At 21.0% G+C, this 72,089-nt stretch overlaps 1 pseudogene; it reads right to left on the reverse strand.

The window, feature by feature from the left end:
- Positions 1 to 50,303: 50,303 nt before the first annotated feature.
- Positions 50,304 to 50,775, reverse strand: LOC122719576 (annotated as a pseudogene).
- Between the last annotated feature and the right edge of the window lie 21,314 nt (positions 50,776 to 72,089).

Genomic DNA, 72,089 nt, shown 5'->3' on the forward strand with positions numbered 1-72,089 from the left:
AATTCAATGAATTTAGAATTTGCAACCATAGTTTTCTATCATAATATCGTTGAAAATATTGAAGTAGAATGTGATCTTATTAGAAAATGATATGATAAGATAAAAAATATTATATGATTCATTTGTTTAAATGTTTTATTAAAATAATATTATTTAAAATTTAAATGAATAATTTAGAAATAATTAATCAAGATAATGTACAACTTACATAACAACTGATATAATTAAGATGATATACGATCAAATTAGTATAGTTTTTAAATATTAGTAATAATCAATATATTAGTTTAGTAATAGTTAATATATATTAAAAGATAATAATATAGAGATAGTAAATATTAGAACTTTGAAACTAATAATAATGCAATAATTAAACCTTGAAATTAAAAATACATCAAAGTTGATAAGAAACATTTAAATTTAATAATACAATATAAATTAATATATATTCAAAAACAAGGATTAAGTATAAATACTTTAATTCAGGAAATACTTCACTTCATAATTCAGAAATATTTAAATAAACACTATTCTTAATAGAATGGATATCAGATATTTTAATAATATCGAAAATTGAATTCAGAATTGAATTGGAATTTGTTAAGAATGAAACAAGTTATAGATAAAGAAAAATATCACTATTAAAGAGTTATTGATACAAAATTATCATTAAAAAACAAAACAAATATGATTTCATGAATAATTTAGCATATTTTATTAAATACAGTTATTTTATTAAATACAGAACCTCTTTTATTCGAACTTTATTTTCTTATTATCTAATTATAAGAACATCTGTTATCCAAAAATTAGTAATTATTTGCATATTAGAGATAAAAATTATTATTATTTTTAATGATAAAAAATCAAATCTCTAATGTATTTTTATATATTGAATATATTTGAATGATAGATATAGATAGGCTATAGATTGTAATAGTGGCATTGTGATATTAGAGAGACATTTGAAAATAATATGAACAATATGATAACAGAACAAATAAATGATAGAAAAAATTAAAGATAAATTTATGAGCGAAAATAAAAATAAATCTGTTGATGTTTTGTTGTAAACAGTATTCCAGTATTCCGCATTTAGAAACATTTGTGACAATAATAGCAATCACTTAAATATTAATAAATGTTTAAAAAAAAAATGTAATATAGAACTAGCAATTTGAAAAATAATTTGATAGCTTCAGAAGGAAAAGAGATTGAAAAGGCTGAAAAAATTGATGAAAACAAATATATATAGTAATATATAGAAATATTTAAATATTCGTAATAATAATCTATTTTAATCAAAATTATTGTTTATTTTAATATTATTTTAATTTATAAAATAATTATAAAAGAGTTTATAGCACAAGATTAATCTATAATTTTCTCACTTAAAATGGCATTTAAAATATTTTAATATAATTAATATAATTGAATAAATCGAAAACTAATATCAGAAATGTAAATTTAATTTTAGTTTATAAAAATATATCAATTATATTTACTATAATAAATTGTTAAATGTATGATAAAACAATAAAAATAATAAAGATACGTCAATTTTTTATCTTAGTAAATTATTACGATGTTATAAATTAGTAATAAAAGTTAAGAAATTGTTGAATTATTCGTTATTGTATTAGATAAATCCACTTGCTACAATCGATAAACAAAGTTTTCATCGAACTTCGGGACACAGGCAGTGATTTTTTATTCATATGGTGCGATAAAACGGTCATTTTTTAATATATCTGACTCAAAATTTTTTAATTACAGAAATAAAAATATATACGATTCGCCATTAAATGGGAAAAATCTGCATTGCCATCAATGCTGACTCATGGAGAATAAAATAGAAGAAAGTGGAATCTGTGTTAAAAAAAATTAAAATTTAAATATTACTATATATTTTTTAAATTTAAATTTAAAACAAAATATATATATATGATTATTACATATATATTATATTTATATTACATTATTACATATATATATTTTGTTAATTCTTATACATAATATCTTTTTCTTATACATAATAATTCTTATACATAATAATCCTTATATATCCGAAACGAAAAACGATAAACAAACATTGACTCTCATTTCGAAAGTGGCTTTTATAATTAAATCAATTAAAAAAAGTGCACTAAAAAAGTGCACTAAAAAATAAAATCTAAAAATCCAGAAAGTTTTTTCGATATTTTACTTTTTTTTTCTATCAAGCATTAAAGAAATTTTTGTTTCTCTAAAATTATAAATTGAAAGTATAGTGATAATTCTAAAATAAATTCTTAATTTATTAGAAATAAAAAAAACATAATCTATAATATTCGAAATAAGAATGTAATTTGTTTAATCTTTTCTATTTTTATCGTAATATTCTTAATAATTCATGTATCTATTATGAGTTATTTACCAAATAGATATATATTGTTGCAATAAATATTGTTGCAAAAAATTAATGAATAAAAAATAAAAATGTATATATTTTTTAAATGAAAAATCAAATATTATCGCTTGTTTGATTAGTCATCTTGTTGAACGATTGTTGATAGCGTCCATATACAAATTTCTTTTTCTCGCTTAAAATAATTACCATGCAAAATAAAATTTTTAGAATAAATATATAAAATGTTTGAAAATGTTTGAATGTAATTAATGTAAGTAAAATATGGCAATAAGCTCAAATTTTATTTTAGAAATTGATAATATCTATTTCATGAATAACTTTAATAATATAATTAATTTAATAAATTTAATAATTAATTTAATAAAAAAAATTGAATAAAATATTCCTCAAAAAATTATCAATTATAATAATATGTAATAAATAATATTATAAATTATTGAATAAATAACAATATTAAGGAAAATAATCAGAGAATATAGTATCAAAAAATTACGCGATAGATCAAAAAAAAGAAAAAGTATCCAAAGGTACGATTTTTGACGGAGAAATAACATCTCGTATTGCGATTTCGATTATCGAATTGGATAAAGAGAAAGAAGATGTGTTTGCGTTCGGCAACAAATCAAAATATATCAAACAATGTATAATTAGGAATCATCTATTATCCGAAAATAAAATATATATTCTATCTTGAATATAAAAATAAATAAAAAACAATTCTCTAAACAAACAGAATTATTATAAGAAATATTTTCAGCTTTGAATCTAAAGCTCGATAAATACATTTAATATATGAAAATAAATATAAAAGAAGATTGATTACAACAATCTTGTCTCTGTCTACTTTTATTTCCCTATGATTAAAAAGTAAGAAAAACTTAATAATTATTGTCTTCAGTTAAAAGAAATTAAATCTCAAGTTTGCATGAAAGTCGTAAAGTATAACCTAATACATTTTTGGAATAATTCTATTAATTATCCATTATTTAATTAAATGATACTCGGTACAAAAGGAAATTAGAACCGTAAAACTCTTTTGCATAAATAATGATAAATTAAATAATGATAAAATAAAACAATTACTAATTCAAATTCGACTTCGAATAATTTTAGTACGGATTATTGGGTAACAATAGAAAATCAATTCAATTCAATTTCGATAAAATAACACATGATAAATCACCTAACAAATACATAATAATAGTTAAAAAAAAAAAAAAAAGATTAAAAATGGACAAATATAAGTATAATATCAAATTCCATAAATTTACATCTATATCTATATCGATGTAACGTAGATTCCTCTTTATGATTTGTTTCTTTTTGACGAACTAAGGTATCAAAAAAAAAAATAATATTCTAATAAAATTTACATAATATCAAGAGCATTTTTTAATCATGTTATTATAAAGAGAAAAATAAAATTTACTTAATTTTACTGTTGTCAATTATTTTATTCTTCATATAATATTTACTCATCGACTAATTTATTGAATCATTTACACATACATTTAATTAAACATTTATTTACCTTTATTTGTAATATATATAGTTATATAGTTTTTCCTAGCTTTTCTTAATTCGCTGTCAAGCACATGTTGTCACGCAACGATGGGAAGAATCGTTGGACCGAATGGTCTCTATTTTCAATGATCAGTCGAGAATCCGCGCTTTGATCGATTGAGTACTTTCGAGTACTCGATCGGAGTTAGGTCTTGCGGTCGAACTTGTCTTTGTAATTCGGCTCAGGTGGACTAGAGTCTATATAGAGTACAACTCTATGCTCCTTCCTGCGTCGTTGGGACAAATAGTTCTTCCGTTAGGCCGTTTTCGTAACTCTCGATTGACCACGACTGGCAAGAATCAACTGTCCGCTGATTTTTGTAAGTCCACCGATGTAAGTCGTGATATATGATTTATAGAATATAGCAATGATTTATAGAAAATTGGTTTTTCTTAAATTTCTTCATTCGTTCATTTCCATTTTCGATCACACGTGTCGACAATTCTCTTTTATCAGGCATTACAATTCTTGAAATATATTATTATATTATTATAATTTTTTTTTTCCCCTCTACTTTAAGTTAAACGAGAGTATTTTTTTGTTACGCGCGTTATAGATTTAAGATTTACTAAGATTTACAGTGTATATTAGGATAGATGGATAAATAATAATATTAAGGTTTAAATTAAGTTAAACTTAAGCCTCGTTGTTGGACGACGCGACGTGGGATTAATTGCGAGCGATTAATTATTGTAAAAAATCATTGTAAAAACAATTGTACACTAATTTAAATAATCATTTTATTCCGAAATAACTTTTTCTTCTCAGATTTACTTAATTTTCTTATTCTTCTTTTATTTTTTCTTCTCTCGTTCCTTTCTTCTCTTCTTCTTAATTTATTTAACATTAATTATTAATTATAATTCATTTCAATTATCAATTATTTATATTTTACATTTTTCTAATTCATTGATATTAATTATTAATTTTCGTACTTTATTTATCTAACTATCTTGATACTGTGCTAGGATGGTGAGACGTCAGGTATCTCCGAATTGGCTGTTCGCGGTTGATGCCTTCGACTAGAGATTGTGTTTTTCGCCGCCATAGCTTTGGTTAGGAATTTTGTATAGATATTATCATCTTTGAAGTCTGGCTGGTTAAAGTAAGACCTGCGAAACATAATCACATGTTATAATCACTTTGAAATTAAATGTATAAAATAAATGTAAATGATACATGTGATATTAAATGTTTTTCTATCTATTTACCGTATTTATAAAAAATTCTGTAATCTTTATAAACATGTAATAAATGGATTTTCTGAAATAACAGATATAATAATTCAATACAATGTTAATCCTTTTCATGAATTCATTTAACAAAACATCCTACAAATTAATCGCAATTTGGAATTTTTAAAGAATATCTAAATATATTTAATATATTTATATATTTAATTTATTATATATATTTAGTATTTTAAAGATTTAAATTTTTTATCACTACGAATGATTTGAATATAATATTGATTACTAAAACTCTCAAATATTGTTTAAATTGTTTATTAAAATTTCATGAAACATATATTATATATGATATAAAATTGAGAAAGGAAAACACATGGATATATAGTAATAATTATAAAAATATAATATTAGACATCTACGGAATACTCTTAATCTTTTACTATTTCTAAATAAGAATAGTAAATTTTTAAATATTTGCAAGTTCAATTATTTTCACAGCAATTCTATAATTCACAAAATTTAAAATAAAATATAAATTTAAAAAAATACTATGTAGATTTTTGATTTTCTTTTGTGATTCATATAAGTATAAGTATATTTAATATAAAATTATTTTTGTGCGAATATTTAAAACTAAAATACAAATGTTACAGATTTTAGAAGCAGATACCTTGTACAAATAATTCACCAATTTCTCTCTTATTCAATATTATTTCAACATTAGCTAATAAAAGATATCCAAGCTTTTTGATTTTGCTATTATTAAAAATATAAATAAAGATTTGATCACTAATTCTTGGATCTAAACTTCAATCGTTCTCTGATATTATATAATATAATTAAAAAAAAACCAATACCTATACACAATGAATTCGAAATTTAGAATAACAGAATCGATTAAAAATTATTTAAAATCGGAATACAATCTGAATTACAAGATACCTTAGAGATTCCTAATTAAATAGAATCTACAATCAATATCTTTATAAGAAATGAAATTATTTATAATCTCTCAAAAACTATTTCAAATAAACTATCTCAAAAACTATTTCAAATAATTTAAATTATATTTAAACAATTCTATTAATACATATTCTAGCTACATATTCTAATACATATTCTACTATAACATAGAAATAAAAAATAAAAAAAACTCAATTAGCAAAAACGAAAAAATTCATATAATAAGAAACTATTAATAAATAAGCAAAAACCTAAAAGAAACTACACAAAAATTTAATAGATTTAAAAATTTTATTTAAAATTGTATATAAATTTTATCTCTAATTTGTCTATGTCGAGAGATTTTAACTAATTACTATGAAGGACGATTAAAAAAGTAAGAATAAGACAACCAAGAACTTTCGCTAACAATTGAAAAAAGTTGATGGAGTGGAATTTATTAAAAAATTGATGGAAATTGATTTACATTTAATAAAAGAGTATCAATTTTTTTTTTTTTACATATTTATGCTTTTTGATATTCTCTTTAAATTAATTGATACAATTTAATAGCATATCACCAAATATAGACAATTATCGTACCTTATGTAATAGTGTCAGATATTATCTCTTATATTCACTTGCAGAATATATAATACAATATAATACAATCCAATAATAAAATCCAGTTAAATAGTTCTTCGGATCGATAATTTTTATGATATCGATATTTCTTTAATATATAATATTATAAATATAGTACATTTGATATAATGACATATATTAATTCCTATAAAATTTGCTTGAAATGTTTTAAATACTAATGAAAGTCATAAGAAAAAGGAAAAGTTTATTTTATAGTCTATAGTTCTTGTCTATTAAATACATAAATCTCTATCTTTCTTTCTAACTTCGAAGTCATAGTGCATTATTCTTTTTTTTGAAACTTTTCAAATTTAGTTTTCTTATTAAGATTATTCTTGGATCATAAAATTGAAAAAGAATTTTTAATGAATCGTTCGTTTTTATCTGAATATAAATGGACATAATGAGCAATCAAATTATTATGAATACTTCAAAATGATTATTGACATTTGAAATTTGATCGAAGATGGAATAATATTATATAAATATCATAAGTTTGTTAAAAAATAATTTCACAATTTCTAAAATCATTCAAAAGTTATAAAAAAATTATTGTATTAAATGTAATATAAATGTACGTTGAATAATATTTATTACATATCAATTTAAAGCTTAAATCTGAATGTAACTTAAATATTATTATAACAATAATTCTATTATAAAGAAACAAACTGTATTTTGTATAATAAATTACTTTAACTTACTTTAACTTTAAATTACTTTAAGTTTAAATTCTTATATAAGTTAAAAAATTTAATATAAAAATATAAAAAATTATTTTTATTAATATATATATATATATTTATATTAATAAAACTTTTGAAAAAGCATCATTTAAAAAAAGAAACAATCTTCAGTTTATATAAAAATTTACAATTGACAAATATAATTACAAAAAATAAACAAAAAAATTAAATAATTAATTCAATTAATTCAATTAATTGTATTAATTTTAATTTTTCTTTTCAATGAATAAGATATTTTAAATCAAACTTAAATCAAACTTTTATTAATATTATTTTTAAAAAACTAAATCTAAAAAACGTAAATAGTTTTTAAATAGAAATTCATTTGCAATAATTTAGCATAAATAATAAAAAATTATAAAATATAATATAATATGTATTATATTTTTAAACTTACCTTTTTAGTCATTAAATTAATATTCAAAGTTCAATATTTAATATTAAAAAAGGATACTATTACATTTACAATTATAATTACAATTGCATCAATCAATATTAAAATCATTGATATGTCCTTCAATAATTTTTTTTAAATTCAAAAATATTAATTTTTGAATTTAAAAAATTTTAAATAAATATATATATATATTATGAATGATCTGTTTTTGTTGCATTTTTATTATCAAATTATATTATATATATATATATATATATATATATATATATTTTTTATTTGTACAAAGTCTATTAAGTCCAATAATCTGTGATAAATATTCGTAATCGATTTGCAAAATTTCTAATATCAATTTGTTGAATTTAGATAACAGACTCTAGCAAAATCAAAACCAAAAAATGATATGAATGTAGTTCTGTTACTGTTTGTTATCAAAACTTAAAAAGTTTTGTTATGAATTTAATATGAATCTGCCAGTCTATTATTAGGGATATTATTAAATTTTAATAATGAGAATATATAAACAGCAGATTTTTTTAAAACTTTAATATCTTAAATTTATAATCAGAAAAACAATAAATTTGATATATGATTTATTACAACAAAATCTTAACAGATCCTGATAGATTAGACAGATTAGAAACTATTCAAATTTTGTTCCTATAATTGATTACAGATAAACAGCAAAAATTCACAGTTTATCTAATGATATCTATAATGGTAATAACAAAATCTGTATAACTTAATAACCTAACATAAGAAATACAGCAGAAACATAATAGGTTTTGTTCCGTGCAAATTTTTTTTATCAAAATCGCTTGAGATTTGAACTGTTTATAAGTTCAATAATTTCTGAGAAAAATCATCGATATCAAAATGCAGAATTTTCAATAATGATTAATATGACTGTTCTATATTTATTTCACTGTATTTTGTTTATTTTGTATGATCTGCATCATACTTGTTGCACTTGTATGCTACAAAATAAAATTATTACGAATATATATTATCTATAACTTATTAATTTTTTCCTTGCATTATGAATTAAATTAAATAAAATAATGTTTTTTTTTGTTATTTACTTATTACACATGTTTTTCTGCTATTGTAAGAAATGATACATGTATCATTATATTATGTATAGGAAATGATACATGTATGTGCAATAAAAAAAAATAAATTTAAAGAAGAATAAATTAAAAAAAAGAAATTAAATATATATAGTTTATTTATAAATTATATAAATTTATTTAATAATCAAGTGATTTATTACAGTAGAGACTCCCGTATCTGAACTAATAGGGAGACAAAAGTGGCTGGATAGTGAAATTTTCGAATAATAGACTAATTATTTTCTTTTGCATTAAGCTTCATTTATTTAAATAAAAATGAACAAAATTGACAGTTTCTTTCAACATTTAAAACTCACAACATTAAGACATATTTTTTTAGTTGCTAAATTACATAAATTTTTTATTGTAAGCAGTTGCGTAGAATTACATTTTGTTGCGCCTCAAACCATCGAATCATCCACGATATATTCTTGCTAATTTCATTGCACTTTCACCACTTTTATATCTTTAATTATATATAATTTATATCTTTAATTATTTTGTATTTCTCTTTAATAATTAAAATTACACATTTTCGTTTACTTTCCATTGTGATACCGTTCTCTGCTTCAAACTGAATTGATATGATTATATTTAACCGATCGAACACAGGAAAGTATTTATTATATCTAAATACGTTGTATTTATGTTGTAATCTATGTATGTTGTATATAAACATCGCTAACATTGTGTGGATAACAGAACATATAGATAATAAAACATTCATATATTAGGATATTCGGATAATAGGAATACAGAAGTCTCTATTTTTTTTTTTTGAAAATATAAATTATAATTTAAAAATATGCAAAGTTATTATATATTTTACAATGATGTGAATAATAATAAATGTGAATAAAATTTTGAATTTATAACTTATTATTCTTTATAATTATTTTTTTATTTATTTATTTTTAAATAACATATACATATATATGTATATTATCATCGGATTAGTAAAAATATTGTATGTATATATGTATACATATATAAAATATATGTATATATATATATATATATATATATATATATATACATACATATAATATTTTTACTCCGATGATAAATCTTTTCTTTAATGATATAGATTACAGAATAATTTATAGAATATGTTTTATGAAATAATATAAATTTATATTTTATAATAATTTAGTGATATTAAAATTATCTATTTTGAATTTACACGCATTATAATAAATGACATCAAGTTCGGGTTAAATTCAAAATCTTCCGCATATATCTATATGAATCTAATGATGAAAGAAGATGAATTGATAGTTTACTATTGTTGAAATAAAATAATTGAAATATTTAAATAATAATTGAAATTGTATATATTGAGATTATAATGATAATAAAAAATCCAAGAAAGAAATATAAAAAAGCGAACAAGACAAACAGCATAAAATTATTGAAAGTTGTTCTATTATATTTAATTGCAACTAATCATGGATATTAAGGTTAGAATATTTTTGAAATGCTCTTTTAAAGAAATTCGATCAAATTAATAGGTTTTTTTTAAGTAAAAAATATTCGAAATGATATATGTAAACATATAGTAATAATTGATTAATAAGTAATAATTGATTGATTTAATAATATGTATTACAAAATGAAATAATAATTTGTTTTAGTTACCGTTACCATTTTTTCATAAACATTTTCATTATACTTTGAAAATTATTTCTGCCACTGTAAATATTGGTAATTACTCTGATTTTAATAGAATTTTTTGTTAATAGAATAGCAGCTGATTCATGAGTGATGAAGTACATTTATTGATGATTGAATTGACTTGAATGCTTGATTGCAGATTTTTGGGTAAATATATATATTATAAACAATAAATGATTAATATATAATATGATATAAAATAAGTGAATTATTTTTGAAAAATATATAACAAATATTTAAAATATTATTATACATATTTTATTGTACATTTCTCAAAATTTTTTACATTCATTTTATTTTTATGAAAAATAATTAAAAATGATTTTAAAAAATTTAATTTCATTTTTTTAGTAATGAATTCTTTAGTTTCTAATAGTAATCTAAATCATTAAAGCAAGAATAAACTAGGTTTATAATTCTATAGACAGCTAACCAAAGTTGATTATTGATCAATTTTCATAAATATCAAATAATATATATGTATATTATATTATATATATATATAACTAGTATATATATATATATATATATATATATATATATATATATATTTAACTAGTATGTATTTGTGTATAAATTTTTATTCACATAATTAATAATAAAACTAATATTTTAATTATAGTTAACAATTAATTTTTTATATATGTAAAAATCATTTAAATATTTTCAAATATTTTCAATAATTTATTTTTCATTTCATATTTATAAATTATTTTTTATTTAGCAAAATAAATAAAAAAAATTAGGAATTATAAATAATTTTTGATTTCAAGTTCTTTCTGCAATAAGAAGTAAAGAAAAAATTTTAATAGACCTTATATTATACTATGATTTTAAGAAAATCTTTTTCTTATATATTTTTTTATTTCATGTAATGATTTTAGATTAAAATTAATTTTTCAACAAAAATTTTTAATAAATTAAATGGTATTGTATTTTGATATCAATAGCAACTTATAATATATTTATATTATATTTATATTTATTTTAAAATATATATTTATATACAAATATATATATAGTATGTTACAAAAATGATAGAAATTAATTAAAATGATTCTTGAGATTTTAATTTGATATAATTTAAATAAATTATAAAATAATCAATTAATATCAATGAGATCTTATATCATTCATGAATGTTGGCATATAGATAATGAAAATATTTTTAAAAAATTTTCAAAACTAATCAATCTTATTATATCATAAACTTTTCTGACTATGAGTCTAACATCTATTGACTAAATTTTGTTATAAAAATTGAAACATATAAAAATTGAAACAATTGAAAAATAAAGTAAAAATTAAATATATTAAATCTCTATTAAATTTATATTCAATTATTAATTATTGTTTATATTGAATTATTATTCAAAAATTTAGTAAAGATGTCAAAGTGTATATAAAAATATATACTAAATAGAATCAATGTGAATTATAAATTAATTTAATAAATAAGATCATTTTAATATTTTTTTAATAAAATTTTTCTTTCTTTATTAATTGATGCATTTTTATATTCTTTTTAAAAAGATATTAATATTATTTTATATTTATTATAATTCTTAAGTTGAAAATTAATTAGTGTAAAAATTTTGTCTAAATAATAATGTCTTATAGATTTCTGTCAATCAGAAACTTCTTTCACAAAATGCTAATTTGATATTTATTTCATAGAGTAATTCACATTCCAAAAAATAATATATTGAACGTAATAGATCAAAATTATTGAAAATTCTTGTACAGAGACAACAAAATTTTTAAACAAATCGCGTAGTATATAAATACACATAAGCTTAAATTTTCAAAATCACAATTCAAAACCAAAGTTTAAGTATTTACGTAGAAGTGTTTAGTGCTAAAGTAATAGTAATAATACGAAAGAAAAAATTAAATTCAATTTTCCTATTAGATTATAATTATTATAATATTAGTAATTCTGCACTGAAATAAATAATGAATATGTTAATCCGATATTATATTTTTCAATAATATTTTATCTGTAATCAATATAGCATTATATATATATATAGTATCATATATGTTACAGTATATATTATAATGTGATGTAATATTGAGTTAGTTAATTCAATATTAAAGAAGAATATATAAGAAGGATATTGAATATAAAGAAAAGATATTTAGAAAAAAATGACTTAGTAGCATATTTCAAAACTTGCTTTGAATTTTCTGTGACTTACTGACTTTCTTTATTTACTTTATACTTAATTTTATATTTAATACTTATATTTTATATTTATGTTTATATTTAATGAATTATTTTCTAATTTAGGCTATATTTTATCATTTATTTTTTTATTCCAAGTATATATTATTTATCATTTTTTTTTGTTAGAATTTTTATATTCGTTTTTTTATATCTCTTTATTTTGAACAACAAATAAATTCAATTTTGTTCTATACAAATAACAATAATTAATTTATTCAATGTTAAAAGAATAAGATATAATTTGATATAATTTTTTGTTTTATTAAAAAAATATTTGTTATATTTTTTTTCAAATAATATTCAAAATTTGAATAATATTGGTAATAATTGATCGAGCGATATAAAGAAATTTTATATTTAATTTTATTATTCAGATTTATTATTATCATTATTATAAGATTTTTTATTGATTGAGGAAATAATTATAATATAAAATAGCATCAAAGTTATTAATGATAATTTTTTTTTTAGATTGTCTAATAGTAGTATTTTTTTACATTGTTTATTATAAAATCATAGTTAGAAGCTTTCTTGAATTTTATGTGTATTCCAATCTTTATTATAAATTCTAATTTCTTAATTTCTTAATTTCTTAATGTGTAAAACATTATGTAAGAAGAATATAATTGATATCATATAGAAATTCATGAAGTTCTAATATTATTTTTTGCAGAATAAACTGAAAAGATTTGAATACATCTTGAAAAAAAATATTTCAAATGCTTTTGTTTTTTCCTTGTATAAATATTGTAGTAAATTTTTTAAAAATTGTGAATGGATGGTATTTTTTTGTGATTATATGGTTTTTATTTGCTTTTCAGATAGAAATAATCTGTTTTGTTGACAAATTAGTAAGGAAATTGTTAAAAATTTCATTCTTGTATAGAAAATATAATTAAATTTTTTTGATGTTCTTGTTCTATTTTCTTTTCTAAATTATTTCTAGATTAAATTAAGATTGTTGATAAGAAGTTTGCAGAAAAAATTCAAGTATATGTAAGATATTTATAAAAAATATAGAATATGATTCTAGATGTAGACCATATCATTAAAAATCTGTATATATATAATAAACATTGCATTTTTTTTTCATGTTAGTTATTGCATATTAGATATTTTTTTTATTTATTATTCACATTAATTTTTTTGAATAAAATTAGATAGATTCTAGATATTTAAAATGAAAAAAGTTCGTGTACGCATATCCGATATTACTTAATTAACTTATAAATAGTTAATAAATATATATATATATATATATATAGTTTAAGTTTGCATTAGATAGAAGGAAATAGAATGAGGTGGAACAGTGAAAACTTAGCTGAGTGCATAGTACCATATTGCAATATTATTTATATTCTTTCAACAAAAGTAAATACATTGTTATTCTTTTATACACAAATGACTATTTCAATGTACATAATGTACAATATACGTAAATATCATATAATGCTGCAATGTATGTAAGTATGTAAATTTTTATTATTTTGTTTATATTTATTAAAAAAAAATTATTATTCAAATTGAAATTTAACAAAATTTATTTAATAAAAATAAATTTGCGTCGAATAAGTTTAGGAAACAGGAAATTTTACAATATTGTTACAATAGTATTGTATAATTTATTATACAACATTTAATTTAATATAATTTAATTTAATTTTTTTTATCTTTAACATTAATCTTATCTTCAACATTTAATTTAATTTTACAATAGTGTTATATAATGATTACATTTATTATTTGAAATTTGAATAGATAAATCATTATATTATACTTAATTTACTTATTAAAATCCATAATCGAAATATACTCACATAAGATTTTAAATTAAGATTAAATTATATTTTTAATATATAAAATTGCTTGTTTTTTTTAATTATTTTCACATATATGGAAATTTGAAATATTAATGATATTTGAATCAATTTTAGATTATTAAACACAAGAATCGATGAACTTCTTCTTGAAATTTTTATTTCATTTTTATTCAATGTTTTTTATTTTTATTTAGAAAGAAATAATAATTGATCTGATATTTATATTTATATATTTATATTTATATATTATATTTATATATATTTATAAGAAATAATAATTGATTTAATATTACAATACGAATACGATATTAACAATACGAATCAATATTATACATTACTATCACATAGTTATAAAAAATGCATACATATTTTATATATGTTTTGAATGGATATTATAAATCCATTAATTTTTTTTTTTGCACTTTTATTTTTAATATATGATAGTAATGATTATTTTATATTATAATAGTAATGAATGTATCAAGATAAAGCAACACTGTCTTGGCAATGAAAAAGATTATTTATCTAGATTTTCATATTTTTATATTTAATATATATAAAAATATAAAATTTAATTTCGTGTATAGGTATCTTATTTTTTTATATTTATTTTTTTTTTTTTTAATATTCACAATCATTTAATTATTAGCAACATTATTTCAAATATATATATTGTCGTATTACAGAATCGAAATTTGATAAAATGATATACATTTGAATATACTTATTTTAAATAATTATATTTAAAATAAAATTTTAATTGTAATTGTAATTAATAATTAAATTTTAATTATAATTTTTATATACAATTAAATTGTACGATAATAAATAATAATCGAAATAATTTTATTAAAAAAAATTAATGTGAATAATAAATAAAAAAAATATCTAATATGCAATAACTAACGTGAAAAAAAATGCAATGCTTGTACAGATTAGTGAATATTTAGTGAATATAAAACATCAATATTAATATTAATATGATACAATATTAATATGATATAATTAAAATATAAATATTAAATTAATAGTCAAATTTTTTTCTGTTTAATTTCATATCGGAATAGAAAATATTGAATTCAAATAAAAATAGTAGAGAGTTTTACAACTGTTGTATTGGTTTGTGGAATTTAAATTGATTTATTTAGTGATTTTTTGTACATATGAGGATAAGCAAGTTTTTATATAAAAAAATATATTCAATCTTTTTAATTAGAAATCTTATATTAGAATATTTTAATTTGCTTTTATGAATTATGGTAAGTAGGTAAATTGTCAACTTATGGATTTAAATAAATGTTTGCACAACGAATTATGTATTTAAATAAAAAATTGTATAATTGTATAATTGTCAATACTCTGGAATTTAGTAACATTTAAGATAAATTTTTGTTAAATTATAATATGTTCATTGTATATTACATTATACTGAAATTCAAAAATAATCATTTGTATATAAAAGAATATTATGTATTTATTTTTCATTGACGGGTTCTGCTATGAAAACGACATTAGATACTAAGTATATTGTATCCAACTAAGTGCATTTTCGTATTTCTGCTGACCGTCTAAGTCTATCTTACGTAAACTTAAAATATTTAAAGGTTAAATGCTGTTAATTAAGTCTTATCGGACATAAATGTATATGAATTTTTTTCGTCGTTTTGATGTCCAAAATCTTAGAATCCTCCAAAGATGTTTCCCATTTTATGAATATCCTAATAAATGATATAATAATATTAAATATAAAACATAAATGACATTAAATATGAAAACATTAAATATTAAAACATAAATGATACATAATATCAAAATCAATTAATTTTTATTCAAAATATTCATATTATTGAAAATATAAAAATGATGTTACAAGTCAGTAATATTTAATTTTGATTATGCTTTGAACCATTTAATTCTTGTCTTAAAAATAATCTTTAGGAAATTGATATCTCTTCCATTTCTTTTATTCTTGCTTTTTCTGCTTTTTTCATTTTTATTTATTTATTTTTTTTTCATTGAGAATATATTATTATATATTATTATCTTTAGTAATATCATATATAATCTTTTCGTCGTTCAAAATTTAGAAATGATTATTTTAATCACTCGTAAGCCACTCATCGTAATTTTATTATTTGCATAACATGGAATGCATCTTGTAATTTTATGAATATTTGAAATTTTTATATCACACCTCTTATTTCTTTATCAAAAAGAAATTTTTGCCATGTTTTTCAAATTTTTTTCTGCTAAACAGTTTCATGTTTTATTTAGTAAATTATAATATTTTTTTAATATAAAATTTTTTATAAATTCTATGTTTAAATTATGATTTTTAATTTAAAATAGATATTTTATAGATAATTTTTTTATTATTATTATTATATAATATTTTTTATTTTTTTCAATCATTTTTTAATTTATGGATTGTACAAATAATATATAAGTAACATTTATTGGAAAAAATATATTATATTAAAGATACGTGAAACCTATCATTTATTAAAATATTTAATTTTATGAAACAATAAGGTTATCTAATAACATTTAATTTAATATTTTTTCATTATTTCCAGTTTTTACTTAATATTTTTCTATGTGAATATTACATTTATACGTATATATACATATATATTCAGATACAGAATTTTCTTTACTTGAAGCTAGCAACTTTCGAAGAAATGATCATCAATTCAAATCAATTTCATCTATATTACATATATAGTCTTCATCTCTGTATAATTTTATTGTTGTATTAACAAAAGTTTTAAATTAAATAAAATTTTTTTAAATGTTTTTTCTTTGAATTCGCAAAAAATTTTTCATCATGAATATTTAATACACAAATATATGATTTTTCTTAAAATTTTCTAATTAAGCATTACTGATTTTAAAATTTGTATCACTATATATTTTTTAATTCAATTAGAAGACTTTACTTACATAAGAATGAACCACTAATTTTCCTACTACTTAATAATATAAAATAATTTTTATCTTAGAGAAAATATTCGAAGAGTTAATGACGATACAAATTTTTGAATTATTGATTTACACCTATATTTTATTATTTTTGAGTCTATTTTATACTCTAATAATTTAATATTTTTTATATAAATATAATTATATATATATAAATAGCATATAAATAGCATTTTTTGTCAACGTTTTTGAGTTTTCCAGACAAAGAAATTCAATAGCATTAAATCAGGAAATTGAGTCGGTCATGAAATTGATTCTCTTCGACTTTTTTGTTGATTAATTTGAGTAATGTTCATTTGAAATATTTTTTATTTTTCGATATATAACATAACATGCTGCTACATTGTTTCATATTTTTTTTAACGATTTTTTAACAATTTAATAAATTACAATTACAATAATCATAGGTTAATATATTATTAAATTATTATATAATACTGAAACTAATATCTTGAAACATATGACATATATACTGATAAATTAATAAATAAAAATCCTATATTTTGAACATATTTTTCACTAGAATAAGAATAGATTAGAGAAGAAGTTTCATTAAGACAAAATAATACAAAGAAAATTTTTCGGGAAAAAATGAAATCAATAATTTACGAATTTGATATTGGTGATAATGATAACAGTGAAATTAAAGTAAAATAATATATAATATAATATATAATATATAATAATATAATATAATATATAATAATATATAATATATAATAAATAATAAGTTTTCTATTTTAATTATTTTTCAACTTTTATTATAAAGAAATTGTAGGATTATTATTATTTATTTTCGAAGAAAATAATAAGTATTATGTGTATATTATAAAAGATAATACTTCTTGTGTTCATAATTATAATGAAACTTATAAATAGCTAATATAGTTACTTGGCCATTATTTTGTCATTGGTATGATTATGTAAATTATTTCTAATTAAATATTAAAATACAAATAAATTAATAAGAACGGAGTTATTTGGAGAAATCAATATTTATTAAAAATATTGCATTTTCATATAAAAACATTATAGATTATGATCTATATTTGGTTACATAAATAATGAATTAAAAGCATCTTTTAAAATAGTATTTTATCCATATGAAATATTATGTATAAATATAAGTCTATTATTATGTGATGAAAAAAAAAATTAAAAAAGTACTGTAATGGAATGCTATATTTTTATTTATTTTTTTTTTGCTAATTTTTATCTTGGTAATCTTGATGTCTCAAAAAAATACCAAGGAAGAGCACGAAAATGATTGAAGATGTTAATATAAGAAAAGATAATATAAGATTAATATAAGAAAATAATGTGAAATGTTGATAAATTGAAATCTTCAATAAAATCAATATTAGAATATGTGTATTAACAAAATATATTTGTAGTAGAAAATAAAAAGTGATATAAAATTAGAGACGAATGAATTTCATATTTATTTAATTTTCTATAACAATTCAAATATTTTCCACAAATAATTCGAAAGAATTAATTCTTATTGTTTTGATAGAAATAAGATTTATATAAATTTAAAACGTTTTATTCTTTTTACAAATTATGTTCTTGCATATATTATAAATTCATACTTTTTTTTAGTAATATCATTTTCTCTTCTTGTTTTTTTTTTTTTTAGCTATTTTATCTACATTTTTAATCTTTTATTTATTATCTTGTTTTCCTTTTTATTGTTATTTAGCTTAATTCTATTTTTTTCAATTATCTTGTTTTTTGAACCATTTAAAAATATTTCTTCCTTTCTTATTTCTTCAGTGTTTTTCTAATTTTTATCTTTATTACTTTATCATTTACTATTAAATTACTATATTTTTATTAATATATTTCCATATTTATTCTTTTTTCCCTTCTTTTTTCTTTTTTTTTTTTAATACTTTTCTTTATACTGTTTTTTATTTGATCAAATTTTTCAAAAGTTGTTATAAATAAAATATTGATTATGAATAAAATTTTGATTATGAATAAAATATTATGCTATTAGTATATATTTATTTATATTATTCATATTAAATGAATTTATGTTAACAAAGTTAAATTGTAATTACTTACGTGAAAGATCTTGTCTGATATGATTTACTATTATAAATCTTACTATTGTGTATCTTCGACTCATCTGGAAATCATTAAATTTGATATAACGTTTTAAAATTATATAACTTTCTAATGCAAAAAATAAATTATAACATAAATAATATTTTATAAGATATATGTATCAAATATTTTAATTCTCTATATTACATCTTTCGTTTGCTTTCCTTCATTTATAAGTAATATATTATTCATATTGATATCTATATTGATATTTCTTTATTATATTATTTTTAAATGAATAAGTTGCTAATACTAAGTCGTTTGTTTTTGGATAGTATCGCTTTAGTTAATTCCATAATTAGAGACTTTTATTAATTCACCAGAATAATCTAAATTAATTAGGTTAGACTTTTCTATTTTTTTCTATTCGTAATTTCTATCTTATTTTTTATAATCATAAGATAGATAATTAAATTAAATCAAAATTATTATTAATAATGAATATAAATAATTTTGGATAAGATATAATCTTTTTAAACTCTTCAAATAATTATAAACTTTATTAATACTTCACTTCAATTCATTTGATCATATAATTATTATCTCGTTTTTAAGATTACTTTTACTGTTCAAAATTGTTTAGAAATAATTATTGAAGACCAACTTAATAACTTTGAATATTGCACAAATGGGGTCTGAACTAATGTTATTTGATGAATCTGTGCTTATAGAAGTATATAATTGTTTTTATTAATAAACTGGAAGTGAACAAAAGATTTATTTTAACTATTTACAGTTAATTAACTGAATTCTATTTTATTTTAATCGATTTGACAGCAAATTATTGCGAGTTTTAGTTTTTTTTTCCAATTATTTTCTTGAAAATGCTAAAACTAAAATGGGGTTAGAGAAACAAATAGCATTTGAGGACGGTTTCGAAAGATGAGTTCTAAGTGTCATGGGATCGCGTCACAGCGCATGAGGATCAAGATGCTTGTGATTGCTTCCATGATGATCTATTGCAAGACATTAGATGTGCAAGTATAATTTGTGAAATTCTTATATTTCTGTTTCGATTATTAGTGAAGATTTGAAAAACATTAAGGAAGTGTATTCGTTCATAAAATACTGCTAAAATATTGAAAATACTGAAATCATTGAAAATAAAATTTAAGTTATTTGATTGCTTCATAAGTCTTATTTTTGTCAATTGTTAATAACAATTATAAGATATTTTTTTTATTTTAAATAGAATAATTCAAATAATTTATATATATATATATATATATATATATATATATATAATTTTTATTTCAATATTTTCAAATTTTTCATCATCTTTGATTATTGAATAATTATATTCATAAAATCTTAATATTATAAAATCTGATGAAGATTTTCAGATTATTTAACTATTTTTTTAATTATATTCGAATCTATTTATGTGGCATAATTTTAATGTAAATGCATGATAAAAGTTAAATAAATCTCAATTTCACTCTCCTTTAAAATAGTTTTTTACAGCTGCATTATATTGCTTTATATAGTTTTGATTTTCTTACAAATAATAGTAGTACGAAATCTAGTTAATAATCTTGGTTCAGAGATTTTTATTTTCCATATTCAGATATTTTAATATTAATTGCTTTGAATGATACAATTATATTATTTATTAATTTTAATTTTAATAATAATAATTATTAATTATTATTGTTTTTTATGTTTTGTTTTGTGATTTATAAAAAAATAACAAGTAATATTGCTAATTTACATATTAATTTTGTGAAAATGCCTTGTTATAGAATTTAAAGTTCATTGAAATTTTATATGTGATTTCATTATTGAATGTTGCCAGTAACATTACTATTTCATAGTTGCTAGCTATTTGTTTCTCTTCGATACACGTATTTCAAATGTTTTGTAAACAGATACGCGCAATCACGTATAATCAAATATATTCATTCAGTTAAACACGTATATTTTTATTTATTGTTTTCCATTGCCCAGTCAACAGGTTACGGGTCCAGATTACGAAAGAAACAATAAATAATTAAGTAAAGTACAATTAAATTGAAAAAGCACGTGGGTTTGTTATCCGGCCTTGAGCAAACGTGAAATATAATCCTAATCGTGATGGAGTACGAAACTGTTCGTATTAATAAGTTGAAAGGATTGGAAAATTGGGCTTCATGGAAATTTCAATCATGCGCGTTACTTTGAAATCCTGCGGTGCATGGGAAATAGTTACAGGTGAATCAATTCTTTCTGTATCAGGAGATGATACGGTAAATCGAGCACGCGCTGCTTGGACAAAACTCGACAATACAGCTCAACGCATAATCGCCACATCAGTGGATGAAAAACCACTTCATTATCAATTGTGAATCGGCTAAGGATATGTGAAAAAAGCTGGAATCTGTTTACGAACAAAAATCTGATACTAGTATATATATGCTGTTGCAGCAATGGTACAATTACCAGAAGGAATCGAGCGATGATGTCGCTACTCACATCGTAAAAATCGAGAATCTTGCACATCGGCTACAAACTCTGGGTGAGAAAATTCCAAATCAAATGATTATTACTAAAATACTCATGATATTACCTCCATCATTCAAATATTTTATTAGTGCGTGGGAATCAACTCAATCCAACGAAAGAACTCTCACAAATCTTATTTCAAGGCTCACCATTGAGGAAACAAGGATAGGAACCGAAGAAAGGGCAGAGAACATTGCTTTTACTGCCAATAAGCATCAATCCAAGAAAAATTTCAAAAAAGGCAACATTAAACCAGGCATATGTCATTATTGCCACAAACCAGGACATTGGATCAAGAAATGTAGAAACCGAAAAGCAGCAAACGAAAAATACAAAGGAAGAAAAAAAGAAGCACTCATTGAAGTCATGTCTGCAGAATATAATTTAGAAACATCCAATGATGCATGGCACATGGATTCAGATGCGACTAAGCACATGTCAAATCGTCGCGAATGGTTTTCGTCGTATAAAAAATTTGACACAGTAGAGAATATTAAGATAGGTGATGGAAAATATATTGAAGCAACTGAATCAGGAGATATCGACATTCTTGCTTTTAATGGAAAAGAGTGGGTGCGAAAGTACCTCAATAATGTTTTTCACGTACCAGAACTAAGTTTCAATCTTTTTTCGGCGGGTGCAACTCTTGACAAGGGACTACGATAATACTCCGATAATAAAATATGCACATTCATGAAGAATGGAAATATTGTTGCAGTGGGAGAAAGAAAAGATAAGTTATTCGTAATGAAATTTAAAGTCATTACAGACGAATGGCTCATCAGAATGTAGATCAGGTGAAAATTCTAAAATCTGAAAATATCATTTTTAAGGATCAAAAATTTTCTTGCGAAGATTGCATTTTAGGAAAAATGCACAGATTACCATTCCCAAAAAGCGATATAAAATCTGAACACATTGGAAAACTCATCCATGCAGATCTTTCAGGTCCGATGCAAGAAAATTTGCTTGGAGGAGCTCGATATTTCTTAATGTTGAAAGATGACTACAGTCACTGGAGAAGTTTATATTTTATCAAAAATAAATCAGAGATATCACAATGTCTAGAGGATTTCTTCAAGAAGACTGATACACATTTAGAAAAAGGAATCAAGATCTTCAGATCAGATAATGGTCTTGAGTTCGTCAATAAAGAAATTGAGTAATTAACACGTCGATATGGCATTACGCATTAGAAAACAGTACCATTTACTCCGGAACAGAATGGTTGCGCCGAACGAGAAAACAGAACTGTAGTTGACTTAGCGAGAACGTCGTTACATGCAGGAAAATTGCCAATCAAAATGTGGGCTGAAGCAGTTAATTACACTGTTTATATTTTAAATAGAACCAGAACCAGTGGGGAGAAAGGAGTAACACCTATTGAACTGTGGCTCAAGAAGAGACCGAACATTTCAAGTCTCAGAACCTTCGGAGAAGAAGTATATTTTCATATCCCTAAAGAGAAGAAACGAAAATGGGATGTCAAAGCCGAAAAAGGCATTTTCGTCAGATATGATGAAAACACAAAAGGATTCCGGATCTGGCTTCCTGAAAGAGGACAAGTTAAAATACATAGGGATGTAAGATTCACAGATCAGCTTTACGAAATTAATTCAAATGAAAAATGGGAATCAGAGTCAAATATCATAATCTTTGAACATCAGAAAGATGACACAATAAATATCGAATCAAAAACCGTTATTGACTCGGAAAACAACGAACAAGTAAATTTAGATGAAGAATCAAACGATCCAGAAGACAAAAATCAATACGAACAAGACCGACGTTTGAGAGACAGAAATAAAATACGCCGACCAGACAGACTCACATATGGAAATATTGTGATCACAAAACACTATGAACCGGAAAACTATGATGACGCGATCACATGTAGCAACGCAATCAAATGGAAAGAAACCATGGATGACGAAATTGATTCTTTGAGAAAAACTCAAACATGAACATTAGTAAATCCGCCATCAGACCATCAAGTCATAGATAATCGATAGACTTATAAACTGAAAATAAATAGCGATGGAAACATACAACGATTCAAGGCAAGACTCGTTGCTAGCGGTTTTAAACAAACTGCTAGAGTTAACTATCATGAAACGTTTAGTCCTGTAACTAGATTCGATTCAATAAGAACTATATTATCTATTACAGCTTCGAACAAAATGTATTTACAGCAATTTGACATCAAGACAGCTTTTCTTCATGGAGAACTCGACGAGGTCATCTATATGCAACAACCAGAGAGATACGAGGATGGAACCAACTGTGTTTGCAAGCTGAATCGTAGTTTATATGATCTAAAGCAAGCATCAAGATGTTGGAATCATCGTTTTACAGCAGTACTGAAGAAGCATGGTCTCATGTCCATCAATGCAGACTATTGTGTATTTACAAATGAAAACGATCGTGACCGACTGATTTTAGCGATTCATATCGATGATTTACTAATTAGTGCAACAAATCAATCATCTATAAAAAAGTTGTTAGCTGAATTCCGTAAAGAATTTGAAGTAACATCTAATGAGATAAATAGATGTAATACATATTTGGGATTACAGATTGAGCGACTAGTAGATGATTCTATATTTTTGCATCAAGAGGCTTATACCAAAAAAATTTTGCAACGATTTCGGATGGAAAATGCCAATGCAGTAGCAATCCCAGCAGACCAAAACCATCAACTGTGCGTGGAGGCACATAAAAGTGGGTACAAGGAAAAATCCGAGTTCCCATATCGACAAGCAGTAGGAAGTTTAATGTATTTGTCAGTGGGTACTAGACCAAACATTACATTTGCAATAAACAAAGTTAGTCAATATTTAAAAAAACCCAATAAAATTCATTGGAATGCAGTAAAGAGAATTTTCAAGTATCTAAAGGGAACAACAAAATACGGTATTCATTATTCAACTCAACAGAATAATCATATTAAAGCATTCAGCGATGCAGATTACGCTGGAGACTCTGAAACGAGGAAGTCTACTACTGGTTTTGTATTAAAACTAGGCGATTCCGTAATAGCTTGGGGTTCAACACTACAGCGAACAGTGGCTCTATCCACTACTGAAGCCGAATACATAGCAGCTAGTCAAACTGTAAAAGAGATCATATGGATGAAAAGTTTGATTAATGATCTAGTTATGTTCAAGAACATTACAACGACTCTTTACGTGGATAATTTGAGCGCAATCAAGCTCATTAAAAACCCAGAATTTCATCGAAGAAGTAAACACATTGACGTGCGTTATCACTTTATACGAGACAAATTTAAGGAGAAGGAGTTTCTTCTGCAACATATAGCATCGGAAGATCAGCAGGCAGATCTATTAACAAAACCTCTAAGAAGAACAATATTTGAAATGCAAAGAAATCGATTGAATATCAGAAGTATCGAAGACATGATAGACACATAGAACTGTAACACTCAAACATAATAAGCATACATACACTAAACAAATTTCAGTTCACTTTTAGTGGGAGTGTTATAGAATTTAAAGTTCACTGAAATTTTATATGTGATTTCATTATTGAATGTTATTAGCAACATTACTATTTCATAGTTGGTAGCTAGTTGTTTCTCTTCGATACAGGTATTTCAAATGTTTTGTAAATAGATACGCGCAATCACGTATAATCAAATATATTCATTCAGCTAAACCCGTATATTTTTATTTATTGTTTTCCACTGCCCAGTCAACATGCCTTCTATGTTCTAGTTTAAAAAAGTTCTAGTTTTTTTCTAATCCAGATATTTTTATGTGATATTTTCCTGTAATTGAAAAAATTTCACATAAAAAACCCTTCATAAAAATCAATTAATTATTTCATCTTCTCCTATTTTATTTTCTGAAATTAATAAAATCATTGATTTCTATGAATTATATTATATGATGTACCTCAAAATAATTTTTTCTCAAAATAAACTAGAAAAAAGTATATCTTTTCTCTATCAAGAAAATTAAATTCTTGAGATAATTTCAAAATTACGATATTTTTTTTTATAAAAACATTTGTTAAAAATGGCTAATCAGCGTGTAATTTAGTTAAGTTGCGATGGCATGTCGAACAAATTATATATAATTTAATCCAAATAATATATGTGGGAGAAAATCTATTGAATGAATATAAGAAATATTTTTATCGATAAAAATTATATCGAATTAAATTATATATAAACAATGAATAAATTATATTTATTGATAAAACGGTAATAAAATTATTATTAAAACGATTATATTATAATATAACGATTATAAATTATTAATAAAACGATAATAAAAGTTTTTGCAAAAGAAAATATTACTTGAAATTATTTCAGTAATTTCCAGTCAATACGTGTTCCAACGGGTTCCATTTTGTATGAATATCTTATAAAGTGTCAATTATCAGTTTATGTCATTTATCAATTTTAATGATTTTTGAATATAAAAAATGTCCATGCGGAAATTCTAATTAATTGAAGATTATTAATAATATATTGGAATGGATAATCTAATCGAGGAGTGCAGTCGACTGAACTGAACAAATTAAAGCAACATGTCGAAAGTATATAGAATATAGCAAATATTTTTTTATCGATAAGTCGAATTTATTCCTTATTCAAAGTGAAAAATTTAATAAATAAATATATTGATGGAACGAGGAAGTTTGTAGTTATTTGAATCAAAATTTATAACTTTTAAAGTATTTTATTTTCGACTTAAAATCTTTCAATCAAAGATACAGTTTTATTTAAAAAAAAAAAAATTAAAATAATCTTAACTTTTTATTCCATAAAAGTTATTTAATTTAATTTTCTTAATAAAAAATTCTAATTTAATTTATATTCGCTTCGATTTTATGTACATGTATATTTAAATTATTTATTATGTATTTAAATTATATTTTTATATTTTTGATAATTTATTAAATAATAATTCAATACGAAAAAATAAATAATAATTGAATATAAACTGAATATGAAAATAAATATATTCAATTTTTACTTGTAATTTTTTAATTGTAATGCAGCCAATCTTTAGTTATAAAAGAAATAATCCAATAAGATATTTTATAACTTTTAGTTATAAAATAAATTTATTCAATAAATATTAAGACTACTTTAAGATTTACAGGAAAGTTTACGACATATCTTGATTGAAACAATAAAATTCATTTCCATTTTCGAAAATTTTTAAAAATATTTTTATAATTTTCATAAATTCATTGATAATACAGGATTCATATTGTTCATATTGCCTGTAATATATTGTAATGGATTATTAAATACATGGATAGATATATCGAATGTTTTTGTCTGATATATATACATATATGTGTGAAGAAATGCTTATGACTATTGATATATTTTCTTCACGATACTTGGATTGTATTAGTGCGGTTACACGTACCATACGTATGTCTATAAAAGAGATATTATATAATAATATTACTAATGATCGTGTTCGATGATTAGATCACGATAATTACAAAGAAATTATTTATTGTCATATCCAGCGGTCATAATCTGTTCACAATGAGACTTTTTTACCAGTTACAATAAATAATCGTGCCCGATGGTCAGAGCATGTATTAGAATAAGACTATCTGTTTATCTTATCCGGCGGTCAAAATATGATTTGTTTACAATGAAATTTATTTTATGAAAAGAAAGAAAGCTTGTGATCTTAGAAAATCTCTTTTAAATTAATTGCGAGGATTTCAGTTTTCTGGGGGCGACAATAATATTGGTTCAATGCCTGACTTGCGACATCCTAAGTTAGAAGAAAATTTCTTAAAGTAGAATAATTGGATATTGTTAAATTAATTGTCTAGAATATGTCACTTTTCGGTTGAACTGACTAAAATATGTCAAAAATATATAATTATAAATTATTGATTAAATTCTCAAAAATATCTTTTTAGATAATATCATCTTTTATTTAGGTTTAAAAGTGATCTTTGAGGAACAATAACAGAAAAGACCTTTCATATGAGGATCTTTTCGAATAAGTTCTTCATAAATCTTGCGAGCGATAAGAGCTCGCGAACACATATTTTAAATAAGAAATTATAAATAGTTTTTAACGATTGTTTCAATAGTAAGTATCATATTAATCTTTGAGTTTCTGGCCCGTTAAAATAATTCTTCCAGTCATAATCTAAAAAAAAAAAAGATTAGAAAATAATAATTGATTTAGAATAAATTATAAATTTAAATTATGAAAATTTTTTAAAATTAATTTGTTAATTAAATAAATATGAATCAATTAATTAAATATTCAAAATATATTCATGATACTATGACCCATGACTGATTACAAGTTGTGAAATAAGAAAAGATCATATTTTTGGAATTATTGATATAACAGAACGAATAAAAAATTGTTACATAAAAAAATAAGTTATATAAAAAAATAAAACCACGAATCATTTAAAATCTTACAATTGCTAATATATTATTTGTAACTATTATTAAATATTGCAAAGTTTATAAAAATAATATGAATTTGAATTTATATTGTACTTTGTATTGTACTTGCAGATAACATTTCGATATTGTAAATTTTCAAATATTTAATTTTTTATTTTTTTTTTTTTTGCGTGATTTTTTTTACCAAATAGCAAATATGCAATGGCGATATCAAGTTTCTATATCTTATCAAGAAAAAATCCAAAATTGTATTCAAAATTGACTCTAAAATGACTACTTATGTCTTCGAAACTTTTGGAATTTTCTTCCAGAGTACCATTATCAATAATATCGATTATTATTTTTTTCTTTTTTTGCTATTTTTTGATCGCTATCTTCGAAATAATAATTTATTTTTTATTTTTAGAGAATTTAATTTAAAATTTTTATCAATTATTAATGTATTTTATATATACATATAAATAATTTATATATGTTATCTAGATATTTTATATAATCTAGATAATTTACATAATGTTTAAATGATATGAGATTATTATTTTTTATACGAAGACTACACATTTCTCTTGATACGAAATTTTCAATTGAAAATGTTTGCATTACGAAAAATGCAATAATACAATAATTAATGTTTGAATGCAAATGCAATAAAAAAATATATAATGATCTTTTCGACTTTTTTCTTCTTTTTGTTTTAAAAAATAGCAAAAATTACGAATTTGGCGAATTCTAACTATAATTGGTCATAATTTTAAAGATTTTTTTATTTCAAAATTTAATAGTAATTTCATAATTGAAATTAATTTTAAATAGTCTGTATAATAGTTAACAGAAAGAAATATCAATACACTTCATATTGATCCACTCAATGAGACAATTCTAATGTAGTCATCTCAGACATTTATCAATTGAGTGCGCAACAATATTATGTCGTGTTGCATAATACAATGTAATTTATAAATAATATTGTATAATATATATTATATTGCTTGCGTAAGATTCATTTCTTAACAAAAAACAAGAAGTATAATTTTTTATATATGTGATTAACAATTCCGGTACATATTATGTAATTTCTTATTTAACAAAAATTTATCTCCAACAAATTATACCAAATTCTAGAATATTTATAGCATTTTTACATAAACTGTTCTACAATATTTTACTTAATTATATAATTAAATAGAGTATTGACATTTGTTAAATAAAAGTATTGATATTGCATGATTTTTATAATTATAGTATATATTTATACTATATAATTATATCATAAAATTGATTTAAAGAAAAAAAATTGTTTTTACATAATAATTTATTATATATTTTAATTTATTACACAAAAAAGCAATAACATAAATAAAGTATGATGTTTTTCAGAATGATGTTTTGCTTCATAATCAATTTTTAAAAAATTCAGAATATTTTTAAATGCTAATTTTATATTATAATATATATAAAATTTTAATTAATTATTAAATTTTATATTAATTACATATAATATATAATTTTATATTACAATTGTTAATAATTATTAATGATATTAAAATTGTTAATTATTTTATATGTTTAGTATTCTGTATTTATATATTTAATATTAATATTCTAGTATTAATACATGTTCTGTCATGATTTTTTATATATAATATTTTTATATTTTTTAAAGTAAGAGAATATTAAATATAAATTAGAAATCGTTATTTGTTTATATTATTGCCTAAATCATAATATAATTATATTAATATTTTTATAGTTTTATAATTGCACATCTATAATTTTATTTTTGGAGAAAATTGCATTGGAGAATTCTTTCGAGAAGTACATTATAGTTAAAAAAAATTGTAAATTGATTGTATATAAAAAAACATGTTCTTATAATGTACTTTATATATTAAATAGCATAAAAAATTTTAATAATGTATTTTATTTTTGTAGATAATAAGATATATAATTAATAATGAATTAGCAGCTACATGCAAATAATTAATATAGTTGGATAATGAGATTTACATTTCTACACTTGCAAAAATAGCATTTGTTTCTAAAGCAATTATATTTAATGTAAACAATATAAAAATTTAAAATACAAATATTTCTGCATTTTATTACTTATGTCTTGATTGTATTTGAATAATATTGATATTTTCTTTTAAATAGGATATTAATTATCTTCATTCATTATTTTTATGAGATAAAAAACTTAAAATATTGATACAATTTCGTAAAAAATATTTATATTCTCTTCTTATTATTTCAAAAAAATTTATTCAAGAAGTAAATGTTATTTCTTTAAATGGAATCTTTTATCTTTTGTAAATCAATAATGTTTCAACTTCTAATATTAAAGTTTTCTTCTTTTTATATAGATATTTTAGAAATAATTTCATTGCAGAATCGGAATTTAACCATTTCTCAAAAATTAAATATATTATAAAAAATTATTTTAAAAATTTATTTTATAAAAATTTTATAAAAAATAAGTTATTTGGCAATATGAACTTTTGAAAACAATTTATTGTATATTTGATGACCGTTGATCTTATAATATATGTGATGATTGTAATGATTGAAAAATGTGTTGTATTTTTTTGGTGATTATTTCTCTTTAAAAATTAATGTATATATAAATGCTAATAAAATAAATTGTGTTTATGACTTCTATCAAAATCTGTCGATAAAGAAAGTGCTAGCATTTTTAATATCTTCTGCTCGATTTATCCTTGTATTTTTTGCGCATTATGTTTAAATAAGGAAGAAATCCAGTGATAAGTATTGACCCTTTGACTTTTACGCATATAATTTATAATCGCATTTATAGGGTGAGTTTATTGTCAATTTGATTAATTATCAGCAGGATGTTTCAAATCCAAAGTTTATTCGTAACTTTAGCTATTATAATATAATGATCATCTCCAATTTTAAATGAAATATTCTGTAATTATCTGATTTAGCAACACTAAATATCGTAAAATTTTGCTATAACATTTTAATTTTTAAATATAATTATATCATAAAATTTATTTAAAGAAAAAAAATTGTTTTTACATAATAATTTATTATATATTTTAATTTATATATTTTTTATTATTTATTTATTTTATTTATTTATTATTTATTTTTTACATAATAATTTATTATATATTTTAATATTTTAATTTATTACACAAAAAAAGCAATAACATAAATAAAATATTTTTCTTTTTTAAAATATTACATATTATACGTTAAAATATTGTACAATATATTATACTTATACTAATATTTATATTTATATATATATTTATATTTTATATATTTATATATAAAATATAAATATTATATATTATATATTTATATATATATATATTTTTATATATATTATATACATTATATTACACTGAAATTCAAAAATAATCATGTGTGTATTTAAAAAATATATTTACTTTTTATTAAGGGGTTCCATAAGTGATATTTATTGTTGTATACTTACTTACTTGGATATTCTCATTTTTATTCTAGTTAATATAAATTTAAAATAATTATAAGTCATTAACTAAGTTTTATCGGACACATATATATATGAACATTTTTTATTATCTTTATTATTATTTATTTTAATATCTAAAATTCATTTATCAATGTTCTTCAAAATGTATCATATTTTTATAAATATTTTATATATATAGGATGTTCCAAAAATGTTTATTGGATCAAATTCATTAACTGGAGATTCCTGAAATAATTTTAAGCAACATTTTGCAAAAGCTTTTGCTACAACTTTGTTAACAAATTATTAAAAAAAACAATAGTGAGTCTTGTCAGTGAATAGTCTAGTCAGTGATGACAGCACTGGTTACGTGCTATCATATAAACAAATCCAAATAACATATGTCGAAGAAAGAGTGTTAAATATAATAAATATTTTTTTATGAATAAAAAATTATATTGAATTATATCATGAATAATGAATAAACTATAATATTTATATACATTTTCTTTAATATATATTAAATTTATTTAAGACAAAATACAAGAGTGCTAAAAATAAATGCAAAATAAATCTGAATTAATCAAATAAACAAAAACTTAATCAAATAATGGATACATATACAGATGCGATTGAAAGTTATGTTCGATTAAAATGATTCCTTGTAAAAAGATAAAAAAAATATAAAATAAATTTTTTTTTGAAATTTAATTTTAAAATAATTTTAAAAAATTCAAGTTGTAATATTTGCTTTATTCATTTATTTGCTATATTGTTTATTCTTTTGCAACAAAGATGCATTATTAGCAAATATTGTGTTCAATGGATGTTTGATTTTCTATTATATTTTCTATATTTTTTTATTTACAAATTTTTATATTTCAATTAATTTATAATTACTTACACTTTACTTTGTTATTTATTAAATGATAAAATATTTGCTTGAAGAAATGTTCTGCTTCATGTCCAAAAAACGACTTCATTTAATCAATATCTTTAATAACAACCGATATTGTCATTTCTAATACCATAATTTATATTGATCATGATATTCCACATTGTGATAACGTCCGTAACATTATATATCATATATTATATAAACAAATTATCACATTTTTTATTTCATAAAAAAAATCTTCGCTGCAATTAATTTGTATTAAATTTTATTTTATATTTAATTTTCTTCATTTTTGAAATTGGTGGATATTCTGCAAGTAATATATATTTATTAGTAAATATAAATATAAGAAGATTCATTTTTTTTAAATGAAATATCTTAAAATTCTTTGATTTAATAGTTTGTGCAATGCAAATTTAAAATGTTAACTAAATTTTATCGGATATATATATATATAAACATTTTTTATTATTTTGATTTCTAAAATCTAATAAAATAAAAAATTCTACATAAATACTTGTATAACAACATATATACTTTATATGTAATTTCTAAAATAAAAAAAAAAAGACAATTAAAATATTATTATATTATCTGTAAGTAAAAATAAAAATTGATATATTTTATTATTGTTAAATAGTAGATAAAGTAAAATAGATAAAGTAGATGAAGTAATTAAAATAAATAATTTGTAAAATATTGTTAGTATATATATTAGTTGAATGTTGATGACTACAGAGAGGAACAAGTCAATTATATCGAAAATACTGATTTAATAGAGTTATTTCTGAAATAAAACGGATGTTTATTTTTTTTTTGCTTTCAGTGTAAAATATCGAATTCTAAATAGTAATAAAATAAAACTAAATAATAAAGAACCAGTTTTCAGAAATAAGATTGTTTCTTTTGGAATTAGTAGTGGATTGTCGAAGCTCCATTAAAGGATAATTTGCAAAATAGCGATAATTTTGAAATAATCATTAGGACTATTCAAAAACAACACAAAATTTAATAAAACGGCATGCAGTGACTTCTCTTTTTGCTAATTATTTTACAGATTATTTGAAACTAATTCAGTTATAGAATTTCATACAAAATATTTTTCGAATTTTAATTATTATTCCAAAATTATCAAGATTGTCTATGATTGAAAAGCTAGCACAAATAGCTTTTAAATGCGAAACAAGTTAACTGTCTCTTAATTCATCAACGAAAAAATTAGAAAATTTTTGCGTTGTAGCGAATTTGTATTTTCGAAAAGAATTTTAAAGATGGAAATCATCAATATAATTTTAAAATGTAATAAAAAACTAGAGAAAAATTATCAAAACAAAAAAGTGATTCGAAGAGACAAAATAAATCTGAAATTTATTGAATCTTTGGAAAACAAAAATATAGTGAACAAAAAGAATTCACAAAAAAAAAGTCAGTGTAGAGAAAGAAGTTCTCATTTCAATTCATATTGCCTGAATATCTGCTTATCTTATTGGGGAAATAAGAAATCTAAATTATTGAAAATTTATTAAATTGTTAAATTGTGAGCGGATTATATTCTGAAAATAAATAGGCAATCAAGAATTGAAAATGTTTTCTCAATATCCAAAGAAAAATCATTATAGTTAATGTAGCTTTCTTTAAAAAAAAAAAAAAAAATCTAGAAAAGAAGAAGATACTAATTTTCCTGTTAATCGTTATAAACAAAGATTGCATTTTAGGAATTAATTTTTTTGAAAAACACAGATGTTGATTAGATTATTTTTCAATTATAAAAATGTTCATTTACGGAAGAAAATCTTTGAAAAAAAAAGAATAATTCAAGAAAGAACATAAAAAGAGGAAGAACGAGAATCAAGAAGAAAGAATCTCTGATTATTTATAGGAATAAGTATTATTCAAAAAAATTAATAGAACGACAAAAAGTTGAATTTTCGAAATTACTTCAGGATTTCGTAAGATATTTTCGTAAGATATTTTCGTAAAAAATTCAGAAGAGGTTATTAGAATGAATGAAAAATATGAAGAAAAAATCATTTTTTGCGAAAGAACTGGTTTATAGCAATTCAAATTGTAATTTTATTTAATTTATACAACAGCTACTTATTTTCTGTTCGAACATTTGATTTCGTTTCAGTAGACCTCGCATAAAAAATTTATCAAATTACCTAGTTTATTTGGATATGATAATTTTTTAAAAAATATTCGAAGAAGAAATAATAAATTTAAAAGTATTCTGTCATTTCTGTCAAATGAATTTGCTTATGAACTAAAAAAAAAAACTTTTTTGACAAGAAATCAAATATTTAGAATACATTGCAAAAATCAGAATGAAAACATCGATAAAATCAAAGCAATCCAATGAGCAATTAAACATAAACTTTTCACAATGTTCTATTTTATCTGTATATTTTAAAAGATACTGAATTTATCTAAATATGCATGCGTCAAACTGCGATTAGAGTAACGTTATACTGAAATAAGTTTCTGTATACATTATACAAAAATAAGAAGAATAGGAAAAAATTATTTAAAGATTGGAAAAAATTAATTATTGTGTCATTTGTAATGAATGGCTAGTAGTGAAGTTGCTATATTTTTACCATTTACCATAATATAATGAAAATTCTTTATAATGAAAATTCTGAAAATAAATGCAACATTACAATAATTGATGTCTTTCAAAAATCTGGTAAAATAAATATTTAATGAGTAGAATAATTATGACATTTTGATTTCAAGAGAAAAAACTAATATCGATTTTTAAAACTGTATATCGATATAAACTGCAAAAATTAGTTTAGAAAAAAAGAACAAATACAAGAAAGAAAAAGAAAATATTTTCCTATTGTTTTGATCTGTGAAAATTGCGAACTTCCATATTTGGATGTCTAGAAGATAATTCAATTATAAAATGAAGAAATTGAATTCACTCTAAAAAATAAAAAAAAAAAAAATTAAGCTGATAGGGCATTATACAATTTTTGTTTGCTATGAGATACAATCTCTGATTGAAAAATTAAAATTTTTCATAATTTTTAACATATTTTGCATTTTTATTAAAATTTAGAAATCTGAATGAAATTTGGAAAATCTAGTAAGCTTGATAGAGTAGTTATAACAAAATGAATTTAAGATTCAGCGAGAAAAAAAGTAATATTGGCGGACTTATAAAATAAAATATATTTCGTATATCAATTTAAATTCAAATTAAAAAAGATTGATTCAATTTAAAGGTTTTTTAATACTATGAATCTTGCTCTTATAAATTTTTTGAAAAAGTATTGTTATATTTAATACTGTAATGTCTAATAAATGGATCATTATTGATGTCATATATAAGGCAATATTAGTTATAGATTATATATAATTATAGTTATAGATTGCACATTATATTATCAATTTTTTTTCAATTACTAATTTTTTTATATCTTCTAGTATTTAATCTTTAATAAAATAAATGCTTTCAATAATAGCAAAGAAAAGAAAAGATACTCTTTTTATAAAAATGTATCGACAATTTATCGCATATTTCAATTAAATTTTAATAGAATATTAAAAAAGACTTATTATCTTCATAAAAAGAATTGAATGGTACATTTTTTAATGATTCGGATATGTGCGAAGAAATCGAGAAATTCTATTTTTATCAAATAATATAGAAGAATCAGATGAAAATAATAAAATAGTCAAATATTGATTTATCAAAGAATTCCTAATAATGAATTAGAGCTTAATATATTTTCCAGAAATATACAAAATATACAAAATAAGATTTCATAAATTTATTTATTGAAAACAATTTTAATTTATCAGCATAGAAACATAGAAACTAGATATTATGAACAAAATTCTAATACGAATAAACAATATAATAAATTAATACAATAAAAAATAATACAATAAGTTAAATTTTTCAGATATATATATATAGCCTTAGTGCTCGTTATTACCTTGGAAATTAGAAGATTTTAAAGTCTATTGATATATTTAATATTCGTGTGCGAATCAGTAAGCTTATCTGTATTTTTTTTTTTTTTTTTTGCTGTTTTTAATCTTTTTAATCTTCAGATTGATAATTTTTTCTATTACTATTGAATATTTTTAAATCACAATGTTTTTTACAAAATTAAGAATAATATCTTTGTTCTCTAGTAGATCTGTTGCATTATTTGAGAATATGACGTTAAGATCAAGATTTTCTATTGTTAAATTCACAATAGTGAATAAAATATTATTTTTATAAATTCATTAGAAATCTCTATAAATAAAAATATTATTCATGACATAAATGGAAACATTATATCACTTTTTGTAAATAAAATTGTGAAATATGAAAAGAAATAAGTTTAGATCAAGAAGAAAAAAATTTTACTTTTATAAGCTGAAAGTTATTATTCTGTGTGCCAATCCATATTCGAATATAAATTTATAAACATATCTATTTACATTCACAATTCGTATTAGATTTCTATAAGTGAAATTCGAATATAATATTCGAATGTAATATAAAATGGATCGTCTGAATTTACATAAAATGGGTATATTATGAAGTAATTTCTTGATTCATTCTTTTCATTCTTTCTTCATAATTTTTGATTCATTCTCAATATAGATTGAAAACATTCAAGTTTATTATGCTATTATATATTAATTTAAAAATAGACATCTTTTCTCCAATTAAATATTGCCCTTTGAAATTGGCAATATTATCATTTTAAAAAATTAATGGAATGAGAAAAAGCATCTTAAAAGTGGAAAAAGTATATGCTTTTGATTTATAATTCTCGATTATCTAAGGCCCTGATAATTAGATTTACAATGAATCATTGCTGTTTGCCATATTGTTAATTTAAGTCTTTTTTTCTCAAGAAAAAATACAAAATGCCATATGCATTCTAAATTTAGTTAATTTATTCAAATCATTTTCATCATAAATGATAAAATTTGTTATATATTTATTAGTATATATTTGAATATATACTTAAATATAAATATAATTTATAATAAATTTTTTATAATATATAAAAAAAAATTATAAGACATTTTAGTGATTTCAAAAGAGGAATAGTTTAGGAAAAGAATTTTTTTGTCAGATTATTTTTTCTTCGTTTTTTTAAAGCCATTGATATTTTTTATATGACATATATATATTTATTGCATCTTATAGCACACAAAAAAATATATATAAATTTTTCTAAATTATGATTTAAAAATAATATTATTTTAAACATTTAAGAATAAATAGAAAGTTCAAATTATTTTTATCACATTATTCGTTTTCAAAATCATTTGAAGATCATTATTTTAATAACAATTTTTTCTTAAGAAAAACGTTCACAAATATATCAATGTTGCGAATCATGGTATAATTGCTCTCTTTATACATTGATGTTTCTTTTGATATTTTAATGCTTTTCATTTGTTTTTTTTTTTTATTAGGGAATAAATTGAATTTGATTAAATTGAACTTGTTTATTCTGAGCTCATTATGTCTTATCACTCAATGGTTTAAAAAAAGGAAGATAGAATTGATCGCGACAGAGTGACACCCAATTCACACACAAATATACAAGATATGAGTCGAGATATGATATCTTTACATATATAAACTTAATATTTCAAATATCCAAACTTTTATTTGGAATTTCCGTTCATTCTTAAAGTTTTTGATTCAATACATGATAAACAAAATAAAGTTATACATGAAAACTAAACATTGTAATTTCATTCGCATAACTTCAATAAATTCCTTTAAATTATATTTCTTCAATTATTTATCAATCATGTATTTCTTTTTCGTTAAAACAATTTTTCATTTTAAAAGATATTATAAAGTCAAGAAAACTTAATTTAATATATTTTTAATATTTATGTAAATTTAAAAATATATTTATTGTTTAGAATAAAATATTTTAAAGTTAAGAAAGTGAAAAAAAAAATATGCTATTTTTTCGAACTTAAATACTTCATTTATTTTATATATATGATATGTCTTTTACATCCATAATAGATAATTGAAATTTAACTCTTGTTTTAAATGTTCAACATTTATTTCTATTTAATAGCAATAGCAAATTTTTAATAGCAATAGCAATATTTAATAGCAAACATTATAATTTTATTTTTTGAATTAATAAATAAATACTAAAGTAACGAAATTTAATTATGTATGGACATGACATTTGGGATTACATACATGTAATTACATGATAATTACAATATAATAAATAAAATAGTAAATCTTCACAAATTCAAAAACTTCTAGGTTTTTTTTTTGTAAAACTTTTTAGAAATACGTAAATAGATATGTTTTTTGCCCCAGAATTTTATTTAATTTTAAAATGTCAGGAAGTACATAAATTATAACTGATTTTGAATCAAATTTTTTAGCTATGTTATAGAAGTATTTTGTATATATACTTTAGATTGAAAAACTTTAGTTTATATTTAGTTTATTATTATTATTATTATTATTATTATTATTATTATTTGGTGATTAGTGATTAATTTAATGGTTAATTTAGTAATAAATTTAATGATTATACTATTCCTTCTACGAACTATATAATGACAATCGAAAAAAAAATATAAACAGCTGTTTATAACATAGTATATACATTATTGAAACACTGCAAAATGTTTCGCTAAAATATTTAGCATATGAAGTTATAATTGGTATTCCTACATAAAAAAAAATGCAATATAATTATATGTAAAAGTTATTTTATTATAAATATATTTTTTTATTATAAAAATTATAAAAATTAAGAAAATTTATACTGTCAAAATTGGACAATAAATTATATTTGTAATTTATATAAGAATCAGTAGTGTAGTAACATTTTAATAGACAAAATATTACAGAAAAAAGCGATAAAATTAAAATTAAAAATTGGGATAGCCTATCAACTCATATATGGAAATGGATCTAGCATTTCAAAAAGTGCCATTCGCTTTTTTCAAATAAATCATAAAGGTAGAGATGCACATATAATAAAACAATCAAATGTTTTGACATTTTTATAATATTTGAAGGAAAACAACATTAATTTGAATAATGTTTATTTGGATGAGCTAGGATTAATGTAGAAGAATTTAGCTTTGAAAAATCCTTCTACAGTTAAAAAAATGAATGTAAAGAAAAAAATATCATCAAAAAATAATTTCTAAAGCTTACGAAATACATGGATGGATTAAAATATTTTCAAAGATTGGTTCAAAAATTTATTTAAATTTTCAAGAAAGAACAATTAAAGATTATCATAATCAAAAAAATAATTTTTATAGACAAAGTTACGTTTTACCGGACGAAACATTAATAAATAAAGCTTTTTATTTTTTATATCTTTTTATAAACATAATATCGATACAAGTCATGAAAGAAAACATAATATGAAGTTTTAATCATATTTTTGACATAAGTTAGTAAAAGAAGTTTTAAAATATTCCAAAGGATTAATTGAATTTTATAAAAAATATAATATAAAAGATTGTATTAACTTTTTAAATATATCTTAACTAAAATATAATTAGAAGAAAAGATTACAAAATCTTGGAAATGCTTTCTGAGAAATAAATTAATTCAAAAAATAGCAATACAATACGAAAAAATAGAACGCGAAGAAATGGATCAGAAAAGAAACGTATTCTTTAGAATAGTCTCTTTTATTGCACAAATGTTTCAAATCAGCAAAAAGTTACAGAATAATATTGGATAAGATCGTGTAATATAGAAGAAAATGAATTTTCATTTGAAAAAGAGAAAGTAGAACAAGAAATGATTAATGAGCCAAAAAAAAAAAAGAATCTTAATTCATTGTCAATTTGAAAAAGAAAACGTCTTAAAAATTCTAAACTTTGTCGTTGCATGGTCAAAGCATCTGACCTAGAAATTTATATATAAAAATTTATATATAATTTGGAATAATCATGAATATTTTTATATATTTATTTTATTTATTAACAAAATTAATTCGATTTACTCATTGTATTTTGATTTATTTTAATTGAAAGAAATAATTCAATGCTATAATCTTCAAATAAAATAAAAATTATATATATAATGTAAAAATTGTTATTATTACATATTTATTCTTTTTATTCGCATCTCTCTTGCCAAGTTTCAACAGTTATTGTTCAATACAGTATATTTATCTTGCTTTTTTTTATAATATATATATTTTGCTTTCACAAGGTATTCAAGTTAATTTCTAGAATAAAACGTTATGTAAGAATTTCATTACTAGCTTAGTGACATTCAACTAGCATTATTATAATTATTTAATTATATTTATAATTATATTTTATAATTATATTTTATATGATTTGCTTTCACAATTATACTACAAATTTGCTTATGTGATTCATAATAAAGATAATTGATAAATTGAGAACAGAAATCGTGCGATTCGAGCAAAAAAAAATAGAAAATTGAACTAACCGAAAACGAAATTCATGAGCAACGTTGCTGCAAAAAATTTTTCTTTTGACAGAATAATATTATCACAATTTAATTGTTTTCTATTATTTATTACAAAATACAAACTTTATTTTTTTATAATGTTATTTGATTAAATTCTATAGTATTACTTTTTTTTTAATGATGATATTTAAAAATTATCAAAATTATTATAAATATTTACTTCATATTCAATTGTTAGTTTTTTTTTCGATGTAATTTATATCTTCGATATTCTTATTAATTAGTATATCATTATTTATATATAAAATTAATAATATTGAATCCTTACTTTAAGTTAATTTTAAAGATATATTTTTGATTTTATGATTTTGAAAGAATCGAATAATATTTTTTTTTCAAGAAATCATGAAATCATTGATTTCACATTGTTTAAATTCGTTATTTTTTTTTAATCTATATATTTTATTTGAATTTTTAGTCTTCTGGAAATCTTATCTATATAACTCCTTTTTCAAGTGTCTGCAGTTTTAATGTCGAATTTTACTATATGATAATCTACTCAATGATAACAATTATTAATCTAAAGACATTTGAACTAGCAGTGGATTAAATTTTCAACTCTTTTTTGCCTGTTTAAATTTTCTTGTCATCAATCGATCCTTTGTATCTTCTATCTTTTATTTTAAAGATCGATTTTGTACTTACGAAAAGATCTTCAATCAAAAAAATTCAAAAAATTATAAAAATTTGGAAATATGTATGTAATTCTTATGTAAGTGTGTATTATGCAATTTTTTTTATTGCTCGAAATCATTTTAAGAATAAAATCAATCCTTGAAAATTTGGCTTTACATTATAATTTTTCGACTTTATATTATAGCTCGCAAACTATAAGAAATATAAAAAAAATTTTCAGATAAAAATTTCTTTTCATGAGGACTATTGTCTAAAATATTTATTAATTATTTATGCAAATATTTATTAATTAAGAAATGTTATAAACAAAAAATTGATAATTTTTAAAAATTTGTTTTTTAATGTAAAATTTCAATTACAGCCTATTCAAATTCAAATATAATCTAAATAACTATGCAATAGTATAAAAAAATAAAAAAAAATAAAAATTTTTTGTTTTTAATAAATATGGATTTTTTGCTTTGTCAACTATATTGCTGAATTTTCAAAAATAGAAAAATTTATATATTTCTATCTTTTATTAAACATTAGATCAACGTACCAGATGAAAATAGATAAAGTAGAAAAAATAAAAAAAATAAATATATATTATAAATAAAAAAATATTTTTATTTTTAATATAATTATTAAATTTCTTTATTTTTTATGTATTATATATTATCACAAGAATAAAAATTTCGATTTTAATGGATCATATATATATGCATATATTATATATTATTTTTAGTAATCGAATTCTTTTCATTTTGTTTCTCATTAGTAGTTTTCATGTTTGTTTTGCTATTATACATGTTTCTTGTACATGTTCTTCATTATTTCTTCATTATCAAATTATTTGGTATCTAAATACATTTCTTCAATGAATCTAAATTCATTTCTATACTTAATTTGATTATATTAGACAATTCCATATATGTTAGTTTCCGTAAATGTCATTATAATCATCAAGTTTTTGATGATTTATATTATCATTTCTGATTAGCAATATCTCTATAAATCTTTGTTTTGATTTTATTATATCTATCGTAAATACATCCTTTTTTTTTTTTTGCGTATTTTCCAAAACTGTTTTCTATTTTTTGCTATTTCAATTGATTTTAGTTTCAGTAAATTTTACTTTAATGTTATTCTATGTAATGACATTTACGAAACTAAGTTTTTTATTAGTTCTGAAATTATTAAACTATCTTTTAATATATAGTTTTCTATTTCAATTTTAATTTGAGCTTATAATTGATTTATAATTGTCATAAATCTTTTTGTATGTTTGTATTATTTCGTCAAATAATAAGATTGAAATTGTTAATCATATGATTTGGCGCATTTCTAATTCACCCTTCATAATATGTTATATGTTAAAAAAACATATTTTATTTACTTTGTATTTATCTTCTACTCAATTTTTGTTTTATCAAAAATGATCTATCGAAAATCTTTTTCTGTATGATTTGTCTTTTATAATATTATATTTTATAATATTTTATAATATTATATTTCTGTGCTTCACTTAAAAACAAATTTTCTTTATTAATAGAAAAATATCTCTGCATTTTAAACTATTTTTGAATTGATCATTTTACAATTTCCTATTATATAATTGATTCTATTACTTTTATAATGTCTCTTTAGACTCTTATAACATCTCATTCATTTAAATATCATATTCTTTAAGAATATTCTTTTTTTCTCAACAATTTGGCAATTAAATTCGTAATGTTCTATGTCCTAGATATTGACTCCTATATACTTATAAAGTACTGATTTAGCAAAATGATAATATTTTTGTAATCATTGTTATCAATGATGATTTTTTTCATTAATCTGTTAAAATTAATTAAAAATTAGTTAAAATTATTTTCAAATATAGATCTTATTTATTATAAAATACAATATTTTGATTTTTATAATATTCATATTTATATTAGAATATTTTTCTGGTTAATATATATATAATTCTAATAATTAATTCTAATAATTAATAATATTAATTGAGATTCCGTTAGGTATCAAATTTATAATTTATATTATATTTCTTTTTTTGGATCACACATATGATATATATTATCGGCCATTTTATAATTATTATAATTATAATATTATATTATATCAGCCATATTATAATATTTATTTAATATTATCAAACAGTATATATTGATCCATTTATTTACAGTATGAATACTTTAATAACTATATCAATTTTTTCCTCAATTTCCTGGAAATTGTTTATCTGATTTTAAGAGAAGAAAATGAAACAAATTTAGAGTAAATAAATATAGAAAATTTATTTATAACATATATTCTATATTATATGAATCTGTTTTAAATCTCGTTATTATCAACTACAAAATATACAATATATATTACAAATGAGAATACAAATTATGTTCTATTAGTACAATATAAAATAATAATAACAAAATACTCTCACGATACTGTTTTATGTTCACTAATGAAATTTATGTCTAATATATAATAGATAGCAATCTTTATACAAATCATTTTGATTATATAATACAAATATAATTATAATAAAATATAATAAAATATAATATAAACAAATGTATGGATATGGAAATACGTATTTATAAAAAAATGTAAAATAAATATTAAATTAACAAAATATAATTATGTAAAGAGCCTCATTCGATGAGATTATTGCTATAATTTTTTTATCGTCTGCTTAGAGATCGATGAATGATGGAATGATGTAGTAAAGATCAATAAGTAAAAGATTAATAAAACTTTTGATCTTATTTTTCATAAGTAAAATAAGAAAATTTTTTTATGAAAAATATATTATTTTAAAAATATTAATAATTATAAATTTTCAAATATTTAAATCTTTTCATATATTTTTCGTTGTACAATTGTTACTATTATTGATTATTGCGTCTTTATTGAATAATTTTTAGATAAATATTTATAAATACTTATAAATTCACTAATGCAATTTATGTCAGTATAATGATGCTGCAGTTACTTCTGTGTGGTTAAGGATTTTCGTTGGTTCATCATCCATTAACTTCAGATAACTTTTCCATTTTCTCTTATTCTCATTTTTATACTTCAAAATTATAAAATAATAATTATATTATTAGTAATTTATGAATAAATTTATAATTTTTATAGATGAAATATAATATCTTCAAACGAGACTTTTCATATAATTCTTATAAAACTTTGCAAATTTCACTAAGAGATAAATTTGTTTGATCATATAAATATCAATTTAAGATTACTTTTAGTTGATAACAATTTTTTAAAGTTATTTTATTTTATAAGGAATACATTTTATAAAAAACATACATGTATTTAAATATTTATATATTTTCTTTTTTTCTCTTATTCTAATAATAATTATTAATATAATTTTATACATAAAATTTTACATAAATATATATATATATATATATATATATTATTAGAGTATAAATTTGCTTTTGCAAATTTTTGTTATATATTGTTATGTAAATAATTGTTCATTATTTTTTATTACTGATTGGTAAATATAGGAGAGTTTTCAGATTATATATCTATGTTTTTTTAATTGTATCTGAATTTATATCTTTATAGAACAGCATTTAATATAGATGTATGTTGAATTAATTGAAAATATATTTGAATTAATTTATTTTTATCTAATATATTTGAATAATCTATTTTATTTTAAAATAATTTTTATATTTATATATTTTATAATTGAATGTTTGTACTAAGAGTTTTAATTACAATACTATTATTTAATTACTTTATAAATTTTTTCTACAAATAATAGCTTTGTGAAATTTAGCTTATAATAGCCTATTTCCATCGCATTGCAAATTTTAAAAGTATAAGAATGGTCTGAACATGTCATCATTTTTAATCAATATGTTTAATCAGGAATAAATTCTGAAAAAATATGCATATAATAATAGTCAATTTAAAATAACTTGACTAATTAAATATATAATTTTATTAAGAATTAAGTGATAAATATAAAGATAAAAACTAAAATACAATATCGCTGATATATTTACATTTATAAATATAAATCATAATAATTGTATAGATTGGAATATCAGTCATTAATGTGACATTTGTTTTATTAATTAATAAAATAACATTTTGATAAATTTTTTGAAAATGCTGATATTGAGAAATTTATCAGGATTCTGTATTAGATTTTTATTGAAAAGTACTGTAATTGAATTGTGAATTGAATTGTTGGCCAATTAGAAAATGTATAAATATAAGAAAAAAAAGCTCTAGAAATTCGTTTTAAATATAATATAAAAGAAATTCAAGGATATTTTTATTTCTTCTCATTAACAAATGTGAAGCATAAGATGGATTTTTTTTCTTTTTTTTTTTTTTTATAAACAATTAAACTATTCTAAATTAAAGAAAGTAGTAAATGTAATAAAAAATAATATAATATATTTATAATACAGAAGTAAAAAATTTTTTTATAATAGCAAATATGTTTTCGATTTTGGTTTTGTTCGGATTAAATAAAACTATTTATTATTATTATCTGATGTCATCGTTTATTTTGCCTGAAAATAAAAAAAAAATAAAAACGAATATTGTTCATAAAACATCGTTCATGTCATGTCACTTCAATAAAACTTTCTCTTCCTCAATGATCTGATATTATATTAATTTACTAATCACTCAATACACATTTTTTAGCTATATATTTCAATTTTATTTTTCCCAATAGTAAACATCAATAGACATTTGGTCTGTAAAATAAAGTCTATAGACTACGATTTTTTGGTCCTTCAAATTCATCATGAAATAAAATTTAATATATTTTGTCTGTTACTAAATTTATATATTGCTCTGACAACTATGATTATCTTTATAAATAATTATTTTCTTTAAGTGTTTTTTTTTCTTTAAAATTTTCCATTAAATAATGCATAGTTTTTGTTTCCTGCATTACTTTTAAAGAATGTACATATTCTGCTTCGATCAAGAATAATATGAATGAACAAATATAACATTCATTTGTTTTTATAATCTTAATAATCTCGCAAAATTGAAACAAATATCCATTATATGATTTTCTGTTTTGTGTCCATAATCAAAATAAATTTCTTTCTTACTTCTGTTAATCAAGCTTCATTTCATATTGAGCTTATTATTTCTTTTAAGAATATTGTTTCTTTTAAGAATATTGTTTCTTTTAAGTAATATTCTTTTTGCCTTTGTTTAATCAACTGTTATAGATTGTTTATTTTGTTGATTCAAAATTTTAATACTTACTGATTTATCTGGCTTTTTATTTATTGTCAGATACAATAATGTTTCAATTATTGATATTTTCTAGTATTAATGATCAAGTATCATTATTCTATTTATATTTCACCTAATTGTTTATATAATTCGTTCAATAATATATTAGAAATCTTTACATTAAATCTGCATAGAATTTTTTTTTATATATTCTTTCTACTTATTTTTTATACAAAAAAATTCTGTAGAAAAAAAATTTATGGCATGCGTAAATTCGATGTATTTTTTTGTATATGTTGATATAAGATGATATAAGTTCATTTTATATTATGAAAATTATGGAGAAAATATGAATAAATATTATTATAATATTATATATGTATAATTTAATTATATATAATAAATTTGTTTTACAATAAAGATAAGATGAATTTAAAATTTGCTATTGACTTTAGCATTGAATCATTTATGAACTATTTGTGACAATTTGTTTCATACAGAGAAATATGACATATATTCTGATAATAGTACAAATTTTGTTAATAAATATATAATTAACCGAATTAATTAACAGATGAAAATTATAACAAACGTATCAAAAATTATCAACGATCATAAAATAGAATGATATTTAATTCCATCATAATTTGTGTTTTTAATTTAAATTTCAATTTACTTAGAAAAACACTCTAATAAACTTTTCCTTTTTTATTAAAGATATTCATAAACAGGAATTTTTTAACTAGAAAATTACATCTTCTTCTACAAAAACCAAAAAGAAAAACCGGTAGAAAAGAAAAGAATAAAAAGTAAATTTTATGCAAATCAGAAAAGGTACTGAAAGTTGATACTACGTAATATTATTTTTCCAATTTCAATTTTTGTTCAATTAGCTTTATGATTCATTTTCTTGTTTATAAATTCTCACGATTTGATTGGATGGATTTGATTGGAATAAGAAATATTAATTTTCAGCATTTATATTCAGCTATTTATCTTTGTTGCAAGCGATGTCAAATTAATTTTCGAGAAATATTTACTATAATTGATATTGATATTGTTAATACTGATTATTTTGCTCTAATCAATTTAATTTTAGCTGTTAGAGTCATTATTAAATCCATTATAACCACATTGACTTTAACAAATGATCTAATATTTGGTCTAAATATTTCGACAATACATTGTTACTTCATTTAATATAAATAATACAATTATACATATACTTTTATTAGTACTTTTTGATTTCAAACGCTTTATAAAATGTTTTTCGTCGTAGACGTGTCAATAATATCGATGCGCTGAAAAGTCAGTATTATTGTAAAATTCTATTATTATTTCCTGAATATGCTATACTAATCATTAAAAAAATGTTCAAAAGTTGTCAATATAATTAAGTATTTCCATGATATTCGATGGAGAATCTTAAAAAGTTAATCAATCTCTCAACTTTACAATATTACATTACAATACATTACTTACTTACTTACATTACAATATTACAACATTAAAATAAGAGTTTTATTCGTTTCATTATTGAGTATGGCTTATTTTCCAAAAAAATTCTGATCGAAGAAACTTGAAAAAAGTTTAATATATTATCTTGGGTTAAACTATCATTAATGAAAAACAATTTCATTAAATGTTATTATAACAAAATCCAAACTAGCTCTTCTTAAAAAGTAATTATGCAATTATGTGGCTATTTTTTAACATTATCCAATTCAAATTCTTTCTTTTTTGAATAAATAAAAAATTATCTATAATAATCTATATATGAAAAAAAAACTAATCTAGCAGAATATCTTTACGAATCTTTACAAATATCTCGTTCATAACTGGTTCATCCTAAGATATACTCTAAAAGCAATTTTAACTTGCAATAATTTTTAGACAATTACAATTTACATTAGACATTGTTTTAAGTAAAAATTAAATATATTAATAATGTTAATACTAATCTCAATTATTTCATATTTGGAATAAAAATTCTATTCTTTACACAAACATTTTAAAATTCCTTGATGATTCTTGATGGTTCTAGTAATATCGATTCGTCTTGTATGAATGAAATTATTATACGAATTAACTTAAGACAATCTCTTAATGTATCTATGATCATTGCAAAAATTTTAAATGTTATTGTATTCAAATATCAAGACTACAATTTTTTCATTTTTTCGTATTCACTAATTTGTTTCTAGCATTTAACAAAGTCATAATCTCCAAAAAATTAATAGGTATATTTTCTAACAGATGTTTTATCATTTATGACTTGATTGATTCTTGGATTCATTATTGTTTTAAACTGTGACAAAGTAACCGATCTTCTCGTTGCCAAATTTTGTAGCTCTTCTTAGAAAAGTAAAAAATGAAGATTGTAAATAATAAAAGTCGAAATCTTAATAATATATATAGATATATAATCTATATATATAATATATATAGATATATATAGATATATATAGATAAGATCATCTTTTATTATAGATTCGATAAATTATACATTAATGATATCTTGGAAGTAATTTTTGGTGAATAATCTCTTGTCTTACGATTTAAGTTCCAATAACGCGTGCCATAAACAATAATATCGGTCACAGCCATTCCATGATTTGGCTGAGTATTCGAAATTATGCAAATCGCACATGTCTTTTGATATGTAATGTATAAGATATAATTATATATATAATAAATTTATATATTATAAGATATAATTTTATTTTACAAGATGTTTAATAAATAATTACCAAGGATCACAAATAAGTAAGATTTATTATCTTGAATAATAAATTATAAAATAACATTTTTATTACAATTTCTATAAACACATATTTTAAATTATTAACGTCTTGATAAAATTTACAAAAATTTAATAATCTTCGATCGTGTGGTATTTTTCGAAGCATATTGGTACATGTAATGCAACTTTACGTTTTGCACGTTATTTCGTTACGTTTTTTATGTTTTGTGCTTAAAATCTTACAGGTTTTTGCTGGCTTTTATTTTGATAGTGTTGGATCTATATATTTGGAAAAATGACTCCAATGTTTCGTATGCAGTCTTTCTGATAAATTTCGGTTCGATAATCGTCCTCCGTTCGATCTTCTTCGTTTATATTCTGATAACGGTATATTTTTTATTAATGATTCTGTTATTTCAATTCTACATTCAGCGTAACTTTATTTTTTGCTAGTATTTATTTTATTGAATAAAATTATTGAATAAAATAGAAATTAAGCAATATCAAATAAGTAAAAAAAAAATTTTTCGGTATCTTTTCATACATTTTCTTATCATAGGGAACACGCTAGCATTTGATCTTGCCAATCAATTCCAATCATTCCCTTGTACTCAATAACACATTTTGGTTTCGAAGTACAATTGAATCGATTTTTGTCTGGTTCAGACATTTCAACTGTTTCGTACTGTAAAGAGAGAGTATAAACGTCTCGTCCATTTCAATACTAATATCCAATTGCAGCTTCTCATTTTATATTTATCGTTTTTTAATTTTATTTTGCAAAAATCTTTTGGCATATTACTTCTGTTTGAGCATTATTCCAACAATATTAGTTTTATTGTTAATTAAAGTTTTAAACAGTTTTAACAACATTTTCGGATGTACTATCATTAGAATTTATTTTATCACTATCAGTATACATTTTAAAGTCATAACAATAATTCGATTTTGATTCATATAATTTATAAAATTTTACCAAATCTCGCCCTTTATAGATTAAATTATTATATAGATAGATTAAATTATTTATAGGATAAGTGTTCCTTATATTTCATCAATGATTCATCGATAGCAATGTCCTCTTGTATATATTTCTTTAAATCTTTGATTCAAAAAATTTATCATAGGTTTTATTTTATATAATTTATCTATATTGTTACTTGAATTGTTATCTGCAAAATGCAAACATCTTAGTTAATGAAAGTAAAAGTTCTGCTAATATCGCAAAAAGTGATTTGATAGATATTTTAAATATATAATATATAATAGTAACAATAATGATATTTTACTTCTACGAAAGCCTTTATTTCTTTGCAGAAATTTTTTGAGCATCTTTTTTCTGAAAATTGGAAAATTTTCTAACTGTTCTCTTAGACTATTTATTTGAGTTGTTGGTTTCTTAACTTCAATTATTATTTTCAATTCAATATTATTATACATAATGCAAAATATATTTTGATTTCATTATAGTTTATAAAAAACCAAATTTTGTCTATTTTTAGTCTTTTATTATTCATTTGATTTACGTATCGATTCGTCTTCGTAATAATATTTTCTCAAAATATATTATATAATAAAATCTAATTCTTTTTTGTTTTTATCTAGCTGACTTAAAGTTGCTATTTTTATACTAGGGATTTCTGTATAGTTCCAGATTTATAGTTCATTAGCTTCTTCTTTTCAAATACATAGATTTGATTGTTGATCATTACTGTGATCTTCATCGTCTATAATATCATTTTCTATAATTAAATGCTTATAATGCTTTCATAGAAAAAGTAAAATATCACTATTGTTACTATCATATATTATATATTTAAAATATCTATTAAGTCATTTTTTGCGATATTAACAGAACTTTCACTTTCATTAACAACATACCATGTTTCTCACATGTGTTTATGTTTGGTCCAATCGTCGTAGCAATAATAAACAAAAATTATTCGGAAAAAGTGAATTTTTAATAGAATATTTTAATAGATTATAGAATTTAATAATATTTTAATAGAATATTTTATAGAATTATCTTCTGATATCAGTCCAAGTAAAGTTCTATCATTATTTTTGAATGAAAAAATAATAAACTACTTGCAGAAATAAATAAGTACGCACGATCAAAATCGTTCCAAACAATTAACACAATCAATTAAAGAAATGAAAATCTATTTTTTTTTTTTTTTTTGAAGAAATGAAAAAACTTATTGCGCTTTTGATTTATGAAATGAATCTAGTATAAACATCGTTAATATGTTAATCAAGTGTTGGTTAACGGACCTCATATAATTTTACATTTTCGTGTAAATATAATAACTTCGTATAGTGACTTCGTAATCGTTTTGAATTATTATTAGTAAATTTGCATTTTGCAATTATTACTATTTATAAATAATAAAGTAGAAGATAGATAGAAAATAATTAAAAATTTCAATAGTAAACAATGTACACTGCATCGATAAAAAATTCCAAGCCGAAGATGTTTTATTAATGAAATCCATGGAAAATTGAAACCATTCATTAATGATAACTGAAGTATTCGAATAAAAACAAGAAAAACAATTGAAAAAGACTTGGTTCAAAAATTTCATACATTTTTATTTTATTTACGACAATTTTACGTCACATTAAATCGATTGAAAAGATGAAAAAATTAGACAAGTGAATGTCAAGTGAATTTAGTGAATAGCAGAAATTTGAATATTAAGACATATCTAATAAGATCCCAAAGGTATTCTCCTTATTTTTCTCGTATGAAAAAAATAATAATTAAAAATTTTTTTATGTTGTATTTTTTATGTAGATGCAAAATATATAAAAATAATTTCAAAATATTTTAGTTTTCAAAATATAATCGTTTAGAGAAAAAACTTCATCAATTATAAATGATATTTTTATCATTTTTAGCATTTTATCATAATCAATAAATAGAATTTTTATATTGTCAAATATCTAAAATATTAGGAAATTTTGACATAGTAATTTTATTTAAAAGTTTAGTTTATAATTTATAAAAATATCACCATTACTATTTTTAGATATTACATTATATAGATATGCGCATTGTATTATATATATATATATATATATATTCAATATTTCTAACTGAACAACTGAATAATCTATGATTTATAATTAATGATTTAAAAGAATTTTTATAATATTTTCTATTTATTATAGTAAAACAATTAAGCAAATTTCAATTATACTAAAATTTTTTCTTCTGTTCGATGATATTGATATATATTTGTATTCACGATATTTTTTCATACTTTTTTTATAATTCTTATAATTAAAAATAATTAGAATTAAATTTGTTCAATCAATAATTGGAAGTAATTGTTCTGAAACTTAAATAGCATAAAAATTAAATTATTGAATTAATCACTATTATTTCTTTTTACAAATTTTTAAAATTTTAAAATTAGAATAATCTAAGAAATGAAATATAAAAAATTCGTGGAAAAAAAGAAAATAAGAAAATAAAAGTAAAAAAAAGGAATAGACTGATATTTGTTCATGTTTTCATTAAACAAAAATAAAATAAAATCGAGATTTAATTAAGAATATATCAAATGCAATATTATACATCATAAAATTGATCTTCTTTCTAAATCATAATCATAATCATACTAATACTAATATAAATTAATATTAATATAAATTAATCATATTACTAAATTTAAATTCAATTTCAAACCAAAAAATAATAAGAGATAAATAAATGAAAAATATTACAGAGTGATAGAATAATAGAATATTTAATATAAAATAAATGAAAATACGAATTAAATGAGATTGATAAATTTTACTTGAGCAAGGTTAATACAATACAAACATTTATTGAAATATAATTAATATATAACATACATTACTTTTACTAAAAAGAAAATTTTTTCCATTATTTTTGATATAGGATTTAGAAAAGTAATAGAACTTCTTCGTCAATATTAATTATAATACTTATTATTTTTAATATTTTTGAAATTTTTTAATACTTTTTTAATACTAATTATACTATTATAATTTTGATAAATTCATTAATCACAAGATCATTTAAAATTTTGCTAGAAGTGCTTTTTCATATATTCTCATAAAAAATAATCCATTGAAATAAAATCATGTAATTAAACTGCAAAATATATCCATAACCATCAATTTATATATTTTCCATTTAAAAATATTGTAATCATATATATAGAGAAAAATACAGAAATGCTCATTTTATTAAAACCACATTCGATTTCAATGATGTATTCATTAGGACAATTATTCTATACTTCTATTTAAAAATATATATAAAAAAGGTGTTATCCGAAATCATAATTTAAATGACTGAATAATGATTCTATATATTAAAAAATCAAATTTTAAGTCTTCAAAATAATAAAAAATTACAGGTAATTAGAGGTAAGAGAATGATTTTCAAATTTATAAAGAAAGATCCTTAAATTCAAAAAATTTAAAAATTTTGTAGATATGTAGATATATATAAAAATATATTATGTAATTTTTTTGCAATCTTAATTCATTTTAAAGGAATAAAATTCATTTATGAAAATTCTATGATTAATGATCTATGATAATACCACTTTTTTGTAAGAAAATGACTTACAGCATATGATTATTAATGTATTAATAATCATAAGTTACACAAATATTATTTTTAATGTATTATAAGTTTGCTGTATACTATGTATTAAAGAAACTTATTCGTTACTGGATATTTCACCAGTTTTTTCAATTACAATACTGGTCTTTAATACTTGAAAAAATGCATGAAGGAGGGATGAATAAATGTCAACAAATCTAACATGTCCTTCTTTTCAGCTGTAAAAACAGGACGCACAGATTATAAATTTTCCTCCATTATATTTTTCAACTACAATGGCCTGCTACATGCTGAATATGTAATATTTCAAACTCAACATCCACAAAAATCTTAGTTTTATAAAAAATATCAAACTGTTTTCCATTCATAGTGTAATTATATAGTGAGCTAATTTACAGTTTGTAGTAATGTATTTTTCTTATGCTTTGTTATTAATCGTTCTAGCTGTTTAGTTGAAAAAAATTCGTTTTTCATTTCATAACCACAAACTTGTTGGAATGTCGAGCAGTTTTCATATAGCAATACCAATCTTCATGGATATAAATAAATATATGGTGTGCTGCAGATTCAATATCCAAAATTTGAATCATTCGGTAAAAACGAATGTCCTGATATTAAGAACTTTTCTTCTATAATCTTCGCTGCAATATCATCACTTTGCATTATTTTAACAGTGATAAAGCTATTTGTATATTACGATTTTATTCTATAAATAATTATCTTATCTTTATTACAGATTTTTTTATTACAACAAGATTTAATATAATTAAACATAATGCTATTTTTTGCGATCTTCTGAATGCTAATGTTTCATCCCAAACATAAAAGTATCTTTTATTTTCATTTAAGTCATCAATACCGAGACTATAATAATACATATTTTTCTATAATACGCATCAAAAACTGTTAATATTGGAAATAGTAATGCTTTCTGTAAATCGATATTACATAAATACATAAATATTATTTGAAGATTTTGCATGTTCTATATATCTATATCTTTTTCATAGAATTACTATTGCTATTTCTGTTTTTTATAAATATAATTCATATTTATTTTCAAGTTTTTTAACAATTTCTTGATTACTACTTTCTGCATCTAGTTTAATTTTATATTTATCATATCTCTTGCATATATCTTTCCGTGGTATTTTAAAATGAAGATTAAAATAAGTATTAAATATATGACGATACATGTGTTCTTTTACTAGTAGTATCTTTAATTCAGAGCATTTTTCTTTATACAAAAATAATATACATTTATATTTATATACATATATATTTATAAATATACATTTTCCGAATATTGAGATTTTCATTTACATACTATTGGTTTGGATTATGTGTGTAATGAAATGATATATTAGCAGAAAAATTTTAAATGTGAATATAAATATGATATGAAACTTTTTTAATAGTATCTTCGTTGAGTTTATGCGGATTTGATTTATTTCTATCATCATTTTCAACAGATTTATTTTCTGCATGTTTTTTTATAGCTCTATTCATGCATCCTTCAAAAATTTGCATCCTGCAAAAAATATTTCTTATATATAAGAATAAAAATCACCAATATTGGATAAACAATATACATTACTGTTATTTTTCATACATGTACTTTCATCTCATGGTCGTCTTCTTTTTATAGATATTTTATATATTTTATATATATTCACAAAGATATACATTTTGTGCTTCAAAGGATCCTATTTTTCAAAAATTATTGAAATGATTCTTCCATGTTTCTTTATCAACTTTGTCTATACATTTTTTCTAACATCCATAGTGTTTGTTTTCAAACTTTTTCACAGAAATTATATTATTATTCCGGTTTACATATTTTACACACTCGAATTACGAAGTCGTTTTGCAATATTCCTAGCTTAAACACCATTATTTCTTACTTTTCCGACTTTCTGTAGGATTTGCGTTAACGTTATTCATTTCGAATGGATATAATATAATACAATGTTACTAATACGGAATAATAAGAATAATAAGAATAATAGTAAAAATAATAAGAATAATAGTATATATACTATAATAATATATATATATATATATATATATATATATATATTAGTTTCCTTTAATCGAATGTAACAGTAAAATAAGTCTATATGTTCTGTAAAATAAAACAGTAAATCTAAGAGATTGGACTTATGCCATTATTCAAAATATATTTACAGTCACTTCATTTATAATGTAAAATTGATTCTTATTTTTTAGTAACATAAAACAAAGTATACATAAGTTAATGTGTTAAATAAAATAAAAACTATTCTTAATATTTACTATTTCTGTAAAAATTCCATTTTTCGTAATTTTTGATTATGCCAAGAGGTTTCTTCACTAAGAGATTCAATTGTTGTTTGTTTTGATCAATTCAAGATTAATTTTATACATGCTTTATCGAGATTTAAGATTCTTTTAATTCTAATCTGAAATAATAAATAATTATAAAATAAAATAATTATAAAACAAGAAAAATAAGATAAATAAATAAAATAAATTTTATTATTTATTAAAATTTATTATTTATATACAAAATATTATTATATACAAAAGATTATTTTACTAATATGAATGTTTTATAAAATTGAAAATATTCGATTGGATACAAATTTTTGTGATCGTTCTTTTGTTCAGATTAAAAATATATAGCTCCGAAGACACTGTTAAATGTGTCTGCGATTCTTCCTAACTGCTATTTCAATGGTAGAAAATTATTCTTGATGAATCTAGAATCATGACTTTGACCTTAATGTTGGAAAGTTCAGTTTCTCTTACTCAGTATCTCTTTAAAATATTGATGCTATCTCTTCCAAAATATTTATTTGTTGAATAAGTTAATACCTACTCAATTTATTGGAATTAATTTCCAATTGTAAAAGCATTTTTTCCAATTAGAATTATATTATTTTTCCAATTAGAAAAATAAATTAAAATCGATTATTAAATAAGAAAAGGATTGTATATAATTTTTTATTGTATATTTTTTATTGTATGATTGTATATATTTTTTATTATATCTGAATGTTCACTGATTTCTTTAAATAATTCTTAACTTGTTTAACTTTCATAATTTTTCAAAGTGAAACGATATGGCGAAATCATTCTATTTGTTCTAGACTAATTTACTCTGCACTTGTTATTTATGATTTTAACTATTAAATAACAAACTCAATTCGTTTAACTGATTTTTTTGTGTCAACAAAATTTCTTTTATTATTTGAATGAATAAAGCGACATCAATCTTGCCGAAAGAAAGCTGTAAAAATAATTCAGAAATACGTCCGTCGATAAACAAGAAAATAACTTTTGGCATAAATTTTATGAATCACGCGATCACATTCTCTTTCTTGTATTAAGAAGATTTGCGCATAATTTATATGCGCAAGGAAAGAAGGTTCGGACTAGACCGTAACATATTCGACAAACAAATCATCCACTATTTATTACATTACATTCAATTTGGTTTGCAAAAAAAAAAAAAACAATCTGTGTATTGTCGCATAATTCTTCCAACAATTTGTTTGTCAAAATGATCTAAAATTTACTTTTCGATAGTAAAATTTTATCTCGAGACAAAAATTCGTTCTGAACTTGCATACAATAACTTGACATTTTCATATTTTATTACAAGAATGGTGAGCGAATACGATGATGTTAGAAACATTGAATGCTTCTGATTATAAACTATCAAAATATATATTAATCTGCCATTCCATTTTAATAATTCAAATTTATCGATGAATAAGTTCAGACTAAGATTCTTTTTATAAAAATTATTTTTTTAAAAACTAGATTTGCTGAATTAATTTAACTAATAATTTTTTCGTTATCAAAATTTGAAATCAAGAAACTGCTATTCTGATTACTAATTTGCCGCCATTGTTTATTTCTTAAATTATTGATAAATTGATAATGAATATAATAGGCTATTATGCGCAATTTAATGTATGAATGTATGAATATTAAAAAGGAAGATCAGACATCTTAATAATGGATGTATTATATCTAATCTTGAGTATATAATCTGAATTTATGATAAGAAGATTAAAGAAAGATCATTTATCGCATTTCTTTGATAATTAATCTGTACCATTATAAATTATTAAAGACCTCGCGATATTAGCACAGCCGGATTGTTATTAGATACAGTTTTCAATAATTAGACGATGAGATTGAATTTCAGACGCAAATTTAGTCACGAAGATTTTCCATTGGGAAATAAAATATAATTCACTATTTATTCAAACTAACATTAACATGGAATGTGTTTAATAATATTCAAATATAGATTGGATATTAAAAGTACTTCAAACCTGTAAATTGTAATAATAAAAATTGTGTTTCTAAATACAATAGTCTTACAGTCTTCAAGGATACCACACGATTTTGCACATCTAATACGCAAATAGATGGCAATTTCGTAAATCTTTTCCAATGTGTCAAAATCCATAAAATTCAATTGCTTATATTACTCGCCATGAAATAATTAATAAGACAATGCTTACTAATTCATCGCGAAAATAAAATAATTTTGAGTTGGTATTCTGGAGCAAATTTTCGTTTCAGTCAAGACAAAATCGTCAAAGTCATTGCATAAATAATTTAATTCGAATTATTATGAAATTGATAAGATCAAAGATTTGAACAATTTCAGATAAGACATAACTCGTTTTGTGACTCTATTAAATTGTATCCGGTTAACAAATCGTACACATAGAAATTATTCAAAATTATTATTATAGCTATATGTGGATTTCGCGCAGACTATATTTTCGATAATCTAATATAATCTGCTTGAGGATGTAATATTGTAAAAAGGATACTGCATATTATAGGTGATATCGGATATTTAGATAATGTCTTTTTAGGCTCATTTCGTCATCAAAACGTTATAATACATATTAATATTTATGGTCTGTACTTTATCTATATATTTTTTCAATGTTTGCTAATAATACAATACGGTTTTCTAAATTTAGAAGGATGTTAAAAAAATCGTTTTGAATGATCAAATTAATGATACATTATTGAAATTCCCGATAATGTTTTATTCGAACTAAATGTTAAATTTAGTTAAATTTAGTTAAATGTCACACAAATTTTAGTTGAGCTTGACCTCTTTAAGATTGCATGATAAATCAAATAGTATAACAATTCCGGTTCGAATAATACTCAAGATTGATTAAAGATATGTGAATTAAATCTAATATGTTGTACTTAATATGTATGAAAATGAATTTTTTTTAAATTTAAAAAATGTTTTTTCATTTGTAATTATAATTTTCTAACTCGTATGATCTTTGATTAAACTGTACAATGTAATCTTCATCCCGCATTTGTGAAGCAGTTTTCACATTCGTTTCCTTGAAAAGATATCTTTATATATTTTTTAAAAATGGCTCATTTTATTTTCTAAAACCAAGATAACACTTACTCTAGTCCTAGATTTATGCTCGTATGATCTAATATGGTTTGAATTCGTTTCATCAATTTAGGAATTTCCTTGATATCCGGACGATCCAGCTTCGTTTTTTGCCAAATTAAATTATCAAATTTATACTATTTGATACATAATAATTTCCGAAAACGATCAGCATTGATTGAAAAGTTAACACGATTCCGTTGTTGAATTAGCATGATATCGCTGAGTTTATTAAATGGAGTTTATTAAATTTCTATATGGAACATTACATGGAACATTTAAGTGGCATACTTTCAATTATTTATGATTAGATCTTTATGATATCTTTTTGAATTTAGAAATTATATTAAAAAAAATATAAATCTTAGAACAGATTAGATATAATGTTCAATTTAGGTCGCCTATAATTATATCTCAATTTGTTGCAAAATTCTTTGATTGTAAAATAATAAGATTATAAACTGACAACTAATAATGCATGACATTTATGTTTTTTGCATCTGAGATGTATATTATAATGAATAAAAATGTGCATTTGCAGAATCTTCGAAATTTAATATATAAGCTTACAATATATTTTTGAATTATTTATTCGTTAAATTATTTATTTTTTTCTATATTCTTATATAATAAAATATGTTTCTTACCGCATCTATACGAACCGCGAATGTAATTTTTTATACTAGGCTTAAATTGAAAGTAGTTGAAATAGCATTGAAATCAATTGATTTTTATGTCTTTCGAAGAACACTATCAATTTCGCATATTATAATACATATTGACCTTTAGACAATATGATAAATTAACTATATTTTTCGCAAAATCTTTCCGATTTTCTCTATTGTTCGATAAATTTACCGTTTATGTTATGCCGTCCTTTCGAAATTCTTGCATAGCAAATATTGTAATTGTTGTTCTGAAAATTTTGAAAAATCGCAAAACATAATAATTTGAATTTTATCTTTATGATGTATCTCTCCTATTTATATATGAATCTATTCGTTTGGATAAAAATAAATTGATCAGGGAATTTTATGATCAGCGACTTCAGAACCTACTTCGGATTTCTAATGCGACGAATATGCTCTTTAGAATTAAATTAAAATATGTGTTTTTGAAGGATTCGCATTCTTCTAATTTGGTCGTGTTCCGACATCAAAATCCAATCCAATTATTTGCAATTACATCGTATTGCTGAACAAATTAATTGAAAATGATATTCGTATCACTGTATTTAGCAATCATTTAACATTTTCAATGGCATGAATTTATTTGACATTAATACAACTTTGGAATGAACTGTTTTTTGTTTTATATTACATATATATAATTCAGGACTTCTTTTGTTGTTGGAATTTACTATATTGAAACGATTTTTTTTTATCATATTGAAAAAATTCTTGTGCGATTAATATTTTCTTCAGAATACAAATCCTTGTCTAATATTTATGAATAACTTCATATTTCAAATATCATATAACCGATTATAAAACAATCAATACACTAGTTGAACAATTAAATTTAAATATCTGTTTTTCTTTGAATAATATGAATTATATGAAAAAATTAATAGTAATATAATAATATAGTATAATAGTAATATATAATATAGATAGTAATAATCATGTTCTTTTTTGAATGAATTTATATTCCTACACATACATTATATTTATAAAACTAGAATTCTATTATGCACAATTATATAATTAATATTGATAATTAATATGCAACTAATATTTAAAATGAGAAAATATTGATTGAATATAATAATAAGTTCATTTTAATTTTTTTAAATTATCTTACTATCGTTTTGTTATTTGTCGTTTTATGTTCCGTGACTATCGACAAATTTAAAAAACATATAGATGGATTTGATGAATTTTTATTTTTACTTCATATTGTCAATTCGTTCATTAATTTTGATGAAAATATCCGATAGTATTTATATTCTTTAGTAATTACTTTTATGAAAATTAATAAGAATTTTAAATATCATTCTATTGATGATAGTTTATCAATAATCAAAGGTAATATATTAACTAATAATGATATATTTTCTTACAAACTGTCTCATATATATATAATGAAAAAAAAGTTAACAAATAATACATATCATCAAAATCAAAAAACAGAAAAATATGGATATTCATGTTTAAAAATTGGTTTTTCAGAAAATGCTTTTGTAAAATCTATAATAACTGTACTACAAGATATGCCTTATCAAGAAGTATAGATATAAATCTATATATATATATATTACAACATATTATGAAGATGATTTTAAAAAGTTCTAATTTCAAAGGAAGAAGAAAGTTGAATAAAAACTTCCAAAAAAAAATATTCATTTCTGAATTAAAAGTATATTTTAATTTTGTTTTGGTTTTTAGTGTTTACAAATCACAGAAAATATGGGATATTGATAGAAACAACCTTATTTTCAGAACTATATTTTTACAAAAAATTTAGAATAATTAATAATTAGATTTGACAATAAAACAATCTATTAAATTATATATAGATAAATTAACATCTATTTATAATTAAATAAATAAATAAAATTTTACTTCTAAGTATCTTATATCATCAATTTTTTTTACTTCTCAATCTATTAATATTAATATTAATTCTATTATTTATAATTATAAGTATTTATAAGTTATTAATAAGTGATCAAAAGTTTTTATTTTTATAATTCATCAGTTTATATTATTTCAGGCTTAATAAAATTAATTTATAACAAAAATTTATAACAATGAATAAATAAATTAAAACAATAAATTAAAATTTTTGCACTTTAAAATATATTAAATGTGATAAATATATTCAAAGCATAATTTAAAAATATATATATATAACAACCTTATTTTCATAAATATATATATATATATTTTTTAATATATGGATAAGTTAAATCATTAAATTACTATTATTTTGATAATTAAAATTTATTATATATAAAATTTATTATATTTATAACTATAAATATCTAATTTAGTAGAATATGTTGTTTTAATATCCTTTCAATATATTCGAATAATGCTAGTCATCTTATCCTGAATAGTATAATTATTTGTTTTGTTATTGAAGTTTCGATTTTTTCTTTTTTGCTTTTCTATTTCATGAGAAATAACATTGTATCATATAAATATAATGCAATTATCTACATAGCATGTTATAAAATATATATATATATTAATAATAATATATTGATCGATGATGATCGCGTGAAAATTTAAAATTTAAAATTCCTTATTATGTTTTAATTAACGAGAAAAAACTGAATTTTGTTTTTCTAGTGACTTTACCAAGTAGATTTTACTAATGATATATATTGATTCTGTTTATTCAAAATATATTCAAAACATTTATACAAATGGACAAATGTTCCATCTTTAATCCGAAAATAATTTAATAGATACTTTATTACATTTTGGTTTTAACTATATATCTTTTTAAAAATATATAGATTCATTTTATTTTTGATATGTTGATATTTTTATTCTGTATTCGAATAATTATAAAATAAAATAATTACTTTCATTAGTTTAAAAATTGTACATTTTATATATAATTTGTATGAAATGTTTTATTAATTGTATATTCTTTTAGGTTGTTGAAAATGTATTCCCGCCTCTAATTAAATTCAAATTAGAAGTTCAATCATCAAATTGACTAATTTTATTATCATTTCATTTTTCTTTTTTTTTTTGCGATATAATTATAATGATTAATTTTTAATTTAATGATAATTAAATATACTCCATATCTATTAACAGTGAATTATATAATAAAGCCATTAATATTTTTATATATTATTTTTTCAACACGATTCGATGAATTTCAAATATTTCGAATATTCGTTCTTTGTATCAATTAATCTTTCGTAATTTTACATGTAGTAAAACATAATTAAAAGTATTTTGAAAATTGAATAATTGATTGAAGGATACAATATATTTATTGAATTTTCAGTAATATGTGTAATGATATATGCATATATGTATGTTAGATTGTCCTGATTCCTCTTTCTAATTGATTTGATTATGAAATTAATTGAAATTTTGATTAATATTGCGTGAGATTGATTAAAAACAAATTTGAAAATAAACTTGATATTTATATAAAAAATATTATATATAATATATCTTAGTTAAATAGAAAAAAAGGTTGTTGATAGACTGATAAACTGTACGAGATCGATCACCGATTCATTTTCGATAACTCTTTTGTATTTATATTATATTATTGTGTCATTTCAAATATTTTTTATGTTGGATATTTTTGAAAATTTTTTTGCATTTTAATTAAAATATAATAAATAAACATTAAAATTTACGACATGCTTCCAATGGTATTTTGATATAATGAAGAAATATTTTTTGAAGTCTTGTTTTTTAGAAGTGATAAACTTTTTAAAATAATGAAATAAATATTTGAAATAAATTATAAAATATTTCCATTTCCGAACATTTATTAATACAAGAATGATTTCAAAATTCTAAAATATTAAAACTTTTACTGTATTGACATTTATATGTTTTCATTCCTATCCATTGAATCGATATATTTTTGCAATATCTACAATTAGAACATATTTATATTTTCGGAATCACATCACGATCATGGAAAGATTTTCTTATATTGTCGTTCTTGTCATTAATATATAGATTTAGCAAATACATCGAAGATAACGCGAATTTTCGTAATTATTAAATTGATTTCTTTCAATATGGTATGATATGAAAATTAATGATATCTGAAATTAAAATTCGCCCTTTAATATATAACTGAGAATGTTTTATTCGATCATAAATGTTGTATTATCCAAAAAGGAGAATTGCGAAATGATTATTCTGATAATTTATGATCTATTTTATTATGATCATCTTAACAATGATTGTACAAGAATCTGCCAATATATCTATCCTATGTACAGAAATTTCCAAAAAATTTGCATGCTTAATAATATATCGATACATAATAAAATGTATATTAAAATCAGTAACATGGATATATCATGATCTTTAATTATTTCTTGTCCCTCTTCGGACGGGAAGAAAATCGGCGATTTCATCGATTTAAAAATATAAAATATAATTAAAAATATAAAAAAATAAATCTGTTGCATAATTCAATAGATTGTTATTATAGAATATTATAGAATTATTATAGAATAGAATTATAATATGTTGCTATTTGATTCATGATATCATTTGATTCATTCATTGATTAATTTAATTCAACTTTTTTATGAAAAATTTTAGCTGATTTACAAATTTTCGTGTCAAAAAATAAATGAATCTAGTAATATAAAGTATTGATAAACTCGTCTGTCTATCTACATCTAATATGTTAACATTTGCTATTTCAAATAATACTTGAGTTTATATTAAGTTTTGGACAAGTCTTTATCTATAAATCCGATAGTTGTATTTTAAAAGCGTCTGAATATAGTAAAAAATTACGTTATATCCTATATATATTTAGCTTATACTCAAATACGAATTGCATTTACGCAAATAATTAGCATATAATAATTAGCATATTCTTTTCTGATTATATTTATTCTATTAGTTGTAGCCTTCAAATATTTGTTGCATGCATCACGTTATATCTAATATATAATACATTATAATAATAATAATATATTATGTATAATATATATAATTATTATTAATATATTTATGTGCAAATAAGTTTTTCCCTTCTTCTTTTTCCAAATTCAAGATTTTGTTACATAAATCAAGTATAGTATTATGTCTCAAAGTATTCATTATAATCTCATTCTTTATAATCTTTTCCCACCTGGTTAATTATAAATTCCATCTCTGAAGATGGCGGCTGCTTGCTGATTAAGAAATCATCAATATATTTTCAGATATCTTCTTCCGAGTTGAAGTGCTTCTCCAATAATTGGTGTTGCAGATTTCGAAAAAAATGATAGTTAGGACCAGGTCTGAAAAATGCCGCATGTGGCAGGATTTCCCGCTCGAATGTATAAATTATGTCCTGTATTTCTTTCGTAACGTGTAGTCGAGCATTGTGTAGCCGAGTCATGTTGCAAAATCACGTATTTTGTCCAATAAACAGCCGTTTCTGCTCTAGTTGCTCATATAAATTCATTAATTGATTTTGATAATTCAACAGTCTTTTCAAATGAAAGCAGTTCATAATGGATGATTCCTCGGAAATCCTATCACATATACAGCAAAACTTTCTTGCAATGCAAGTTTTGCCACTGAAGTCGATAGTTTCCTGAGATTAATCTATAATTTCCGTCATTTGAGATTGTTATATAAGACTCATTTTTTATTGCCAAAAACAATTTTGTGCAGAAAACTTTTCCTTTTATGCCGTGAACAAGGCAGCAGAAATCTCGAGTCTGTTTTTCTTATTCATTTCGTTTAATTCATGTGGGATTTATCGCTCTAAATTCTGAATCTTACTTAATTGTTTCAGTCGGATAGATATTGCTTGTCTGGTGATTCCCAATCTTTTTGCCAATTAATTCTTGCGACTGGATTAGATTTTCGTTGAGCAATTTCTCTAATTCGTCGTCTCTCGCCGTCATCAAATTTTCTTGAACCATCGTCGTCTTTATTATTAAATTAAAACCTAGCTTTAAATCTTTAATACTCTACTTTGATCACTTTTGCATATTTTTTGTAAGATATGCAAATGCTTTCTTCCAATGCCGCAAAAAACTAATAACTTCAATAATTTATTTTCTAAGCTAGAATGCAAAAACAGTGCAATGATGCAAATAATGCTTCTCGCACACCATATTGTTTGAAATTGTAAGACTGAAATAATAAGACTGAAAACTTAAAGTCATCGCTCATCACGACTCTGTTAAAAACAAAAGAACATTCTTTCAAATGGCACTACAAATGAGAAGTAATTCGAATTCGGTCAGAAATTATCATAGAAAAAAAGAGGAAGGAATTTATTTGCATACCTAATAATTATTATTACTTTGAATCGCGCGAGTAATTAAATTTGCGATTTCTATAGTTTAACTATAGATTGCTATTATTTGTATAATTTACATCTCGTGTCTTCGTGATTCGATTCGAAATGATTTTGATAATATTCAAAATGATAAATGACTCAAATTATAATATTGTATTGAATAGTATTTAAATATAATTTGCGATTATGTTGAATTTATTATATAATGTATATACGAATAGCTATCAAATACGATTATATTATTTTCAGTATTGGCAAAGATTCAGTACTTCTTACGACGTTTTGTAAACACATATATATTTGCAAATCGCATATAGTATATGATTTTTTGCAATCATTCATAATATCTTCTTAAATGGTCAATTTGATCAACGAAACTAATCAGTTCTCATAAGAACCATTATATCTTTGATAAATTAATATAAAAATTTAAGTTTTCGATATTGATTGTGAAGAATGACAAATAAACTCTATCCTGATTACAATTTATAATTATATATTCATCGCGATATGTTTATTGTGCGAGAATTATATGACATAGAAATTTCTTTATACGTTTATTCATATATATATTATTTTCGTTGGCAAAATCTAATTCAGTTTATGCTTTTATTTTATAAATATCATATTCTATTTCCAGATTTTCAATTTGAAATCATAATTATAATTCTTCTGTAGCTTGAGTGTATCTAATACGAAAAATTTATAATTCTAATTTAAAAACTTCATATTTGATTTTAATATAACTCTGATATTATTTTTGAGTGTTGGTGCAATGATTATATTGATTATGAAAGAAAAAAGAAATGCAAAGCGAAACAATAACTAAATAAAATAAAATAATCTAATTGTATTTCGATAGTTATAAATTATGATCGTATGTTAGATCGCTTTGATTTTTCCTTTTAGTTGAAATTCTTATCAATACTACTTGAATTGATATTGCTTAAGACTGAATGTCTTGATAAATTATTCGAAAAATATATATTGTGTACCTTAATCGTTAGAAATAAAACCAGAAAATAAAATCAGATCAATGAATTAGCGAACAACTGTGATCAAGATTGATCGTCAATTGATTTCTGATGAATATTTGTCATATATATGTATGATCGAAAAAGAATATTAATTCAAATAAATATAAAAAGAGTTCCAATGGATTAATAATTGTACATACAGAGTATATTAGAAAATAACTGTACTTCATTAGAGCATTAATCATCGTTAATTTCTCTTTCTTTTTTAACTAAACATGATTTTTACTATTCAATTTATAAAATATTCTGTTTTGATTCAAAACGGCTATTATTAATAATTAAATCATTAATTATTAATAATTTTTCATTTTATTATTTTATTTTATTGTTTATTGATTATTTGTTTTATTATTTTTGATATTAATCATGTCAAAAAAAAATTGATTGAAAATCATCAAAATTATATACGATTATGTTAATAAAACTATGTTAATAATAATAAAACTTATTTTATAACATAAAATTTTCTGAAAAAAAAGTTTCCCATCATTATAATACATATTACGAAGCTTGTGAAATATATTCCGGAAAATATGAAAGATAATTATTAAATACATTAAAAATATAATATATAATATAATATAATATATACATAATAATTCTGATTATAATATTAATTATATATTATCTTTCATTCAATTGGAGATATCTTATATGAAAAAATTATAAAAAAAAATTTCTCCAGATGAAAAAATTATAAAAATTATAAAAAACAAAACTACCAAAAAGTAACATTAATAATATAATTAAATAGCAAAGATTAATAATAAGAATATCATAAAAAATTTCGAAAATATTTTTATTTCTATTCTCATTAATTACATTAAAAAAAAATTGAAATTATTATTCAACAAATATAAATATTTTTTTGTTGAAGAATTGTTGAAAAAAGCATATATATAAATCAATCAGCAATTTTTATTTCCATAATAGAATAATAATTTTTTTATTTGTAAAAAATTTTTGTCAAATTCATACCAATATAATGTAAATATAAAAGGAATAGATATTTTGTGAAGCATTAAAAGTAATGATTTAGAAGCAAATACAAAAATATGAAAATTTCAAATATAATCATAACCATTCCGATAGTTAGCAATGCGAATGTTATATTATTGGTAATCAATCTGTCGAACATTGACAGAAAATTCAATAAGTGAGAGTGTTGAGACATATTCGACTTTTTTTTATCGAAATGAAGCGTTATCCGATGTACAAAATATTATTATTTAAAATCGGAGATAAATGATTCCATTGTAAAAATAATAAGGAAACCTAGATATCTCGGAAGGCAATTACAAATTAATCTGGAAAATATTGCAAAATTGATACCAATGATGGCATCATATAGATGCATAGATCTAACGCCCATTCATAAACATGAAGATCGAGTTACAAAATTTTTATATGTTGAACCATTTATCAGTGTTAAAGACTTTAGAAAATTGACTTTATAATCATTTCATTAGTTTAATTTACTTGAAAATTAGATAATATGTATAGAGAGAATGAAAAGACCATCTAATGATTTTTATAGATATCATATTGTCATATTTAAGCAATTCATAAATTTGATTGAAGAGAATTGAAGATGAAAGAGATCAAAAACTAATGAAAATAATGTTCATGACGAATGAAGTAATCAAATTGTAAATCGATTAGTCATTAGTACGACGATATTAGTGCAAATGATATAATGACCATAATATAGTGTAATATAGTGTATTATCACTATTAGAATAAATTTGGAAATTAAAAATTTATATAAAATCGTAAATATATACGTAAAAATTACTTCTAAAATATAATCATTCGAAATATAGTCCAATGAGTCCAAATTTAAAAAAAAATATATATGAATTCATTTAAGAGATCAGACTAAGAAATGATTGAAATAAAGAAAAAAGATTAGCAAAATAATTCAATCTTCGAAGTCAATACGTTGATTTCATGATGGAATACAAGAAGTTAGATCATATATTGCAACTTTCAGAACTCATCAAATGTATCATTTTACTTTCCCTATAATGCCTTTTCTAAAAAAATTCAGAATTGTATTTGATAAATCAGCTATCTCATTATTTAGACTATCTTTAAATGATAGGATCCAATACAATAGAATCCACCATATAAGATGATTTTCTTTTATTTCTAATTCGAAAAAATTTCGATTTCGAAAAAATATGAAAAAATGTATCGCCAGATTTTCATTTACAAATAGAAAGTTTCAATGTATTTTATATCAGATTCATACCAATCAATGAAGATCTTTAAAGTCATAATGAAGTCACCGTTATCTATGGCATTGCTTTAGTTTCATTTCTAGCCATATACTCAAATATTAAAATAGATAGGATTCGATTGTATGCGAAACTATCCAAAGATATCCAATCAAATCATGAATGATTTTTATGTTATCAATTTTCTGATAAGCGTACTTCATTTCTGAAGTTAAGAAATTAAAAACTCCTAAGTATCTTGACACAAGCCAGAATTTTTATTACGCAAATAAGTATAAAAATGTAATAATGTCTTATTCGAGGATAATTTACAAAATTTAATCAAGGAAATAGACAGAAGAACTTTCATAGACCTCAGATAAGAATATTCTTCATTTCTCTAACAACATACTTTCGTATTATTAAAGAAGAAATATTGTCCTAACAAATTTTTAATCTATATACTTGGTCTAATAAACTTCATACTAATAGAGAAAAGATAATTATGCAAGAGTTATGGCAGTTAGTTTAGGATAAATCAGTTTTGCAAAATCTGTATGAGAAATGGACATATTTTCGAAGTAATGGTAAAGTAAATGGTAAAGTAAAATGGTAAAGTGAGGGAATTAGAAGAGTTAAGCATTTCTTGTTGTGTATTATTTATCATGCGTTTCAATTTTGCCACTATCTTAAATAAATATCTATATTATTTAACACATAAATAATATATATTTATTAAGCATATTTAAAATATTATAAAATAAGCAAAATAATCATTTATGAATCTTATAATCAGTACCATCCTTAAGCATAATTGATCTAGATCCAAATATTATTGTTTTAGTACTATTATAAAAATGAATTAATTAAGGTGGCAGAAATCGATAAATTATTAGACATATGTTTACTGATCTAAGATTAAAGTTTTTTTTTTAAAAGTTTTTAAAGAATATCAATTCTGATTATCTAAATATACATATGGAAGTATGATAATTAAATACAGAAAGTTTGTTATGATTTTTAATTACGCAAAAAAATTGAAAAATTTTTTAAAAATAAAATGAAAAAAAATGAAGATTTGCAAAAAATTAAAGACATTTTTAAATTAGCATTTCTAGCAAATATTATCCATTATTTGAATTATTTTTAAAATTTACAAAAATAAGATCAAACATCCAAATCAAATATCCAACTAGAAATATCATAATTTAAAAAATCAAATTTTTTTATAGTATACTATATATTTATGTCAGAAATAGAATTATGTCAATTATATTATTTTTTGTCAACAAATAAATATTCATGTGCAAACTTTCAAAAATTCGTAAGCATTAATGAAAATTCAAGAACAATTTGAAACCCGATTTAAAAATTTTGAAATATTAAAGAATGATTTATTCTGAATAATCTAAAAAATAATATAATATAAAAATATAATATAATAGAACAGTAAAATATATCATATAAATTAAAATAATGCAAATAAAACTGCATTTCTATTTAATATAGAAATAAATATGAGTCAGAATTTTTTTAAATTGCTCTGATTTACGTTTATGATTATTTTCTATATTTGGAGAATATATTCTATATTTATATATTCTATATTTTTCAATGTATAAATGTTAAAACATATGCAATGTG

This window comes from Apis laboriosa, unplaced genomic scaffold (genome assembly GCF_014066325.1).
Source record: "Apis laboriosa isolate Shangri-la unplaced genomic scaffold, ASM1406632v1 scaffold84_cov144, whole genome shotgun sequence".
Classification (NCBI taxonomy): Eukaryota; Metazoa; Arthropoda; class Insecta; order Hymenoptera; family Apidae; genus Apis; species Apis laboriosa.